This window comes from Colobus angolensis, unplaced genomic scaffold (assembly GCF_000951035.1).
Source record: "Colobus angolensis palliatus isolate OR3802 unplaced genomic scaffold, Cang.pa_1.0 Scaffold38, whole genome shotgun sequence".
NCBI lineage: Eukaryota > Metazoa > Chordata > Mammalia > Primates > Cercopithecidae > Colobus > Colobus angolensis.
The window spans coordinates 2,674,593-2,746,681 of NW_012117154.1; the positions used below are offsets into that span (position 1 = coordinate 2,674,593).

The 72,089-nt window shown below is 43.9% G+C and overlaps 1 protein-coding gene and 2 pseudogenes across 1 annotated transcript in view; 1 reads left to right on the forward strand and 2 right to left on the reverse strand.

Annotated features, from left to right (window-relative positions):
• The first annotated feature begins 17,652 nt into the window (after positions 1 to 17,652).
• Positions 17,653 to 18,135, forward strand: LOC105520359 (annotated as a pseudogene).
• A 41,576-nt stretch (positions 18,136 to 59,711) lies between these two features.
• Positions 59,712 to 60,670, reverse strand: LOC105520461 (annotated as a pseudogene).
• Positions 60,671 to 64,014: 3,344 nt separating this feature from the next.
• Positions 64,015 to 72,089, reverse strand: part of PSMG1 (proteasome (prosome, macropain) assembly chaperone 1) — a 16,748-nt gene continuing 8,673 nt past the window's right edge. Inside the window, exons 2-8 of the mRNA XM_011954036.1 lie at positions 72,071 to 72,089; positions 70,610 to 70,716; positions 69,123 to 69,274; positions 68,767 to 68,829; positions 67,292 to 67,490; positions 65,972 to 66,108; positions 64,015 to 64,217 (exon numbers count right to left, since the gene is read on the reverse strand). The exon at positions 72,071 to 72,089 is cut by the window's right edge and continues 489 nt beyond it. Coding sequence (XP_011809426.1) covers positions 64,143 to 64,217; positions 65,972 to 66,108; positions 67,292 to 67,490; positions 68,767 to 68,829; positions 69,123 to 69,274; positions 70,610 to 70,716; positions 72,071 to 72,089 — 752 coding nt within the window. The 3' untranslated portion in view covers positions 64,015 to 64,142. The remainder of the gene's footprint in view (positions 64,218 to 65,971; positions 66,109 to 67,291; positions 67,491 to 68,766; positions 68,830 to 69,122; positions 69,275 to 70,609; positions 70,717 to 72,070) is intronic.

Here is a 72,089-nt window from a genome sequence, read left to right on the forward strand (position 1 = left end):
AATCAGGTTTTTTGTTAGTTGCAGCTGAAAGCAACCCAACTCATACACTATTGTCACCTCTTTAAAATCTAGAAACTAGGGCTTAGTGAAATAGAGTGACTTGCTCAAGGTCACACAGCTAGTATGTGACAAAACTGAGCTTCCATGATAATGCCAGGAGTTCACAGTGTGCGGTCCCCATACTACCTCCCTCACAATCATTTGGGATACGTGTTCAAAAAGTAGATTAACTGATCCCATGAATACTGATCAGTCCACCTCTGGATAAGGGGCCCAGACTACAGATTCTCATGAGCTCTCCAGTGGCTGCTGTCTGTTCAAAGTTGAGAAGCTCTGGTCTAAACAGAACTCTTCAGGAGGTACTGTGTCACATGTCACATGTGTGGGGAGCTGGTGAAAATAAATCCATTTGAAGTACAAACATGTTTCAGTTGGCTACTCTCCATGCTACAGTGTGTTTGCCAGTGTTTATAAACACAGTTGAGAAAAAGTCATCAAACTTCATAGCCCATGGTCATTGACATAAACAAGGATACTCTCCACTGAGTTTTACTTTTAACTTTGCCCTTAAGATGGCAGTGATCTTAGTTGCAAGAACTAATTGCAGCTTTCGTGCTGAATTTTTTCTCATATCCCCAGAATTACAAATTCTGTGTTGGACCAGAAATCATTCATTCAGAAAATATCCTATATATTATACAGGGATATGGAAGAAAAAATGCATTGCCCAAGAAAACGTGTCTGTGGGTGCCTGGCACATGGATCATGATCAAGGAAGATGTAGATTGCAATTGTGATACACAGCCAGTGCACTATGGCAATACACAGCCAGTGCCCTATTGTAATGCACAACGAATGCATTACTGCAGTACACAACTGGTGCCGCCCCAAGGATTGACAGTGTACATTAACCTAGAGGCACAAACCATCTGTGAAATTTAAAAATAAGTAAACTATCAAATGTCTAGGAATAAATCTAATAAAAGATGTGTAAAACCTCCTAAATAAACTCATAAACATTGCTGAGAAAAATCAAAGAAGACTTAAATAGAGAGAGATGATATATACATAAAAAAAGCTGTTAAGAGAAACAAAAGGCAAGCCACAAACTGGAAGATTTTGAAATTCATATATCTAAGAAAGGACATATTCAGAAAATGTAAAGCTATCTTGCAAACAAATAAGAAAAGGATGTAAAACCCAACTGCAAAAATACGCAACATCAACAGGTAAAAGTTTCAGTTATACAAGATGAATATGTTCTGGAGACCTGCTTATACAACATAGAACCTAGAGTTAACAATACTGTATTGCACACTTTACCATATATTAAAAGGACAGACCTCGGGTTAAGTGTTAACACACACACACACACACACACACACACACACACACACACACAACACCACAAAGAGATTTCTGATATGGCTGGTACCTTGATTGTGGTGATGATACCTTGGGTACACGCATTTGTCCAAACTCATCCAAATGTACACATTATATATAATTTTTGTGTATCAATTATACATCAATAAAGCTTTTCAAAATGGGCCAAAAACAGGCCAAAAAATAAAGGTAATACATTAATACAGTCAACTGTTCTTACCACCCACATATCAGACTTTCCGGGAGGGCAGATGGGTTAGGGGAAGAAACAGTAAAGCTGATTCATTTCATCTTGGGCCTCTCTTGATTTGCTGTCCAAACAATACGTGCTGGACTTGCAAGCTGTACCAGAAAGGCTGGAAAGGGAAGGGAAAAAAAGAAACACGCTTGGACAAAACCTCAGCAGCCAAGTTGAGATTCTGAGCCATATGCATGTCTTTGTGTGGGTTGAAATCTATTTTCTCTGGGTTCGACGGATTATTATAACACCCAAAGTTTTCCAAAAAACGTCAGACAAGGTTACCACAGCAATTAAGCTGTCTGCCATCTGCAAGAGGCTTGGCTTAAGGTTTACTGAAGTTAAACATGTTTTGAAAAGAAAAAATTAAGGCTGTCGATGTTTTGCCTATCAGTCAAGCTCAGCAACATTAGGCCTTGGAGACTCTTCAGGGAGAGTGGTTCTCCCTCAAGGAATAGTTTAGCATTGGCATGCTGAAATTTCAGAACCTAAGGAACATTTCAAAAATAAATTATGCCTTGAGAAACACTGCACCTAATCTTGGAACTGGCAGAGTTAAAACTTTGCTAAGAGATTCAGCCAAGCAATTGAGATTAGCACTCTTTATCGCCTTCCCAAATGGCAAGTTATTTTAAAAATAAAATAAAAAAAAAAACAGACCTAAATGTTAACTGAATTTCACATTCTTGCTCCACAGTTTCTTTAAAGCAAATAAGTGTCTAAAATGATGAGAGTAAAACTTATGGTTTAAAATTCTGAGGAGTGTCTGCAAAGTCTTACATTTTTCTCAGCCAGATTTTCTGGCTGAACCAAAGCTTTCCTGAGAAAAGGAGGAGAAGGAGGATGGGTTCCATGTGCCTGGAAACATTATCATTCTTTCCAGTTGCCCATCTTTAGCCCAGGGTTACTTTTTATTCTTTCTTGAGAAAACAATATTCCAGGAAGCAAAAAAAAAAAAAAAAAAAAAGCACAGTTAAATTTTATCCTCTGAACAAGGGGCAAGGGAGAGTATGTCATTTTTCTCCAGGAATGACTGATAGGAGGTTTTCTCATCTTAAAGCAGTGCTGTGCTGGCAAACCAGCTCTCTGGGAGGAAAAACAAAATCCTCATTTGTAGCATTTGCCAATTTCCAAAGTATAAATATTCCCACCATGGCTAATTTGAAGTTCTCAGTCATTTAACAACCAGATCTCAAAATTTCCAAATATGCAACAATCCCTTCTCAGAAACTAGCTTCAACTTACCACTCTCTTGAAGCGAATCATCATTATTGCCCATGACACATTTTATTTATCCAATATTAAAAATAATTTTGGCTGGGCGCAGTGGCTCAAGCCTGTAATCCCAGCACTTTGGGAGGCCGAGACGGGTGGATCACGAGGTCAGGAGATCGAGACCATCCTGAGCTACACGGTGAAACCCTGTCTCTACTAAAAACATACAAAAAAACTAGCCCGGCGAGATGGCGGGCGCCTGTAGTCCCAGCTACTCGGGAGGCTGAGGCAGGAGAATGGCGTAAACCCGGGAGGCGGAGCTTGCAGTGAGCCGAGATCGCGCCACTGCACTCCAGCCTGGGCGACAGAGCTAGACTCCGTCTCCAAAAAAAAAATAATAATAATAATAATAATAATTTTACCTGGCATTGGAATGCAAGAGAAAAGACAGATGACAGAAAGGAGCTCTGCCATTCAGAATCCTACAGTTTAACAGGCAGGGAAAATACACAGCAAAGGCCTCTAAGAACACAGCTGCACATACTACATCTGCTTGGAGAATTCTCCTCTCTTCTGGGCACAACCTTTTAAGCAGCCCAGATAATGCCAGGCATTGAAATGGCACTGGGATAGTGGAGGGGCTCAGGCGTTAGTATGGACAGAGGTGATGTGGATGGACGGGAAAGCTCTCATGGATCCGGAAAAATGTCACTTGGAATAAGAGTTAGGAGTTACCTTTTCTGCTCCAAAGCTAACAACTAGGTCTAATGGATATAAGGCATAAGGAAGCTGATTTCTGCTCAACATAAGAAAAATGTTTGTGTTTTTTTTTTTGTTTTGAGACAGAGTCTCACTCTGTCGCCCAGGCTGGAGTGCAGTGGCGCCATCTCAGCTCACTGCAACCGCCGCCTCCCGGGTTCAAGTGATTCTCCTGCTTTAGCCTCCCAAGTAGCTGGAATTACAGCTGCCCACCACCATGCTCGGCTAATTTTTGTATTTTTAGTAGAGGTGGGGTTTCACCATGTTGGCCAGGCTGGTCTCGAACCCCTGACCTCAAATGATCCACCCACCTTAGCCTCCCAAAGTGCTGGGATTACAGGCGTCAGCCACCACACCCAGGCAAGAAAAAGTTTTCCAGAAAAAAAAAGTTGTGCCGTCAGAGGAGATAAGACCGTGAGAATAATAATAACCTTACAACATTTCTACCAGTTGATATTATTTCTTAGATATCCTTTTGTCCAATTCTCACAATGACCTCATGGTACAGGCACTGGTCACTCCTTTACAGTGAGGAAACTGAGGCATAGGGAAGGCAAAAAACTAGCTTCTCTGAAGTCTTCTATAGCAGCAGCAGGACTCAAACCAGGTCTCCTCATTCAGGTAGGTTTTTTTCCCTCTCTCAAAATGATCCAGAATGTGCCCTGAATTTCAGTGTGTTCCTTGAAAGAGGAACGCCTGGTTACGGAAACTGAAGTGCATTCTGCCAGTAGCACCCAGGCCAGGCACTGCACTAGGGGGCTGAACTGGACGCAGGAAACCACTCTGTGCTACTTTAGATTTCTAGATAAGGGCCCGGGGTAAATAAAAGAGTGTTCTCCTGAGAACAGTCATATTGACCTGGCTAATTTCTGAGAGGGACATTAAGAGTCGGTAAGAGACTTACATAAACCACCTTGGACGCACTATGACAGGCACAAGAAGGAACAGATGAGTCTACCAGAGATGGCTTGGGACAAGTTTATCCCACTCCTAGGAAAATGTCATGGCAAATACTCCGTATATTCAGCTACAATTCATCAAAAATGAAAGTCAGTCACAAAGTCAACACCGCTCTCAGGGGAACAATGATTTCTTCTGTAGGGGATCATTAAGGGTCACTGCAGATTCAAGAAGTTCCCAGAATAAGGCAAACATTCCTCCACCACAGACGGGGTCCATCACAGACCACTTAACCACCTGCATCCCAAGGTTTGCACTTAACCCAGGACACGGTGAGACCAGACGTTGGGCTTGGACATTGAATGCGTTCAATGACGTTGAATGCATTCTCATGAGTCACTATTGCTTCACGGATTAAACTGCCCTCTGAAAACCGTAAGACCTGAACACGAGAAGACCTTTCAGGTAGTGTTTTTTAGCTGCCAAAGGCACCCCCAGGTGGAATAACAGTGCAGATGTCAGAAGCCCCCACGAGTGAACCCTGAACCCAAGACACACCAGGCCAGCTCAGCCATGTGGTCATTTCCACAGGTCTCTCCTCCCCTCCCCACACTGCCGAGCCCCCTGTGTTTGTTGGGAGGCACAGCCCCGCTTGGGGGGTTGACATTCCAAGTCAATGAGTGCCACAGCCAAGCTTGCCGACCTCAGCGCAGCCCCCGGCCAGGGAGCTGTCATTCTAAACCCCATGCTTGGGACGGGACCTCCTGCTGGGGCCTGCCCCTGCGCTCCACCCGCAGCCTGTGAGGTAGTTTCCACCCAAGGGTTGAGTGTTCAGTGAGTGTCTGGTCCCTTCAACGATAGCAGATATGTTACCCTGCAGCTTGGGGAGCTCTGGGCCCTTCGTGAGTGGAAAATGAAACCTCGCTGTGAAGGTACTGAATGGCCTCCAAATAACACGGCAGGACCAGCCCAGAAAGCCAGAGTGTTTTCTGTGCACACATTGTGTGACCCACAGCCAGCTCCCAGGGGAAGTGAGAAACCCACATCACGCTTTGCCCAGGGAAATGTTTTCCATCTCCCTGGTTTTGGGCATCTGGAGATGATCGCCCTGGTGCCTTGCTCGCTGAGGACAGTGCAGCAGGAATGAGCCACCCACGCAGGCCACTATGCCATCAATCAATGTGTATATTATTCCTAAGTCTCCACCCCCACCGGGAGTGGTGCATTCCAGCCCCTGGGGAGGCAGCAGAGCTGTTAGAACATGGCTAGGCTTTGTGGGGAGCTGCAGCAGCTTTCCACGAGCCTTACCCCAACTCTAGACTCCAGCAGGGCTGCACTGCATGTTTCCTGAGGATGTCTCAGAACTGCTCAGGGCTTCTCCTGCAAGGAGCTTGACCCGGGCTCAAGATGCTGCCATCTCAACCCTCCGGGTCCAGGCTCAAAAGCCCAGCACTAGAGCCGACTGTGGATTTTTCATGCATAGCACAGCCTCACGAGGACCTCTGGGCCCCTCACGCACAACAGCCCACCCAGGGGCTTTCCTATCCCCAATTCTCTTGGTGGCCCATGCCAAAGACAAGGGCTGGGGATGAAGGACAGAGGCCAGGAGCGCCTCCGCACCACACATCACATTAGGCCTAATGGAATCTCCTCCTCCTTCTCCAAGTTATCTTCTCTTCCATGCAGTTTTTCTCAGTCCCCACAGACACTTGGGCCACTGCATACTTCCAGTGCAATCATGCATTTATTGCATTTGAGTTTTTTTAGTAGTTACTGGTTGCAATGGTTGATTTTACACGTCAGCTTGGCTAGGCCATGGTGACCAGTTGTTAGGTCAAACACCAGTCTAGATGTTACTATGAAGATATGTTTTAGATGGGATTAACATTTAAGTCAACAGGCTTTGAGTAAAGCAAATTACATTACCCTCCATAATGAGAGCAGGCCTCATTCAATCCATTGAAGGTCGTAAGAGAAAAGATGGAGGTCCCTGGAGGAAGACAGAATTCTGCCAGGCAATGGTCTTTAGACATCAACTCTTCCCTGGCTCTCCAGCCAATGGGCCTGCCCTGAAGAATTCAGACTTGCCAGCTCTCATAATTGCATGATCCAATTTCTTAAAAGAGAGAGAGAGAGCCGGGCGCGGTGGCTCAAGCCTGTAATCCCAGCACTTTGGGAGGCCGAGACGGGCGGATCACGAGGTCAGGAGATCGAGACCATCCTGGCTAACACGGTGAAACCCCGTCTCTACTAAAAAAAATACAAAAACACTAGCCGGGCGAGGTGGCGGGCGCCTGTAGTCCCAGCTACTCGGGAGGCTGAGGCAGGAGAATGGCGTGAACCTGGGAGGCGGAGTTTGCAGTGAGCCGAGATCCGGCCACTGCACTCCAGCCTGGGCGACAGCGGAGACTCCGTCTCAAAAAAAAAACAAAAGAGAGAGAGAGAGAAAGGAGAGAGATATCCTATCTGTTCTGTTTCTCTGGAGCACCCTAATATACTGGTAGACATATAGCCTCCCCAAATGAATTGTAAGTCATGCAGAGGCAGAAACTGAGTTTCCTCAACCTCTGTGACCCCAGAAGATAGCCAGCCACAGAATGGACCCTCAATAAATGCATGCTGAGTGGACAGCACACGGTCTAGGCTGGGAAGGGGTGAGGTGTAGGAAGCAGGGAAGTGCAGACGTGCACACCCTGAATGTGAGGGCCTCCTTGAGTTTGCAGCCTAGGTGCTGGGCCCTGCACGTGTGGTCTGCAAGGAGAAGTCATTGGTCTACATGCAGTGACCCCGTCGGCTTCTGGGACTCACACTCCGCAAGGTCAAGGGCCTGGTTGGCACCATGGAAAAATCTTGAAGCGCTCACTTGGCATGAACAAGGTCTGGGGTTTGTGAGAATCAGAACCTTCCAGAACCCTGGGCTGTGCACTGCTATGCTGAAAGGCTGGTGCTCATTTTGGACAGTGAAGCGCAGCCCTGAGCAGAAGGAGCCCTTCCGAGCATCGTGCCCAGATGGCGGCTCAGCCTTTCCCTTGTAATGCATGGCCCTGAGGAGGCGGCTGGCATCGTTCTGCCGCAGGCCTGCTCCCCCCAGCAGCCCTAAATGGGCAGACTGTGTGGGAGGAAACAGCCCCCTTGGATTACTGGGCTATAAAACTTCAAATGCATGAAGACTTTGGATGGCGATCAAAACCCCAGCGCACCCCAAGACCTCACCACGCAAAGCTCGCCCCACCAGACAGTCCCTGAAGGTCCTTGTTTCTCAATACACAGCCCCTGGCTGGGCCTCACACAGCCCAGATCCTTCCTGGAGCTTTGAACGCAGATTTTTCTTGAATCCTCAGCAGTCCCCACCCTGCTGCTATTAGGACAGAAACACGGAGTCAGGAGCAACAGATAAAAGGGCCTCCCCTGCCCTGGTCCCCGCGCTACAGTGTGGGATGCGCCAGCCTCATGGCCTGTGCTGCATGTCAAAGACAACATCCCCCTTCTCGCCCTGCCCTCCCCTCAGCACCACAAAATAAACAAGGCCCAGAAGAGGAATCCAAATGCCCTCTCGCTGTGCCACGTCCACACAGACGCTGCTGAAGGATCTAAGTACATCTCAGAACACAAGAAGCCATGAGTGAGACTCTTGCTTTGTTCAAAGAGCTGTGTGATGTCCACACAAAATGGAAAAGAAGTACAGGCCGCCAGCTCCCTGACAGGCCCCCTGCCCCACCATGGAGATAAAACAAGCAACAACAGAAGTGGCCAGACCTGCGAGCCTCCTCATCGGCCGACAAAATAGCTCTGAGGAGCCCAGGAGTGTCACTGGGTGTATTGGGCCCTTCTTGCATTGCTGTAAAGAAATACCTAAGGCTGCGTAATTTACAAAGAAAAGAGGTTTAACTGGTTCCCGGTTCTGCGGGCTGTACAAGCATGGCGCCGGGCATCTGCTCAGCTTCTGGGAGGTCTCAGGGTGCTTTTACTCAGGGCAGAAGGTGAAGCGAGAGCAGGCACGTCACACGGCCAGAACAGGAGCAAGAGAGAGAATGGAAAGGCCGTGCCACACACTTTTAAACAACCAGATCTCCCAAGCACTCACTGTCATGAGGACAGGGCCAAGGGGATGGCGCTAAACCACTCATGAGAAATCCGCCCACATGATCCAACCACCTCCCACCAGGCCCCACCTCCAGCAGTGGGGATTACAGTTCAATATGAGATTTACAGGAGATGACATCCAAACTACACTGCTGGGGGTGGTGTGCAGAGCAGGGAGGGAAGGCAGTGTGGATGCAGAGGTCCCCGCAGAGTCTCAGATGGGGTTGGGAAGGCCCGTTCTCTCCCCCAGGAGTAGCCAGGACAGACCAGGCCTGGATGGGACCTGGAAGACACCTCCTGGTTCCCATTACACTGGCACTGCTCAGTCAAAGACCACAGGCTGGGCAGGGACCTCAGGGTCCTCAGGACCCCATAAAAGAGAGGGCGGAGGAGGAGACAACCTCTGCACACACCCACAGAGGGGGCCTCGGCCAGCACCCGGGCCAGCCTCACCATGGGGAGGGGGCTTCAGTGCCAGCCAGGGTGACTCCCAGCAGCTCTGGAGCCAGGCCCTGGTGGACCCTGAGCAAAGGCTGCCCTCCCTGGCCCTACCCAGGGAAATGGGTGGAGAGTGGCTTCCCCACAGAGAGAAGTGCCGGGAACGAAAGGGGACTCGGGGAAAGGGGCTGGTGGGCCCTGTACACCCTAGAACCTGCTGTCTTCCTGAAACTCACCCGAGGGACCCCACATTAGGCCTAGTCTTTTACCCTATACCCAGGGAGACAATGCCAGCTGCATCCCTCGATCATCCCAGCAGAATCATGCTCAAGCCTGTAGGGAGGTGACCAGGAGCACAGTCCCTAGTAAGAAGAAAGAGCCACAAAATCACCTTTTACTGAGGAAACAGAACCAAGCTATGGGCAGCGAAAATCCACCATGAACACGAGCAACGGCCCCAGTGCGGTAACAGAGGACTTTGGAAACACAAAGCCAAAACGAACAGAAAAAGAAACACTTGCTGATACTAGATACGACACAGAATTGATGAAATAAACACAGGAGGGATGGGCTAAGCAGCATGACAGACCCACTGAAGAGTGCACTGGGGGGTCGGGCGTGGCGGCTCATCCCTGTAATCCCAGCACTTTGGGAGGTCGAGGAGGGAGGATCATCTGAGGTCAGGAGTTTGAGACCAGCCTGGTCAACATGGTGAAACCCCATCTCTACTAAAACTACAAAATGGGCATAGTGGTGGCGCCTATAATCCCAGCCACTCAGGAGGCTAAAGGCAGGAGACTCGCTTGAACCTGGGAGGTGGAGGTTACAGTGAGCCGAGATTGCGCCACTGCAGCCACTGTATTCCAGCCTGGGTGACAACCAAGACTCCATTTCAAAAAAAAAAAGAGTGCACTGGGGGCCCAGGGTCAGGTAGGGAGGAGAAGTGGAAAGGGCAGAACAGTCAGGTGAGGAGGAGAACAGGAGGGGCAGCAACAGCTCCCTAAAGAGAAAGAAAAGCAGGAAAGGGGCACAGGTGAGATGTCGCTCAAGAAACAATGACTGAAAGTTTCCCAAAACTAAAACAAAAAAGTCACATACTTTATAAATCCTCAGACTGACAGGATTCATGGGGAACTGAACAGGACAGGCTGAACCCACGCCAGCCAGGCAGCAGGAAGGAAGAGCAAAGAAAAACATGAGATGTGATATCTTCCAGGAGAAAAAGTCGGTGACCTGCTGGATTCGTCTCCTAGGTCTGCCAGAACAAAGTGTGGCACTACAAATGGGTGACTTAAAACAGCAGAAATGTATTCTGTCATGGTTCTGGAGGCTACGAGTCCAAAATCAAGATGCCGGCAGGGCCACCCTCCCTCGGAAAGCTCTAGGAGAGATTCCATTCTATGACCCTTGTAGCTTCTGGATTTGCCACTGTCCTCAACTTGTAGACACGACACTCCCAGTTTCTGCCTCCCTGCTCATGCAGCCTTCCCCTGAGTGTTTGTGTCTCTGTGTCTCTTCCCCTCTTCTTAGAGGGACACCAATATGTTGGATTAGGGACCCAGCCTACTCCAGTAGGACCTCATCTCTTAACTAATTACATCTGCAATTACCCTAGTTCCAAAGGCATTAGGATTTCAACATCCTTTTAGAGGACCTGGTTCAGCCTACAACACCTACGAAAGAACAAAAACAAGATTTTTATCAGGCCTTTTGATAACAACAGGATACCAGAAAACTATGGAGTCTTACCTTAAATATTTTAAAGAAAAGCATTTTAACTTAGAACAGTGCATCTAGTTAGATTATTATTTAACACAAAAAAAGTAATAGCTCCAGGCTCATATATAGATGATTTCAAAGAACTTGTTCCACAAAGCACTATTTGAGAAAATTCTTAAAGTTTCCTCTGGCAGAAGAAAAAAAAAAAAAAACGAATCCAAGAAAAAGATATAAGTAAGGATCAGTATAAAGTTAGTAAAAGTTTTGTTGTCAAAATTAGCAAGGCGTCAAAAATATGAGGTTCTCAGCGGGGCTTCAGCATGGCTGACTGGAGGCTTCTGTTACTCACCCCCCACCAACAATGAAGACCCAAAGTAGCGAGTAGATGCTCACACTTTGAACAGATCATCTAAGAGAACACTAGAATTCAACAGAGAGTGACAAGAAACACCTAAAGCCAGGAAGGAGTGAAAAGCAAGGCAGCCTGCTTGACAGGGGTCAGCTGGGATCCTGGAGAGGCTCCCAGTGTAGGGAAAGGAGGAGCGAGTGACCCCTGGAGGTCCACACTTCCACTGCAGACTCCTGCATCCTGGCCACGGGAAAGCCCTAGATACTCACAGCCCCAAAGACTTACCTAGGATGCTGCCTAGAGACCATGTGATGGCTTTGCTCCAGAGGGGAACTCATGCCAGGTCCCACCTCACCCCACCCTAGGCAGCTACAGCAGGGCATCACACAAAAACAGCCTAGCCCTCACCAGACGGCAGTGGACCCAATAGCCCCTGCATCTCCACATCCCTGGAGCCCCACTGACATCCCCTGCCCACAGATGCTACCATGACTGACAGCTGCCCCCAGGACTGAAGCGTGAGTCAGTAACAAAGACCCCACTGCCCCTTGCAATGATGCTGCCACACATTTTCATGCACCTTAAAAGCAAACTCCCCTGCCCACAGTGGTCACAGGTGCCAATGCACAAGCAAAGTGTGCACTCCTCAGCCACCTGCATACAGCTGCTGCCACTGAAAGCTACTGAGCCCTCCCCAGAAGTAGGGCTGCAGCACATCTTGGGCCTGGGGATCACCCCACCCCTGCCCACCACAACCAGCACCTGCAAGCACCACTGGGGGCCTGAGGACAGGTCCACCTAGCCTGGCTCTGCACCCTCAGTGTCCAAGCATGCCATCCAGAGGACTGAGGACTGCCTAGCCTAGTCCCCACCACGGACACCTGAGCCCTCCCTCCAGGGGCTTCAAGTTAGGCCCATCCAACCTGCCATCCCCACGCCACCTGCACATGCCACCTGCAGGCCTGGCGACTGGCCCACCTAGCATGTTGTAGCCACCACCAACACCAGCACAAACTGCTTGGGAGCCAGAGATTTGTCCTGCCACTGCTACTGCCATCACCCACATCATGCTTGTTGCCTAGGGGCCAAAGAACCTGCCCACCTGCCTGGCCCACCACTACTGGTATCTGAGTAAGCTGCCTGGAGTCCCAAAAATCAGCCCTCTTTTACCTGCTAACACTGGCGCCAGCGTACACATCCCTGAAGCTGAAGGACAGGCACACTTGGCACACTGCTGCTACCACTGGGACCTGAGGACAGGCCAATCTGGCATCTTTGCCCCCAGCGAAACTTGACCACAGTCTCCACTAATAACCACACCCTAAGCCACTGAGGAAATCAAACACCACTGACATTGTTTAAGGCCAAAGAAATTACACAGAGACTATGCTACTGTACCCACAATCAAAACGAAAGTGCCCTACCCAACACTACAGGTACATCTTCAGGAAAAAGGCCCCACCCATGAAAGCAAATTCAAGAAATTGGAAGAAGAGACTGTTACACTAGATGTGCAGATATCAATGTGAGGGAAAGAAACATGAAAAGGCAAGGAAATATAACACCACCAAAGGAACACAATAATTCTCCAGCAACAGATCCAAATCAAAAAGAACTTACAAAATCTCAGGGAAAGAAATTCAAAATAATGATATTAAAGAAGTAGAGTGAGATACAAGAGAATACAGAAAAATAGTACAAAGAAATCAGAAACAAAATTTAAGATATGCAAGAGAAATTACCAAAGAAATGAGTATCATAATAAAGGACCAAATAAAAATTCTAGTACCAAGGAATGCATTAAATAAAATATAAAATACATTTGAAAGCTTTAACAACAAACTAGATAAAGCAGAAAAAGGATGTCAGAACTTGAAGAGAGGCCTTTTGAAATAAACCAGTCAGATAAAAATAAGAAAAAAAAGAATAAAAATGAACAAAGCTAGGCCAGGAGCAGTGGCTCATGCCTGTAATCCCAGCACTTTGGGAGGCTGAGGTGGGTGGATCATGAGGTCAGGAGTTCAAGATCAGCCTGGCCAAGATGGTGAAACACTGTCTCTACTAAAAATACAAAAAAAAATTAGCCAGGCATGGTGGTGGGTGCCTGTAATCCCAGCTACTTGGGAGGCTGAGACAGAGAATTGCTTGAACCTGGGAGGTGGAGGCTGCAGTGAGCTGAGATCACGCCACTGCACTCCAGCCTGTGTGACAAAGCAAAACTCCATCTCAAAAAAAATAAAGAAAGAAAATGAACAAAGCTTATATGACATATGGGACACTATAAAGTGACAAAATATTCTAATTTTTGGTGTCCCAGAAGGTAAAGAGAAAACTAAAAGAATAGAAAACTTATTTAACAAAATAAGAGCTGAAAAACTTCCCAAGTTTAGCAAGAGATGTACACATCCAGATACAGGACTCTCAGTGACCCCCAAATAAATACAGTGCAAAAAGGTCTTCTCTATGTCACATTATGATTAAACTGTCAAAAGTCAAAGGCAAAAAGAATTCTAAAAACAAGAGGAAAGCACCTAGTCATTTATGAGGGAACCTCCATCAGACTAACAGTGGATTTCTCAGCAGAAACTTTATAGACCAGGAGAGAATGAAATAATATATTCACAGAGCTGAAAGAAAAGGAAACTGCTGACCAAGGATATGATACTATACCCAGTCAAGTTTTTCCTTATAAATGAATGAGAAATAACGCATTTCCCAGACAAGCAAAAGCTGAAGGAATTCATCACCACTAGACCATTCCTACAAGAAATGCTTAAGGCAGTCCTACATTTGGAAGCAAAAGGACAGTATCTACCATAATTAAAATACACAAAAATATAAAAACCCACTGGAAAAGCAAACATACAAATAAGGAAGAGCGAAGACTCAAATGTTACTACTACAGAAAATTACCAGACCACAATCATAAATAAGAGAGAAAGGAACAATGGATATACAAACAACCAGATATCAATTAATAAAATGACGGGAAAATGTATTAACCACTCCACTTAAAACATATAGACTGACTGAATGAATTTTTCAAATGATCCGACTATATGCTGCTTATATGAAACTCATTTCACCTCTAAAGACACATATGGACTGAAAGTAAAGGGATGAAAAAAGATACCCCACACAAACAGAAACTCAAAACCAAGCAGGATTAGTTATACTCACATCTGATAAAACAGACTTTGAGTCATAAACAGTAAAAAGAGACAAAGAAAGTCATTACACAACGATAAAGGGATCAATTCAGCAAGAAGATATAACAATTCTAAGCATATATGCATCCAACACTGGACCACCAGATATATAAGGCAAATATTACGAGATCTAAAGGGAGAGATAGACTTTAATAAAATGATAGTCAGGGAGAGGACTGAGTGGCTTAAGGTGGGTCACTGAGTTTCCCAGAGGTTCAAGCTTTTAAGTGGAGGAGCTCAGAGTCAAGCCCCTCTCCCAGCTCTGCAGGCCTCAAATACAACCACCATCCCACCAGAAACAGGACCCCTTTGGCTTTGATGTACTACTGAGTTCAAGAGGCTCCTGAGACCCCCAGACATCTCTTCAAACAACACTACATCTGAAAGTCACACATCTGCGAGGTCCTTAGGGGTATCAGTCTCATTGGAGACAGTGACAGAAGCTGGAGAAAGGCTGGGAGTGCAGCCCCCCAGCAGGAGGTCTCACTGTGGATGGGAAGAGACCTGAATCATCTTCAAACACTCTTGCGTGTCCCATTTTAAGAAAATGGAACCAACGTGTTTCCAGCAAATTGAACACACATGGACATTTCTTAATGAACTCCAGTCAGCCCATCTGTCGAAACTGAAGATGCTGGAGAAACCTATGACTCCTCTAAAGTTACAGCCAAAAAGATGTGATGCACCTCCAAGAACTGCACAAGGGATGCTGCTAGCACCTCACTTCAGTGTTGTGGTCAACAAAGGAGTGGGGTGGAGGAGGAGTTTCTCTCTTGCCCTTCCCTGCAAAGATCACTTTCCCCAGCATCGTTCCCAAAAATAGTAGCTGAACTTTTAAAACACACACACTCCAGATCTGTGCTCCTGGGAGAGCTTGTTCAACTCACATCCTGCGTGTATACGGAGCTCTAAATAGAGACTCCCCAGTCTACAAGTAAATTCCTTTTAAGGAATCCACCCAAATTTGTTAATAACCAATCATAGAATAAACACCAAAGGATCGAGAGAGAGTGTGTGTGTGTCTGAGTTTGCACGTGCGCACACACGCATATCAGTGCATCTAAGTGTGTATGGGGGTGAGGGACCTTCTCCTGCCAGAACTTCCCCCCTGCCATTTGTCCTGCCACTGCTACTGCCTACCTACTCTGTAGCGTAAGGGCCTGCAGACCAACAGGAGCCCAGGTAGCAAACGTCACTCCTGAGGGCCCAAGTAAGACTCTGTCACTCACCACATACCAAATAAAATGATATATATAATATACATATTAATCATAGTTTTAATTTTTATTTCATATGTATATATTAATTTTATATAGTGATCATAGAGAGATGATATATATATTCTGTTTCACTGTGCTTACACTATTTTCACTGCAGAAAAGGGACAAATAGAGGCTGTGGCAGGATGGGTCACTTGCTTTTTACACTGTGTAACTTTTTGTGGCTTTGAATTTTGTACTTGAAAAAATTAATTTGTGTGTATGTGTCCTGCAGGTAAACCGTTATCTTCTAAAAAATTTCTGCTTGACTTCCTAATCTCCAACAGGGACCAGAACTTTTTCAGGAGCTCACCATGCCCTCCCCTCCCCACCCATCCCCAAAACACAGGTACTCACACACATGCATGCCACACACCCACACAGCACACATATAGGCACACACATAGGCCACACACACCACACACACACCACACTGACACACACACACACACACACACACGCATTTGTCAGGAAAGAGCCTTTCACCACCCCCTGAGACCCCTCCCACACCATTTCTGAGCCCAGGTGCAGGCAGGGCTCAGCTGGCCAACCAGGCCAGCATCAAGTCACAATGAACCTGCAGCATGGATGGGAACAGCCCGAGTCTTCTAAGCCTCAGAATTCAGCGCCACCTAGAGGCTCCTCTGTTGCATGATTTCTCAATTCCGAGTGAAAAGGCAGGCCCAGCCATTGGCCTCATGAAATAGGAGGGGGTCCCATGAGCCCGTAATGTCCAAGGAAGGCAATCATATTTCTTATGAGGACTTGAGAGATTGGGGCTGCCTGACCGAGCTGCTGGCTAAGTCCCCAAGACCTGAAGTGCTCAGTATCCCTTTGCAATTTTGCTCCTCTACTCAGAGTGCAAACTGGTCAATCACTTCTGGAAACTATCTGGCCACATCTATTTAAGTTGAGCATACGCAGCCCCTCGGCACAGCAGTCCCACTCCTGATCTATACCCAACATATATGTGCACATAAAACTCCTGCCCACCCCAGCTCATTGAAATAACGCCCCTAAAAATCCCAGCCCCTCAGCTGGGCCATTCCCCCTTGCAGGGAAGGGGCTGGAGGAAGCTGAGAACCCATGTTGCTCCCAAGCCCAGTAAGCATCGCAGGTGTGGATGGCCCCCTCCATCCTGCCCTCTCTCTGTCCCCACCCTCTGAAGCAGCAGTTCTCAGCCAGGGATGATTTTGCCCCGTGGGGGACATTTGGCAATATCTGGAGACATTTTTGCTTGGCATACCTGGGGAAGGGGATGTACTGGCAGCTGGCAGGTAGAGGCCAGGGGTTCTGTGCAGCATCTTACAGTGCAAAGGGCAGCCCCAAGTTAAGGAGCATTCGCCTCCAAATGGCAATAGTGATGAAGCCAAGATATTGTGCCTTAAGATCTCAACGGTGGAACAGTGGGTGTAAATTATTACTACTTTTAAATAATTGGACATTTCAGCTAAACATTTAGAATTTAAAACTTCTATTACAGGAGAATTCTGTTCTAAGGCAGATGCATTCATCTTGTATTTTAAAAGAACAAAGCTGCCTAATGAAAATGGCAAAGAGTGAGACCATGCACTTCGTCGGCTTTAGATGCATCTTCTTCCCAGCCCAGGAAGCTGTTCCGTTCTCCAGCAAACACCACTTACTACCTAACGACTATTCCTCCAGGGACCTGTGAGAGCACTCAAATCCAAAGTTTTTATGCTGGATCACTCAAAGGGATAAAAATACATTTCTACTCAATCTTTTCTTCCCTAAAGGTAATGTCTTGTTTATCCTTCCTTGTCTCTAAATAGATAATTTAATTATTTTAACTATTACATTGATGACTAAAGGCATAGTCAAAATGAACTAGCCAGATGATCTACAATAATCAACATTAGCTGTGAAAATTGTTTATGGAACTACTCGCTACCCAGCATAGATGTATTGCACATTTCCTTCATAGCACCTAGATTCTACTAGACATCACAGACGCACAGTCCCTACAAATTAGTGATTTTATATCTATATCTATATCTATATATATATATATTTCTTTTTTTTTTTTTAGATTGTTGCCCTATTTGTTGTTTAAGAAATGCTGACCCTTTTCACAAGATGGTGCTGAAAGCGAAGAAGGAAGTTCCCAAAGCGAAGGCTTTAAAGGCCAAGAAGGCAGTTTGAAAGTTGTCCACAGCCACAAAAAAAAGAAGATCCGCACGTCCCCCACCTTCTGGTGGTCCAAGACACTGCAACTCCAGAGGCAGTGTCCTTGGAAGGGCACCCCCAGGAGAAACAAGCTTGACCACTATGCTGTCATCAAGTTTCCACTGACCATGAAGAAGATAGGAGACAACAACACACTTGTGTTCATGGTGGATGTTCAAGCCAACAACCCCCAGATCAAACAGGCTGTGAAGAAGCTCTATGACATTGATGTGATCAAGGTCAACACCCTGATAGGCTGTGAAGAAGCTCTATGACATTGACGTGATCAAGGTCAACATGCTGATTCGGGCTGATGGAGAGAAGGCGGCATATGTTCAACTGGCTCCTGATTACAATGCTTTGGGTGTTGCCAACAAAATTGGGATCATCTAAACTGAGTCCAGCTGGCTAATTCTAAGTATATGTATATCTTTTCACCATTTAAAAAAAAAAAAAAAAGAAATGCTGAAGGCTCTTTTACTGTTTTATATATTAATTCAAGTTGTTCAAATGCAATCCAACTAAATTTTTAATTTGTCTCACTGTTCTCTTAAAGAATTAAGTATTATCCTTTGGAAAACAGAGTTTGATAAAAGAAACTAAAATCCACCAACTCAAAATATCTCAGCAGAAACCAACATAAGGAATCAGTATAATCCTCATTGGTTGCCCCCAGAGTAATTTAGGGAATCAACATCAAAGTAAAAGTAATCGATAATTTGCTTTAAATTCAAAAAGATGCATACATCATAAACTAAAATTCCAAACACCATCAGAAGGTATACAATAAAAAAGGTCTCCCTGTCATCTGATTTCCCTATCTCCCTACTGTCAACAGTTTTTTTGTGTGTTCCTTCAGAAATTCTTTACACATACAACAAAAAATACATATTTTGATAAATTATAGTTGTGTTACATACACATTGTTTTGCTGGTTGCTTTTTCTTCCTTTTTTCTTACGGTAAAATGCACATAAAATAAAATGTACCCTCAACTATTTTTAAGTGTATAGTTCAGCAGTATTCAGTACATTCACATCTTTTTACAGCCATCACCATTATCCATCTCTGGAACTTTTTTCATCTTGCAAAATTGAAACTCTGTACCCATTAAACAACAACTTCCCACATATCTCTCCCTCCAGCCCCTGGCAACCATCATTCTTTTAGTCTCTATGAATTTGACTACTCTAGATACCTCATGTAAGTGGAATCATAGTGTTTGTCTTTTGGGGACTGGCTTATTTCATTCAGCCTAATGTCCTCAAGGTTCGTTCATATTGGAGCGTGTGTCAGAATGTTCCTTTTTGAGGTTGGGTAATATTCCATTGTTATATGTAGCACACTTCACTTATCCATTCATCACTGATGGACACTTGTGTTGCTTCCACCTTTTGGATGTTGTGAATAATGCTGTAAATGTGGTGTACAAATATTTCTTCAAGACCCTGCTTCCAATTCTTTTGGATCTATATCTAGAAGTGGAATTGCCTGATTATGTGGTGATTCTATGTCTGATTTTTTGAGAAACTGCCATACTGTTCTGCACAGCAGCTCCAACAAGTTACATTCCCATCAACCATGCACAAGAGTTCCAATTTTTCCACATCCTCACCAGCACCGGTTATTTTCTGTTTTTGTTATAGGAGGCATCCTAACGGGTGTGAGGTGGCATCTCATTATAGTTTTGATTTGCATTTCCTTAGTGATTAATGATGTTGAACATCTTTTCATGTGCTTACTGGCCATTTGTACATCTCCTTTAGAGAAATGTCTATTCAAGTCCTTTGTCCCTTTTTCAACTGGGTTGTCTGTCTTTTTGTTGATTTTTAGTCCTCTATATATACTGGATATTAATCCCGTCTCAGATATACGATTTGCAAATATTTTCTCATTCTATGGGTCGCCTTTCTACTCTACTGAAAGTGTCTTTTTGAAGCACAAAATTTCTCACCCTCATGGAGTCCAATTTGCCTATTTTCTTCTTTTGTTTTTCATGCCTTTTGTGCCATATCCAAGAAATCCTCACCAAATCCAATGTCATGAAGCTTTTGTCCTGTTTTCTTCTAAGACTTTTATAGTTTTAGCTTTTACACTTAGGTCTTTGATCCAATTTGAGTTAGTTTTTGTATATGGTGTTAGAAAAGGCCTAACTCCATTCTTGTGTTTGCGGAGATCCAGTTTTCCCAGCACCATTTGTTGAAAAAACATTCTTTCCCTATTGTCCTGTTGGTTTGTCCATGTGGGTGCATACAGAATTGCCTCATTCCTTTCATGGCTCAGTCATATTCCATCATATAGAGGACCATCCCTTTCCAACCTGTCCCCTGCTAAAGCCCTAAATTCCTTTCTACTGTGTTGATTTTGTACAAATGGTAGAGTATACATTTTTATTTATGTACAGATATGTGTGTGTTTACATATATACACACACACACATAAATTCTTAGCAGTAAAATTCTTGGCATAAATTATTTGCAGTAAAATCTCTGGCTAAAAAGGTAGAATCATCCAAACGACCACCAGATAATCCACTTGTGTGTTTTAAATAAAAATTAATTGTAATAAAATTTAAGCAGTCAAGAGAGACATTAAATGAAAAATGAAGACATTTTCACCTCAGCCCCAGTCATTCTACCCACTGGTTAACAATTCCTTGCAATTTCCTTCCAGAAAAAAATGGTTATGCATACACTCAGAAATAGGTACTTGTATACTTTTATTTGCATGAATAGGCAGACTATAGACATTACTATACATCCCAAATATATTCTAGTACTCTGCTTGTTTTGTATGTGTGTGTGTGTCTTCTGGAAAAGTTATACATAATTAGATTTCTACCAACAGAATTGTATATTAGAAGGAAACTTTCCTTACACCAATGTCATCATGGGGAACCATCAACATTTTAACATTGCCATTTAGATAGGTAAAAAGTATGTCTCAGAGAAAAGAGATATTACTTTTCTTAAGAATAATATGGTTTCTGTTCTAGGAGCCAGGAGGTGGGAGGAGAACAAAATGGAACAACTTTCCATCTTTTCATACTTATTTTCCTGTGAAGTATCTTTGTCTTTTGCCCAGTTTTTATTATTTTGTTGCTTTTTCTTCTTGAATTGTATGTTTTATTTCTTACGGAAATTATTAGGCTAGCTGCTATAACAAAAAAAGCCAACAAAATTCTGTGTCTTAAATTTAATAAATGTTTGTTTCTCTCACCTATGACAGTCTGAGGTGAAGGTCTCATTCTGCCACACGTGGCCACTTATACGATACACTAAAATCACATTCAGGTACTCAGGTTCCTTCCATCTTATTTTTCCACCATGACTCAAGATGTTGTTCTCTTCTGCAATGTCAACACTGGGGTACAGGCACACCTGTGTTCTAGCCATGGAGAAGAGGGAAGAACATGGGCAAGAGTCACGCCAACTCTTTCAAACCCCCGGCCCAGAAGTGACCCACATTGCTCTGTTCATATCCTATGGGTTAGAATTTGGTCATATGGCCACATCTAACTGCCAGAACAGCTGAAAGATGCAGTATAGTTGGGCTGTGTATTAACAATCTACTCTATTCTGCCTAACAATATTACCACTAATAACTTAGGGCTTCAAACTAAACATTTCTTATCTCACAGAGTCTGCGAGTCAGGAGGTTGGTTTGGCTCAGCTGGGTCCTTTGCAAGGTGGTAGTCAAGGCACTGGCTGGGCTGTAGTCTCATCTGAGGTTTGACTGCGGAAGGATACACTTTCAAGTCCAGGCAGGTTGGCAGAACTCAGTTGGACTGGAGGCTTCAATGTCTTGCCTTGTTATCCATCAGCCTTGCCCTGGTATCCTCAGCTCTTAGAAGCCCTCAGTTCCTTGCCATGTAGGGTTTCCTCAAGGCCAACGGGGAGAGAGAAAATCCAGCAAGATGGATATGACAATGCTATATATATAATTACATACACATAATCATGTCAATCCTGATACCTTTTCCATGCACTATTGATTAGAAGTCACGTGTCCTACCCATACTCAAGGGGAGGAGGCTACACAAGGGCATGAACACCAGCTACTAGGGATTGTGGGGGCCACCCAAGAGTGCTGTGTAGGCCTCCTTAGAATCCCATGACAATTAAAGAAGGAAAATAGATTTCAGTGGATATCTAGCTGTCAGCTTCCACCATAATATGTTGCAAATATTTTTCTTAGCAAAGGAAAATGCTCAGAAAAGTGCTAGGTTAAAAATTGGGTTCATACTTTAACTTGATGGTTATTTTGTGGTTGGTATTTTAAATTTGCTTATGGAATTCTTGACTTATAAAAGCTTTTAGTTTGTGTGAAGTCAAATTTATCAATATTTTCCTTTACTGCTTCTGGATTTTGTTATGATTTATGGCATTTCATGAAAGACCTCCCCTAAGATTATGTGAAATTCCATCCATGCTGGCTCCTAAAATAAGTCATATTATTATGGCCAAGCATCCCATTTTTCAGGACATTTTCTTCACTACCAGGATAATTTGTTTGTATAAACTATTTTGCTGCTGACTTGCTTGAAAGCTATTTGTTCACAGTTTTGCTCATCAGTGACTTTTTAAGGTAAAGAAGTACGATTTCAGCAAATTATTTTCACCCTTTAGTTTACAATTCTTAGTATGGCTGTAAGATAAGCAATAAAATTTCATGGAAAGCTTTTTTTATGCAAAATCAGCATCATTCATGTATAGTCAATGATACAGTTCTTTCCAGCTCTCTTCGATCTTTCTTCTACAGGGGACACATTTTTGTGGTCTCAGGTGTTTGCCCTCAGAGGTCACTCTGGTGCTGACTGTCTGTTTCCTTCCAAATAGAAAACGAAGATTGTGCCAATAGGATCCATTTACTTACAATCACCTGCCCCTCAAACAAAGGCTAAATTATTGGGAAATCCCAAAGAAATACAGAGTTTCTTCTTCTCCATCAGCAAATATTCAGTGCGCCCTCTATTCTGGGCCAAGAACTCTGTGCAAAGTGGGTAGCTGCTGGTAAAACAAACAAACAAACAAATGCCCTTTCAAAATTGCCACGAGGAAAGGCAACTCATATTTTAGTTCTACAGATTCTACATTTGTAATCATATTCCAATAGTCTTCAGATGACCAAGTAACATCAAGACCTTCCAGCGTGATCACCTAAAACCCTTGTGACTGGACTAGAGAGAAGAAAGATAGAAGGGAGGGGCCGACTCATGCATCCCTGTATCGGCCACATTTTTTGAATCTGCAATACCCAGTGTTTTGCCAGGCCCTTCATAACAGATCTCCGTAAGTATCTGTGTAGCAGGTACCAGTCTCTGTCAGTGAATGCAGGTGTGTGAGAAATTCAGCTCTGTGCATTCCTCCATAGCATGGCTTAATTTCCACCATGACCCCTCACCCCATCAATGGCAGAGGTCAAAGCTCAGTCCACTGGCCGAGCTGCAGCTGAGGTTTACAGGACTTGTCTCGTCCTTACCTTGGGGAGGGGCTGAGGTGGACCGAGGGGGTTGATATCCATGCCTGCCCCTGAGAGGGGACCTCATTGCTATCGATCCTGGCGTGGCATCCCCACTCCCCATTCAAGGCCCCCACAGGACTGAACTGTCTCTGCATGTGCTGGCAATGGGTCCCTCACATCTGCCTCCCCACCCAGTGTCTGTGCACAGCTGTTCCTTCTGACTGTCCTGAAAATGGAAAGCCTAGACCTGACCCCAGTTGATTCTCTTTCAGCTGTCCCATCTCTTCCCTGAGACAACCAAACCCTACCCCAGTGAAGCGTTAGAGGGCAAAAAGGGAAGCACCAATTGGCATTTCCAAGTAATACCCATCGCGCCTGTCCACAAGGCTGGAGGGCAACCGGAAGATTCAGACCCAAGACAGAAGTGACCATCAACCAATCACAGTACAGGAAAGGCCTTCTTAAGAAGAAAGCTGTAAATTGCTCCTTAACACTGCAGGGCGAGGTAAGCCTTGATTTAGATAAGCATGATTAAAGTAGCTTTCAGGAGACACTACAAGCTTATGACTTTAATTATAATATAGGCTCATATTAACAAAGACACATCCAAAATAATACTGATTTAAACAAGAAAACCTTTTATTTTCTCTTGCAGAGAGGCACAGGTTCAGTTTCCTTCTATCTCCTTGTCCTGCCACCTGGGCTGCAGGCCTGCAGATGGGAGGGGGAAAGGGGAAGGGGCCTGTTCCCCTGGGGGCCACAATCCAAAAGGTGTCTGAATGTTTTCCTTCCCTCCCCAGGGCCATTCCTAGCCGCAAGGGAAGATGGGAAAGGCAGCCCTTCTGTTGCCGAAAACTGCGGCTGCTGTTAACTACGGAGAAGGAACAACTAAAGATTAAAGGACAAGGAGCAATCTTTGTCACTCATACAATAAAACAGCTACTTTTTAAACAGTTTTATCCATTCTCCAATGCCCAGGTCCAATATCTCCAACACCGTTAGTTCTCTGAACTAACAGCGATTCCTTCCCTCTCCAAACTTTACCTGTGCCATTCATGCGATAATTACTCTGGCAAGGCCTATCTCCCACAGGCTGACCCCTGAATCTCCTCTACATCAGCATAACAGCGCCCACCTCCGCTAAGGGGGCTCCGCTTTCCTGACTAGCTCCTTCAGTTTCTTGCCGTGAAAATGGTCTTTGTATTGCACTTTGTGGCTGACAGACACCTTCCATTACTTCTCAGCACTGGTTCAATACACACATATTAACACACACTAGCGTGCACACACACACGTACACACTCGCAGACACTCCCACATGTACACATATACACACACCCACACACATATAGTCACACACAAACTCACTAACACAAACATGTATACATTCACTAACACATACAAACATGCACTAACATATGTACACACTAACAGACTCACGTATACATTCACATACAAACATGTACACTAACACATGTACACACTCACACGTACACATTCACACACGCACACCTAACACATGTATACACTAACACATGTACACATTCACTAACACACACGTGTACACACATGCACACTCAGTAACCCACATGCACACTAACACATTCACATACACACTAACACATGCATGCACATTCACTAACACACTCACACTGTAGCAGGACAAGCCGCAGACAAAACCCCTGAGACACCGAGTTAAGGAGGGGCTTTAGGCCGGGAGCTTCAGCAAGACTCACGTCTCCAACAACCGAGCTCCCCGAGTGAGTAATTCCCGCCCCTTTTTAGGGCTCACAACTCTAAGGGGGTCCGTGTGAGCAGGTCATGATCGTGAGAGGGTCGTGATCGATTGAGCAAGCAGGGGGTACGTGACTGGGGGCTGCATGCACTGGTAATTAGAACGGAACAGAACAGGACAGGGATTTTCACAGTGCTTTTCTATACAATGTCTGTCATCTATAGATAACAGAACCCCTTAGGTCAGGGGTCGATCTTTAACTACCAGGCCCAGGGTGCGGCGCCGGGCTGTCTGCCTGTGGATTTCATTTCTGCCTTTTAGTTTTTACTTCTTCTTTCTTTGGAGGCAGAAATTGGGCATAAAACAATATGAGGGGTAGTCTCCTCCCTTAACACACATACACACTAACACACACACACACACATACACACACACACGCGCACGCACACACACATGCACACACACACGTGCACACGCACACATACACACTCACACATACACGCGCACGCGCACATTTCTGTACTAACAGAGCCCCAGTGTGTTCCGCAGCAGCGGAGAGGCCACCGCTACGCTGCACTGTGGTGAGCCATGATTGGTCTAGACCAGGTGTGGCCATTTGTTTTCCCTTTGCTGTCCAGAGGTGGCCACATGACCCAGGTCTGGCTAGTGAGATGTAAGTGGACGTTCTCTGCCGGGGCCTTCTAGGAAACCTCTTGCTTTTGCATCAACAGGAGTCAGCCTGGGCTGGCATCACCGTTTCCCTACCTTTCCCCTTCCTCCAGCCTCAGTCTTGGAGGTCTCGGTTCCTGGAGGTGCAGCTGCCTCTGCAGCTATGAGGGGATCAGGCAACCCGAGGGAGAGCGTGGAATGGAAAGAGCAGTGGGACCAGGTCCTTGATAACCTCGTTGAGCCCCTGCAGCATCCTGGGACTGTCCACTCCAGACGTCTGGACAAATATGACTATTCAATTATTCAATGCTAGAAAAGAAAGGAGCTGTCGAGCCATGAAAAGGTGTAGAGGAACCTTAAATGCACACTGCTAAGTGAAAGAAGCCAGTCTGAAAAGGCTACACACTGTATAAGTCCAACTGTGTGACATTCAGGAAAAGGCAAAACTATGGAGACAGTGAAAAGTCAGTGGTTGTCAGGGGTGAAAGGGAGGAACAGATAAACGGGGAGCACAGAGGATTTTTAGGGCAGTGAAACTGTTTTGTATGATGCTACAAAGGTAGATCCATCTCATTACACATTTGTCCAAGCCTGCAGAACATACAGCCCCAAGAGTGAGCCCTGTGTAAACTCTGGGCTCTGGGCGATGGTGATGCGTCAATGCAGGTTCATCCGTTGTAACAAATGTACCCATGGCGGAGGCTGTGCATGTGTAGGGGCTGGGACACCTCTACCTTCCACTCCATTTTGCTGTGAACCTAAAACTTCTCTAAAAAGTAAAATCTATGAATTTAAAACATATATGCCTATATATATGACTGTTCATGTCATTTGTTTCTGCCTCTTCAGTACTTGCAACCACATGCACTTCCAACAGATACCATGTGCCTTCCTGCCACTTCTCTTCCATCCCTTTGTGAACTCACAGAACACATCCCAATTCCTTCCCAAGTTGAAAATCTGGAAAACAAACCACCTGAGTCCACGAGCACGCCACTGCCTCTGGTGCACCCACACTGCCTTCGTGGCTCTGGGACAGACTTGGGTTTGATGGACCTGCGAGTCAGCTGGCCCCAGGCTGGATGGCCCCCACTCAGGTCCTGTGTGTGCACATGAGTCCAAGAGACCCTGGGCTCAATTCTCAGCTGAAACCTGAACTCTGCAGGATGGATCAGTCATCTGCCACTGGCATCTGCCAGGCCTGGCTCACTGAGTCATAACGAGGTCAGTTACGTGACAGTCAGCCCTGGAGGGCAGGCAGAGGCTGCTCACATCCCTCTGTAGGGCCTTAGGGCTTCACGCCGGACCTGGCACCACATACGAATTCCCTTAGTGTTTCTTTTTCTTCTTCTTTTTTTTTTTTTTTTTTTAGAGAAGGGGTCTCACTGTGTTGCCCAGGCTGGTCTCAAACTCCTGACCTCAAGTGATCCACCCTCCTTGGCCTCCCAAAGTGCTGGGATTACAGGCGTGAGCCACAGCGCCCAGCCTCAAATGGTCTTTTCTTTGTGATAGCATCCGGTCTCCTAGAATCTAGCTCCCAGCTATCCACAGAAACCCTCATGGCCTCGGCTGGTAGGCTGGTAGAAGAGAGCTCACAGCAGATCAGATGGACAGCACCAGACAGAACCCTGAGGCCATCACCTCCCACACTCCTGAGTCAGCAGAGGCTGCAGATAAAACCTGCCTGGAGAGGGCTCTTAGCTCTCAGCTCTGCAGCCTGGAAGGAGACCCAGGAGGTGTGAACTGATGATTGCAGAGAAGAGAGGTGGGAGGTCAGAGAGGTGGAAGAGAGGTGGGAGGTCAGCCCCTCCAAAGCTGCCTGGCCAGAGTGCGTGGGGTCACATATGGAAACCATTTCTGGGGAGGGAGAGAGAGCGGGAATCTGGAAATGAGGCCACACCAGGGGGTCCGGCCATGAACACAAGAAGGAAAGCCTTGTTGAAGGGAGGCCCACAGCAGACACAGCTCAGTGGAAGCAGGAAAATACTCAGCATTCCAACAACCTCTAATAAGAAACCTTTAAAAAATGGAGAAATCCACGCGCTTGTGGTTTTAATAAATGCAACAACACAACAGGAGGCTGGCTCAGAGCAACATGAGGAGGATGAGGCCGGGCCAAGAACACTGAAGCCTAAATGTGGAGCACGCCAGTGTGGACACAAAAAACTGGCAGCGTGATCTGAGACCACTCAGTGGCCCCGTTAAGTGGTGACAATTTCCACCCAGAAGAAACGGGTGACAATTTGAGATCCTGATTCAATAGATTCCCCACAGATCAGTTTCTCCTCGGAGAACAGAACCTCCTGAATCTTAGGAATATTAATATCTCCAGGGCTGAATGTCCCAGCATTGCTGACAAAGAACAGCCTCTTCCAGGAAAAGGAGTAGTTTTTTATCTTTGCTAATAACCAGCCAGTCTCATAAAAACTGGGAGGGGGGAAAAAAAAAAAACCTTAAAAATATTTACTTAAAAAACAATCAACAGACACACTAAAAAGCTCATGCATACTGATTTCTTTGATACATTTTTAATTGCTTAAGGGTCTTTGTAGAAAAAGGAGCAAAGAGCATTATTTATAAATTTACATATTTAGAAGACAGCAGGTTAAAAACTCGCAACTTCACCAGCAGCAGTGAAGAACCTTTGTTGAGCAATACTGCCCCCTTGTGTTCGATCTTCACCTAATGCTTTCCTAAGTTAAGTACAGCTGCTTGATGGGACATTCTGCAGTAATAAACGACTTCTACATTTTGCAGCCCTTTCACACTTGCGTTCCTGAAGGAAACATGCATATACAATACCAACTCTAAGTAAAGGGAAATGTGACTTAAGAAAATTGGCCTCAGGCCGGGCGCGGTGGCTCAAGCCTGTAATCCCAGCACTTTGGGAGGCCGAGACGGGGGGATCACGAGGTCAGGAGATCGAGACCATCCTGGCTAACACGGTGAAACTCCGTCTCTACTAAAAATACAAAAACTAGCTGGGCGAGGTGGCGGGCGCCTGTAGTCTCAGCTACTAGGGAGGCTGAGGCAGGAGAATGGCGTAAACCCGGGAGGCGGAGCTTGCAGTGAGCTGGGATCCGGCCACTGCACTCCAGTCCGGGCAACAGAGCAAGACTCCGCCTCAAAAAAAAAAAAAAAGAAAAGAAAATTGGCCTCAACTATTCATGATGGAGTTCACAGCAGGACTTGGGAAAATGTGGGCCACCGATGTGGTGAAGAAAGCCTGACTTGCATCCCAGCTTTTTCACTGTTCCCCACGAATGAGTGAACGGCAAATGTGCAAGGGAGTTAACGTGTAAATTCCTCCCAGTCCATATAATTGACTTGCTGGATTTTTGCACAAAAGACTGCTGTTCAAAATATTTCCAGTGACGTTTTAAGACTCTCTGTAAAGAGAAGTTTGGGCCAGGTGCGGTGGCTCATGCCTGTAATCCCAGCACTCTGGGAGCCCGAGGCAGGCGGATCACAAGGTCAGGAGATCGAGACCATCCTGGCTAACACGGAGAAACCCCATCTCTCCTAAAAATACAAAAAATTAGCCGGGTGTGGTGGTGGGTGCCTGTAGTCCCAGCTACTTGGGAGGCTGAGGCAGGAGAATGGTGTGAACCCGGGAGGCGGAGCTTACAGTGAGCCAAGATCGCACCACTGCACTCCAGCTTTGGCAACAGAGTGATACTCCATCTCAAAAACAAAAAACAAAAAAAAAAAGAGAGAAGTTCACGTTGGTCATTTTTGTGCTGTTTAGGATGTGTAATCATTGGCACTGTCCCCACAGGGTGTTAATCCTGATATTCAGCAAACATTTATCCAATTCAATATGCGTTTATTTATTTTTGAGACAGATTATTTATTTTTATTTATTTTTTCACTCTGTCACCCAGGTTGGAGTGCAATGGCATGATCTCGGCTCACTGCAACCTCCGCTTCCCAGGTTCAGGCTATTCTCCTGCCTCAACCTCCCGAGTAGCTGGGATTATAGGCACCACACTCGACTAATTTTTGTGTTTTTAGTAGAGACGGGGTTTTGCCATGTTGGCCATGCTGGTCTCGAACTCCTGACCTCAAGTGATCCACCCATCTCAGCCTCTCAAAGTGCTGAGAGTTACAGGCATGAGCCACCGCACCCATCCAAGCCATACTATTTATGATCTGTGCTCTTTTCTGTATGTGGGATTTGGGGAGGGTGGGACACTCTGGACATTCCTGCCTCAAGCCACATTCTCCTCTGCAAGATGGCTAAAAGGTTTTGTGCTTTGTGAAAGAGCAGAATCTGTTTTGTACCTAAGGCCTCCAGTCTCTAAATCCTAAAATCTCTCTGCTGGGGTCCCCTGAAGTGTCTGGTGCTTACTGTTCTTCTGGCTGTGCCTAATTAAGAGGGACTAGATCCGCATGACAGGAACATATGGTAATTAAGTACCCAAATCTCAGAAAAGCACCAGAAATCAAACATGGACGATTCTAGTAACGTTAGAATTAAAATCTCTATTTATTTTTTAAGTCTTCTTAAAGAGACATACATACCATGAAAGTTCTAGCAAAGAATTTACAAACTGACTGAAATGTAGAATGACTTCACATATAATCTGCAAATCAGGCCCCTGCGTGACCTACTTCTATTCCCAATTTATGAGTAGGAAAACTGAGGTCAAAAAAAAAAAAAAAAAAACAGGATTTGAGTACTACTTGCAAGTCACTGGCATCAAAGTCTCCCATGCATACCCACGGTCGGGTGTCACCACAGCCTGCGGCCACCAGCTGCAGAACCCCATAATATTTGTGAGCCAAAATCACACAGCAGGTGACCCCAGGTAGAGGGGCACAGCCCTTCATCTAGAGGAACTGCAACACCACAGGGCTGGATGAGCTGGCTCAAGGTTTTCTACTTGAAACGCGGCTGTGTACTATTATGCTATAGGTGACTCTGTCTCTGCCTGCCTGCAGATACAGGAAAATGCGCACGCTTCACACCCAGAACCCGCAGGAAAGCAGCATGGACCCCTCAGAGCCTCCAGGTTTCCAACCAGGCAGGAGGAGACTCACACATCTCTTGGGATGGAGGGCAGGAAGGCCTAGAGAGGGATCCTCATCATCCTCGGTTTTCTGCCAGAGCCTGGGGACACAGGAAGGCAGGAAGACTCGGGACTATCTAAATCCAAGTTGACATCTTGGCTCGGTTACTCACTAGCTGGTGATGGATACATTAGTCCCCTGATCTGCGGTTTTCTCAATCACGAAAAGGAGGTAATACTTAGCTTGGAGAATTGTTATGAGTATTAAATGTATCTAAAATGCCTAGAGCTTGGCCCATAGTAGAAACTCAATTAAAGCAGAGCTTTTCCCAACTTGCTGATGACAAAGTGAGCACACAACCAACCAGTATTTCTGACAGTGAGGACATCTCTTACAGAATCTTTCCAAGCCCAGGCCACTCCCCTCTCAACCTGTTCCACACGCCTGAAGTGATTTCTGCCAGCCTTGCCTGCTGTCTGTCCCAAAACGAATAGAACTTTCTCAAATCCTGGAAATGGTCTGTATCTTCACTGTCCAATAGCCATGTGGGGCTACTAAGCACTTGTATTATTAATATGGCAAGAGCCTGGAGGAACTAACATTTTCTTTCCATGCTAAGTAATTTGAGTATAATTGCCACATATGACCAATGGCTACTGTACTGCACAGCTCAGTCTCAGAGACCACATGGTTCATTGCAAGCATCTGACTCATCCCAAGCAAGGACAGCCCAACGTTAATTAAATTAAGCAGATCAAGAGCTGCCAGATCACACGGATAGTATCCAGAATGACCTCCATACGAGATGCCAACGCCTAGCCGGGATTATGGAGTTCAGACAAATACTTGTTTTTACACTTTTATAAAGCAAACAGCCCTGATTGGACATCAACCCAAGTTACAGCTGATTTATTAGGTAATTGTGTCTAAACTATGTTTTTGTTTCTCTCTTCATTGTTCCACATGTCACATGCCCACCCCCCACACACACACACAAACACACTTCTATGAGTCGAACCCTACACGCTCAGTGCTTTGATGTTCCAGCCTCCGCCATCTGCTCTGCAGCTGGCTATCATGAGGACTGCAGCTTGGAGCTGCTGGAAAATAGAAACTGGCTCATCGATGAAGAGTTTGGGGACAGTCTGACTGCATGGCATCCTTCATCAGAGCCATGGCCTGTGTCACCTTCCTGGGCTGGCCCAGGGCAGGATCTGCTTCTTAGGGACTAGAGCAATGGCAAGATTTTACTTTCTTTAAAAACAACTGGTTACCAGCTATGAAGCAGAAGGCTCTTCTCTTTGCATTTAGCAAAGAGTCATTGATGCAGTCAGCATGCCTTGTGCACTGAGCATGTATAGGCATTGTTCCAGGCGTGGCACAGTCACTGTTCCAGGTAGTGATGCCTTGAGGACGAGTGGCACTGGGTGCCCACTTTCGTGAACCTTTGTCCTGGGGTAAGGGGCGGGACTGACAACAAACAAGCAAACAAATAATGAATTCAAGGAGGTGATTACAATGAAAGATAAAGTGGGCCAGTGTGACAGAGAATGACTGGGTCAGGTGGGAAGATCAAGGTGCTGGAAGGACTGGTGTCCTCTGAGGCTTTGGATTCCTGTCCCTGCCCAAATCTCATGTTGAATTGGAGGAGGGGCCTGGTGGGAGGTGATTGGATCATGGGGACAGATTTCCCCCTGGCTGGTCTCATAATAGTGAGTTCTCCCAATATCTGATCATTTAAAAGTGTGTGGCACCTCCCCATTCTGTCTCTCTCTCCTGCTCTGCTGTGGTAAGACGTGCTTGCTTCCCCTTCACCCTCCACCATGATTCTAAGTTTCCTGAGGCCTCCCAGTCATGCTTCCTGTACAGCCGGTGGGACTGTGAGTCAATGAAACCTCTTTTCTTCATAAATTCGCCAGTCTCAGCTAGTTCTTTACAGCAGTGTGAGAATGGACTCACACACACAAAAAAATGGTACCAGGAGAGTGGGGTACTGCTATAAAGATACCTGAAAATGTGGAAGCAACTTTGGAACTGGGTAACAGGCAGAGGTTGGAACAGTGTTGAGGGCTCAGAAGAAGGCAGAGAGATGTGGGAGAGTCTGGAACTTCCTGGAGACTTGCTGAGTGGTTTTGCCCACAATGCTGACAGTGATGTCGATACGGTTTGGCTCTGTGTCCCCACCCAAATGTCATCTCCAATTGTAGTCCCCACATGCTGAGGTAGAGGGTCCCTGTGGGAGATAACTGGATCATGGGGGCAGATTTCCCCCTTGCTGGTATGATAGTGAGTGTGTTCTCGTGAGATCTGATTATTTAAAAGTGTGTGGCACCTCCCCATTCTCTCTCTGTCCTGCTCCACCGTGGTAAGACACGCTTGCTTCCCCTTCACCTTCTGCTAGGATTGTACGTTTCCTGAGGCCTCCTAGTCATGCTTCCTGTAAAGCCTGTGGGACTGTGAGTCAATAAAACCTCTTTTCTTCATAAATTACCCAGTCTCAGCTAATTCTTTAGAGCAGTGTGAGAATGGACTCATACCTTGGCTGGCAGATGGCCACGGCCTTGCTGGTTGTTTCCATGATCATCCCTCTGTGTCTCTTCCTCTTCTTACAAGGACCCCAGTCATACTGGGTGAGGGCCTACCCCAATGCCCTCATTTGAATTTAATCACCCTTTTATAGACATATCTCCAAATATGGTTACAGTTTGAGCTACTAGGGGTCAAGACTTCAACATACGAATTTTTTGTGGAGGGCACAACTCAGCGTGTAACAGTTTTTTAGATAGTACATATTTTTAGATAGTAGGGAAGAGGAGACGATCAATTTGCTGTAGACCTAAGAATAGAAGAGGTCAGGCTGGCTTCTGATCCTAACCTCCTGGGGGTAACTTAAGAACAGATCTGTAAAAGCAGTAAGCCTTGCTTGTGGTTTGTCAGCCCAGCCCCTGAAGGCAATTTGCTTCCCCATGCCGGTGCCCAGGGACAGAGTGGTAAGTCATGCAGGAGCAACACGGTTCTTCCTCACCATCAGGGAAAACACACCAAGGACCTAAAGAAACAGGAATAGCCCTGAGCAGTGCTTCCCTTTGGTTAGATTTCTTTATAAAATGCTTGCATTTTAGTGTCCAGCACCAAAGGTTTAAGAAACGGAACTTTCAAATGCACCAGAGAAAGACCAGGAATGTGCCTATAAGACTCAGATAAGCACGTGAGATAGCACTGAGAGAGCTGTTCGTTGTGAATGCAGGATCATGAAGATGCTGAGAACCAGATGCTGTCAGCAGACACCACACACAGTGCCCAAAGGGTCTTCTCAAGCACCAAGAACAGCAGCCCAGAGGAAATGCTCTGGCGAAGATTCCCCCAATAAGGAGAAAGGAGAGAGTCAGACACACTGTTTCCATCATTTGGGGAGGAGATGTTATATTCAATTTGCTGGATGGAGAGGACAATAAGCAACCAGATAGAGCTGGGGACTCTAAAATCCTAAGTAGAGTCTAATATCTCCACTGTAGGATGTGGCGAGAAACAACAACAACAAAACTGTTTAGAAGTACCAGTGGGGTAGAAACTGTCAAGTCCATCAGCTCCACTGCCTTTGCCTCCTGGGCATAGAACAAGCCTGCATTTCCCATCCTCCTTTGCACTGGGGGAGTACGTGTCTATGTCTGGCCAATGGAATGAGGGAGGAAGTGAAGTACGGTGTCGCCCAGCTTGGGTCTTTGGCAGATTGTTTGCAAAATGGCTTCCATAATTCCTCCTCCTGTTTCCTCCCACACAGTTCCTGTTTGTTTTGGCCAATCACAGTTCCTGGTGTAACCACGTGATTTGTTTTGGCCATTTTAGAAGCAGAAATTGAAAAAAATTTCCAATTTTTTTCTTTGGGCTTGCCCTCTCCTGTGGCTGGAATTAGTCTCCTCCATGTGAACAAGTGGAGGCTGGCATTCTGGAGGAGGAAGCACAGGGAAAGAGGCCCAGCCATCCCTGCTGAAGCCCTGGAGAAGTGAGCAGATTCCTTCTAGACCAGCCAGCCTTAGCTCAGCCAGCCCAACCAGGGAAATCACCCAGGAAGTCCACAAAATTATGAGAAACATTAAGTATTTATTGTTTTAAGCCACCAAGTTGGGGTGGTTTAATGAACAGCAAAATAGCCATAAAAACCTCCTGCACAATCTTCTGCATTTGCTCCTTCCCCATCTGCAGAGAAAAAACTCTGAAGATCTGGGGGAGGGAAGAGCTAAAACATGAAAAAAGCCTAGTCCCTGAGTGACTGTGTGGAGCAGAGTGTCCCTTTTTCTCCCCCACCCCAACTCACACAGAAATATAACATGAGCAAGGAATAACTGGGATTGTGTCAAGGCCCTGAAATTTGAGGATACTTGGTTATAGCAGTCGTTCTACTTGGTTAATGTACTACCCACTTCCTAGAAACTGAAATCTGCCAATACACTTGTGGAATGGCCCATATTCCCAGACTATGGCCACTGGTAGCTAACAAAGAAGAATCCTCATCCTCAAGACTCTGACTCTGTGCAGCCTCCGTGTAACTCTCATTCACTTTTCCATACATTCATTCAATAAATACTAGTTACCAAGAAATGCCAATCACCTGGTGCCAGCAGCCAAGACAAGAGTGGTCCCTGTTCTTAAGGCACTTGTAGTCTAGTAGCGGGCTAAGAAGGGGAGGACAGTCACCAAACAAATAATCCCACTGCAGGCTCCAGGAGGAGCAGGAGGCCAAATCTATTTTGCATACAATTGCAGCTGCAGCCCTGCTCAGTGTAAGGCACAAAATAAGGGTTTAATAAGTTGTTGCTGAATTCATAAGCCCAAGTCAATATTTAATTACAAACGGCGATATGAACTGTGAAGGAAAGTTTAAGAAGCCAGGAAACACTATAAAAGGGGGATCAGAAAAGTTATCTCTGAGGAAGTAACACTTGAGAGCTGAAGGAGGGAGAAGGAAAGGAGGGCAGTAGGGAGCTAGTGAACAGTAGAGTGAGAGAAGCTTTGAGACAAGGAAAATAGCTTAGGCAAAGGCCCTGAAATGTAAAGAGCCTGCTGCTGAGTCAGAGCGACCAGACCGCATGGCCAGATCATGGTGTGTGAAAGAAGTGGGGTAAGATGGCGAAAGCGGTACATAGGATCTGTTACATAGATCCCTGTAGGCCAGGTTAGATTTATGTTTTAACAGCTTTGTTGAGGTATAGTCTACCTGCTAAAAAAGTTTACCCACTTTAAGTGTACAGTTCAAGGAGTTTTGATAACTGTATGCTGTCATGCAACCACCAACACAATCAAGTTTTAGAACGTTTGAATTACGCTCAAAGTTTCCTTCATGCTCTTTTGCATTCAGTCCAGATCCAGCCCAGGCAAACAAAGGTCTGCTCTCTGCCTCTCTAATTCAGCCTTTTCTAGAATTCAATAAAATAAATTCATACAGCATGTAGTTTTTATGCCTGGCTCTTTTACTCAGCAAAATAACTATTTAGATTCATCCATGTTGTTGTGTGTATCAGCATTTTTTCCCCTTCTATTGCTGAGTAGTATTCCATCATATGGACATGCGACATTTTGTTTGTTCATGCACCAGTTAATGGACATTTGGATTGTTTCTGCTTTTTGGAATGCTACTATATGCATTTATGTACAAGTCTTTTTATGAATATATGTTTTTATTTCTCTTGGATAGATACCTAGAAGTAGAACTGCTGGGTCATATGATAAGTTTAACTATGTAAGAAACTACAAAACTGTTTTTCTGACAATTTTGCATTCCTAGCAGCAATGTTTGAGGGTTCCAGTCATCCCAAATTCTTGTCACAACTTGATATTTTAATTCATTTTAATTGTTGCTATTCTACTAGGTCTGTAGTAGTTTCTCATTTGTCGTCGTAATTTGCATTTTCTAAAGACCAATGATGTTGAACATTTTTTTTTCATGTGTTTACTGGACATTCCCATATCTTGTTTTGTGAAGGGCCTCTTCAAATCATTTCTCCAACTCTATTGGGTTATTTTTCTTACTGAATTATAAAAAGCTTAACTTTTTATTGTTTACTTTTGAAGTCTAATGTATCTATTGTTTTCCTTTAGAATTCATGTTTTAATTATTATTGTCAGTTTTTGAAGAACCAAGCAAGGTGATTACAGTGGTTTTTTTGTTGCATTATTTTACATTATTTTTTATTTTTACTTTAGATCCAGGAGGTACATGAGCAGGTTTGTTACATAGATACATTGCATGCTGCTGAGGTTTGGTCTTCTAATGATACCAGTGCCCAAGCAGTGAACACAGTATCCAACAGGCAGTTTTTCAAAATTCCCCCCCTCCCTCCCTCTCCTCTTTTGGAATCCCCAGTGTTTATTTTTCCCATCTTTGCATCTGTGTGCACCCAATATCTGGCTCCCACTAATAAGTGAGAACACACAGTATCTGTTTGTCTGTTTTTCACATGAACTCACTTAGGATAGTGGCCTCTACTTGCATCCATGTTGCTGCAATGGACATTATTTTGTTCTTTTTTATGGCTACATGCTTTTTATATCTTATCCAAAAAAAAAAACTCATCTTATCCCCCAAATCATACATTTCATCCTATGTTTTCTTCATAAAGGTTTATGATGTATCTCTTGTGCATAATTTGTTTAGTTTATTTATTTATTTAGAGATGGAGTCTGGCTCTGTCACCCAGGCTGGAATGCAGTGGCACGATCTCAGCTCACTGCAACCTCCACCTCCAGGGTTCAAGTGATTCTCCTGCCTCAGCCCCCGAGTAGCGAGGACTACAGGTGAGCACCACCACAAAAAAATAATTTTTGTATTTTTGATTGAGAGGGGGTTTCACCATGTTGGCCAGGCTGGTTTCGAACTCCTGGCCTCAGGTGATCCACCCGCCTCGGCCTCTCAAAGTGCTGGGATTACAGGCATGAGCCACTGTGTCTGGCAATTTGTTTAGTTTCATAATCCATTTTGAATTTATTCTTGTGCATAGTGTGAGATATGGGTAAAGGCTTATTTTTGCCATGCGAATATTTTATTATTCCAGCACCATTTATTGAAAAGATTATTCTTTTTCCCGTTGAATTACCTTGGCACCTTTGTCAAAAGTCAATTGACCATATATGGATCCAGTTTTGGATGTTCTATTCTGTTCCTTTCATCTATACGTTTACCCTTATGACAATCCCATGCTTTCTTATTTACAATAGGTTTAGAGTAAACCTTAAAATCAGATAATTTAAATCCTCTGACTTTGTTTTTCTCTTTTGCAATTGTTTTGGCTATTCTTTGCTTCTCCATATAAATTTTAGAACCAACTTACAATTTCTAAAGAATTATTGCTGAGATTTGTATTGAGATTGTACTGAATCTACATACAAATTTGAAGATGACTGCCATCTTAATAATACTGAGTATTCCAATTCATAAATATGATATATCCCCCATTTTATTTAGATCTTTTAAAATTTCTTTCATCAACATGTTTTAGATTTCAGAACACAGATCTTGAACTTCTTTTTGTTAAATGTATTCCTCAATATTTTTTGTTTGAATGCTATTGCAAATAGAATTATTTTATTGTATTTTAGGAGTGTTTACTATCAATACATAGAAATACAATTAATCTGTGTATAGTGAGCTTGTATCCTATAACCTGGCTAAATTCACTCATTAGTCCTGGTAGCTGTTTGGTAGATACATTAGGAATTTCTACGTAGATAATCATGTTATCCACTAATAAGACAATTTTACTTCTTTCTTTCCAATGTGTAAGTTCTTTATTTCTCTTTCCTTATTGCACTGGCTAGGATATCTAGTACAATATTGCACAGACGTGGCAACAGTGGACATCTTTGTCTTGTTACTCATCTTAGGGGGAAAGCATTCAGCCTTTCAGCTTTAAGTTTTGTGTTAGCCATAGCTTTTTTTAGATGCTTTTTATCATCTACAAATCCTCTACTATGAGGGACTTATCTTCTATTGGTTGTTTGCTGAGGGTTTTTGTCATAAATAGACGTTGAATTTTATCAAATATATTCTCTGCCTCTATTAAGATGATTGCATGTTTTTTCTCCTTTATTTTATTAATATGGTGTATTGCATTAATTTTATTTCTGGGATATACACCACTTGGTGATTGTATATTATACTTTTTATATGTTGCTAGATTCAAGTTGCTAATATTTTGTTAAGAATTTTTTATCATATTTCTCTTAGTCTGTTTAGCTGCTATAACAAGATACCTTAGACTAGGGAATTTATAAACAACAGAAATTTATTGCTTACAGTTCTGGAGGCTGGAAAGTTCAAGACTAAGACACCAGCAGATTCAATGTGTGGAGAGGAGCCATTCCTCACAGATGGCATCTTCTATGTATTCTCATATGGCAGAAGGGCAAAAGACCCCCTCCACCCTGTTTGATAAGGACGTTAATCTCAAGACTTAGTCACCTCCCAAAGGCCCCATCTCTTCATACCAACACATTGGGGATTAGATTTCAACACAAATTTTGGAGAGACAAGAACATTCAGACTATAGCAATGTTCAAGAGGGACAATGAGTTGTAGTTTTCCTTTATTGTGATGCCTTTGTCTGACTTTGTTATCAAGATAATACTAACAAAAAATGAGCTGGGAATTTTTCCTTTCCCCTGTTTTTTGAGAGACTCTGGGTGAAATCAGTACTGGTCGTTCCTTACATGTTTGCTATGCTTGACAGGAGTCACCAATAAAGCCATCTGAACCTGAACTTTTCTTTGTGGGAAAGTTTTTAAATATGAATTCCATTTTTTTTAATGTATAGAGTTATTCATATTTCTATTTCTTCATGAATTCTTTTTTTTTTTTTTTTTTTTGGAGACAGAGTTTTGCTCTGTTGCCCAGGCTGGAGTGCAGTGGCACGATCTCGGCTCACTGCAACCTCCACTTCCCAGGTTCAAACAATTTTTTGCCTCAGCCTCCCGTGTATCCGGGATTACAGGCGCCCACCACCATGCCTGGCTAATTTTTGTATTTTTAGTAGAGACAGGATTTCACCGTGTAGGCCAGGCTGGTCTTGAACTGTTGACGTCATGATCCACCCGCCTCGGCCTCCCAAAGTGCTGGGATTACAGGTGTGAGCCACCGCGCCTGGCCACAAATTCTATTTTCTACTTGTTGTTTGCCTTGTTAGGTTTTGGACTTACTTAGGACTTTGTTATCCCTTTCTTCCTGTTTCTCCCTTTTGGAGTGGCAATGTCTGTCCTATGCCTGCCCCGCTATTGTATTTGGGAACACATAACTTGTTGAATTTCATAGGCTCACATGTGCTTCAGGATGAATCACAGTTTGAGTCTCACCCACATCTGCTTTAGAGGATATTTAGATGAGACTTTGGACTTAGGACTTCTGAATTAAGGCTGGAATTATTTAAGACTTTTGGGGTTACTGGGATGGAATGAATGCATTTTTCCTGTGAGAAAGACATGAAATTTGGGAAGCCTGGAGTTAGTATAGACCCTTTTAGGGCTCTGTCCCACAAGACTGTCCCCATTTCAGATGTCAGTCACAAGTCTGAACTGCCCAAACTTCTGACCAACCAGCTATCAGTCGGGGGTTTCCACAACACTTTCCTTGGCTTCGTCTGCTAAAACAGTTCACAAAGCTCACAAAAAGGAAACATTTGCCTATGTTTACCAGTTTATTATAAAAGGTACAAGTCAGGAACAGCCAGACGGAAGAGATGCCGAAGGCAAAGTGTGGGGGAGCAGCGCAGAGCACCCGTGCCCTCTATGGGTGCACCACCCTCCCAGCACCTCCATGTGTTCACCAACTGAGAAGCTCTCCAAATCCCATCTTTTTAGTATTTTTATAGAAGCTACATCACACAGGCATGAACAATTAACTCAATCTGCAACCTCTCTCTCCTCCCCAAAGGATGGGGATGGAAGCTAAAAGTTCAAAGCTTCTCATCGTGGCTCAGTCTTTCTGGTGACCACTCCCAGTCCTAAAGCTACCCAGGAGCCCACCAAGAGTCACCTCATTAGAACAAAAGAGGCTCCTATCACCCACGCAAATCGAAGGGACTTAGGAGCTCTGTGTCAGGAACTAGGGTCAAAGACGAAATGCTAGGACAGAAGATCCTCCTAGCACGCTTACTATTCAGGAAATCACAAAGGTTTTAGGAGGTCTGTGTCAGGAGTCCAGGGATTAAGACCAAATATATATTTCTTATTATATCCAAAATCACAGAATACCTCCGGGCAGGAAGTCCACAGATCAGCATTCTTAGCAAATGCTTTAGCAGTTTCATGAGTAAACTCTTCTCAAATTTCACCTTGTCTTTGATCATTTTCCAATGGCCTGAAATGACTGTCTTTAATCATTTTGTCCATTTTTTACTTACTTTCTGCCAAAGGAAATCCCTTGACTTTCTCATACTATCAATACCAGAAGTAGATCCCCCAGGTTTTACTCCATCTAGACCAGGAAGCCACTAAAAGGAGTCAAGCTGCAAAGTACCAGGAATCAGCTTTCTATTCCTGTACGCTCACTGTGCCTGCTGTGGGAGCATCAGTTGGTAGGAAAGAGTTCCAGTTAGGAGGCTTTAAGTGGCAGGTCCCAGGAAGCAATGAAAGAGTTATGTTGTCAAGTTACTGAAAAGTCCTGTGCAGCTTAGGCCAGATATTCATGACATTCTTCAGAACAGTAGCTCTGGGGTGCCACTGGATCTGTCTTGCCGTGCTGTCTTGGTCCTCAAGCCCTTGTGGTAGTGAGAGGTCTGTCAGTAGTTTCTAGACTCTAGAGGTTTCCTCACTTACATCCAAGGAGAGGGAACTTCTCTTTCCTCGGCCATTGAACAAAAGCCTTGGGCTTCCCTCTGGTTGGACCGATATGCTCACTCCTGAACTCATCACCATGGCCCAAGGAATTCAATGTGCAGACTGGCTTTCACTGCTCAGGATCGAGCCCACTCAAGCCCCTTAACTAGGAACATCTGAGTCCTTTTAGGAAGTGGGAGCGGCTGCATGGAGGCTAAGGAGGTGGTCTGGGAAGCCTGCTCCAGGGCACAAGAGTGGAGGAGCCCTGATCTCACTCTTCATTACTAAATGCAGCAGGCAGCTTGGGCTAACCTAACGAAATTCCAAGCACTGGGTGGCTGAAACAACAAAAAATTATTTTCTCATAATTCTGGAGGCTGGAATTCCAGGATTGAGGTGCCAACAGGGCTGGTTTATGGTGAGGCCTCTCTCATCATTGGCAGACAGCACCTTCTCCCTGTGACCTCACATAGCGTTTTCTCTGTGTGCCTGCAGAGAAAGAGCTCTGGTGTCTCTCCAACTTCTTCTAAGGATATCAGTCCTGTTGGATGAGGGTCCCACCCTTATGACCTCATGTAACCTTTGTTACCTCCTTACAGGCCTTTCCCTCCAATACAGTCACAGTGGGTGTGGTGGGGGACATAATTCAGTCCGTAACACCAGAAACGGAACAAGGTTTTGCACCACCGCCTGCCCGCCTCAGCTCTAGCCAGCAGAGCTGCAGAAAGATCAGTGATAAGACTGAACTCCAGCCCAAAGGTTCTGCACTGGTCCTGACAGGAAAGGGAAGAAGGGAGAGTCACACACCCCAGAAGTTCTATGATATATCCTACTCAGCTGAGATGGAAGACTTCGAAAAATAAATGTCTCACTGGTAATGAAAGGATTAGGATAGTGGTTGTCTGCTATGACGTAAGTGCAGTGGCAGCATCCCAAGAACTGTGCTTTTAAGCTCCAAAGCAACCAAACGCAGGGAAAAATGGTCACTGAAAATGAAAAATAAAACCATGTCTGAAAAATAACCCAGACCCGGTGCAGTGCCTTACTCCTGTAATCCCAGTACAGAGGCAGGCAGGAGGCTCACATGAGGCCAGGGTTTCCAGACCATCCTGAGTAACATAGTAAGACCCCCTCTCTACAAAAAATTTTTAAAATTAACCAGGTGTAGTCATATGTGCCTGTAGTCTCAGCTAGTTGGGAGGCTGAGGCAGGATTGCTCTAGCTCAGGAGGTCGAGGCTGCAGTGAGACATGATTGCCCCACTGCACTTCAGCTTGGGTGGCAGAGTGAGACCCTGTCTATAAAAAACAAAAAGTAAAGAATAAAGAATAACCCAATATTAAATCCACGAAAGAGGAACTTATAAATATGATTGGACTTTCCCTCCTGCAATGTGTTGACGTGTTAGCCCCAAGGACTGCTCTCCACACCACGGAAACATGGATCCTGTACAGCCCCCACCCCCTCTCTCAGCATCTTCCTCCCCATTCTCCACAAGTGCTGAATGCAGGATGTATCCTTCCCTGACTGCAGAAATCTCTCCACACCTTCGTATCCAGGCTTGCCCTGCAGTACAATGGTTCTTCCTCCTCGACACATCACCATCCTGCTGTCCACACAACTCCCAGCCTCCCAGAGGCCTCAGAGAATAGAACTGTCACCCTGAGAGATGTCCACCCAACAGGAGCCTCTGTGGCTGGAGACTTCCAAGCCAGGTAGTGTAGATTCTCACGATTCATAATTGTGACCATGTAGAAGTCACCACGAACACTGAATTAGGAAACACTGAACCTCTGCTCTACAGGGAAATATTTGCATATATTCAGTATGTACTTATCTCACATAGAGTCAAGATTAAATCCTAAGACAACTCACCCAAATAGATTCTATTTTATTTTACAAGAGGAAAAAAATGAGGTTCAGAAGAGTTAAGTGACTCAGCAGAAGCTGCTCCACTAACAGGTGCCGGAGTTAGGATTCGACCCTGTCCAACTGGCCCAGAGCTGGAGCTTCCCTCCCATCTCCCCCGACAGGCCATCTATGTATGAGGCTGAAACGACTGGGCAGAGTATGGCCTGCTTCAACCTCAGGTGGGAACATGCGTACTGGGGACCTCAGAATTTTCACTGTTCTGTGTGTGTCTACTCAAATGACCACAAATCGTCCCAAAGTATTGATTTGGAGGTTACAAATAAATTTTAGCAAATAGGCAAATTTTCAAATATGGAACGTGCAACTGTACTTTTCTGCCACCATGTCATAGCCTGGACAAAAATCAGCCTTGTCAGGATGGACAGTCTGTAAGGGTGGCTGCCCCGAGTTTGCTCATTCAAAGCTAGGACCTGGGTGTCAGACCCAGGCATCTACCAGGCTGGCTCCTCACTGCTATAGCTTGAATGTTTGTCCCCTCTAAAACCCGTGTTGAAACTTAATCCTCAGTGTAATAGTATTAGGCCTTTAAGAGGTGACTGGGTCATGAGGGCTCTGCCCTCATCAATGGATTCATCCATTTATGGATTGATGGATTTGTGGGTTATCATGGGAGTGGACAGGTGGCTGTATAAAAAGAGGAACAGACCTGAGCAAGCATTCTCAGCCCCCTTTTCATGTGATATTCTGAGCTGCCTTGGCACTCTGCAGAGTCCCCACTAGCAAGAAGGCTCTCACCAGATGCAGCCCCTCGACCTTGGACTTCCCAGCCTCCAGAACTGTAAGAAATAAATTGCTTTTATAAATTATCCAATCTCAGATATTCAGTTATAGCAACAGAAGATAAACTAAGATACTCACTGACCACAAAATACAAGGACAGAAACTGCATTCATTGTCCATCACTGCCTCCTGAGCAATTGGAAGTAAGCACATGCCAAAGAATGGACAGAGGAAAATGAAGGATCCAAATCGTTAACTCAGATCTTTAATCTTTGTTATAAAGATTAACAAAAGATTTGATGAGCATACCTGACTGCTCATTCTAAATTGAGATCCAAGGCAGACACATCTAAGAATGAAACACAGTGGGTTTCCTTTTCATAATTCATTCATCTGGAGTCTATATTAGTTCATTCTCACACTGCTATAAAGAACTACCTATGACAGGTTAATTTATGAAGAAAAGAAGTTTAATTGACTCACAGTTCCACAGGCTGTACAGGAGGCATGGCTGGGAGGCCTCAGGAAACTTACAATCGTGGCAGAAGGTGCAGGGGAAGAAAGCATGTCTTACCATGCTGGAGAAGAAAAGAGAGAGAGGGAGAAGGGGGAAGTGCTACACACTTTCAAACAACCAGATCTCACGAGAACTCACTCACTATCATGAGAACAGCAAGGGGGAAGTGCACCCCCATGATTCAGTCACCCCCCAACCAGGTCTCTCCTTCAAACCTAGGGTTTACAATTTGACATGAGATTTGCATGGGGACACAGAGCCAAACCGTATCAGAGTCTTTTCCCCCTAAGTATGTAAGTAATCCACTCTCAATACTGAAAACTTGTTTTAAAAAAAGTAACAGCGGCCGGGCACGGTGGCTCAAGCCTGTAATCCCAGCACTTTGGGAGGCCAAGACGGGCGGATCACGAGGTCAGGAGATTGAGACCATCCTGGCTAATACGGTGAAACCCCGTCTCTACTAAAAAAATACGAAAAAACTAGCCGGGCGAGGTGGCGGGCGCCTGTAATCCAAGCCACTTGGGAGGCTGAGGCAGGAGAATGGCGTGAACCCGGGAGGCGGAGCTTGCAGTGAGCTGAGATCTGGCCACTGCACTCCAGTCCGGGCGACAGAGCAAGACTCCGTCTCAAAAAAAAAAAAAAAAAAAAAAGTAACAGCAAAAAACTACCAAGGTTTTTTTAACTTCTGACTTTTTATATCTTTTGCTTCTGTTTAATGAGCTCTCTATCACCTAAAATTTAAGCAAATATTCTTTCAATGTTTTTTTGCCCACGGCATTTGCAGTGGTGACTGAGGCCTGTTTTCCTCATAAATCTCTGATCCCCATGCCTCCCTCTTGCATTCACCACCCTATGCCATGTAAACAGATGACACCCCAAAGTCTAGAGAATAGGAGTTAAACTCTGGGCATTTAAAGTCCCAATATGTGAGGTCTTGGTCTACACAGAAAGATGAGAAATACAAGATCAGTCTGAACCAGTTCTTCCTGTCCCCAGAGACAGGATTAAAGGGCATCTGGACAAAGAATAGGGAGACAAAGAGCACAGGTGCGTTGTTGGGGTCCCTGAGTGTATCCCACTTTGGAAGCCAGGACTAGGCAGAGGGTGAGATCACAGAATCCCATGATCAGAGGGCAGAGCCCAGCGAAGTGTCTGACCCCAGAATTTGCATCAGACATGCTTATAACTGAATTATACAAGAAACAGAATGGGCTCCCTGCAGTGGAAGCAGAAGTAATATCTTCCTGTGGTGCCAAGAGGCCAGGCCTGAAATGGTCCTCACTGTCCCTGGACACCTCAGCAAGCCAAGCACATCTGAATGCATCCCTCTGTGGCAGAAACAGCCCTAAGAGGTCCCTGAGGTCAGCACTTGGAGAATATGGATCAGTCACCACAGTGGCATGAACGGCCACAAGACTGTGTCCATAGATGCCAGCATGAAAGGTTGAAAACGAGCCCTCCCATTGTGGCTTCCTCAAGGCTATTGCCCTGGGTCAGTCCCTGACATGGGAACACACCCAGGGAAAGGGGCCATTTCTGAATTGGCAGAAATCTATTCCTGTCATGGTGCAACGTGGGCCCAAAAGAGAAGCTAAAATCCAGTTATAGGAAAGTAAAGCACATGTATAGGCCCTAGGGTCTGGGGGCTGAGATTTGCATCCACTACTCACATATCCAAATACATGACCTTTCTCCTTTTCAAAGATGGTGTCTTCCTTAGACACAGTGTGTTCTGACAGTTCTAATTCCTACTTGCTGATAAATTCCTGAGAATCATGAAGTGCTGGGGCTAAAATTCTGCTTCTAAACTGTGGGAATCCCCTGGGCTTGCTTTCTTTTCTCATGTTCTCCGCATGTGTCAGCGTCTTGTTTTGGGCCCCTGACTCCCAACTGCAGAGAGCCCTCACCTTTGCTTGGAGGCACATGGAAGGCAAACTCTTCCAAGGCTGGGGGTGTTTTTTGTTTTTTGTTTTTAGAGTCAGGGTCTTGCTCTGTCTCCCAGGCTGGAGTACAGTAGTGTGGTCACAGCTCACTGCTTCAAACTCCTGGGCTCAAGCCATCCTCCTGCCTCGGCCTCCTAAGTAGCTAGGACTACAGGCACACACCACTACACCCAGCTAATTTTTTTATTTTAAAAGAAAATTTTAGGTGGCTCACATCTGTAATCCCAGCACTTCGGGAGGCCAAGGTGGGTGGATCACTTGAGGTCAGGAGTTTGAGACCAGCCTAGCCAACATGGCGAAACCCCATCTCTACTAAAAATACAAAAATTTGTCCAGGCACAGTGGCTCATGCTTGTAATCCCAGCACTTTGGGAGGCCGAGGCGGGCGGATCATCTGAGGTGGGGAGTTCAAGACCAGCCTGACCAGGACGGAGAAACCCCCATCTTCTACTAAAAATACAAAATTAGCCGGGCATGGTGGTGCATACCTATAATCCCAGCTACTCAGGGAGGCTGAGGCAGGAGAATTGCTTGAACCCGGGAGGTGGAGGTTGCAGTGAGTCGAGACCGTGCCACTGCACAGCCTGTGCAACAAGAGTGAAACTTGGTCTCAAAAATAAAATACAAAAATTAGCTGGGTGTGATGGCACATGCCTTTAATCCCAGCTACTTAGGAGGCTGAGGCAGGAGAATCACTTGAACCCGGGAGGTGGAGGTTGCAGTGAGCCGAGATTACGCCACTGCACTCCAGCATGGGCGATAGAGTGAGACTCCACCTCAAAAAAAACAAAGTAAAATAAAATTCTCTATGATGGGGCTAAGAGGTGATTGGATATTTAGGAGGTACTGGCCTCTGGTGAGTTAGGCCTGCCTCACCCACCCTTACAGAATATTCTTCCAGAAGTGCTGCAGCAGAAGGACAAAAGACAGGACAGCAACTTCAAGGACTAGCAAGGTGGAAAGAAGGCTGGGGGTTTCTAGAACAGGAAAGAAGAAAGAGTATGTTGGCTGATGAAGAACAGAGTTCCATGGAGAGAAACAGAATGAAGATTCAGTCAAAAATCTGAACAGATCATGAATTAAAAAGTAGAAATGCTTTTGGGGTTATAAATAACATCTATGATTGCTGAATAAGGATTTCATATCTCAAAAGTTCAACTCTTTCTGCGAACTTGCAATAACAATTGCACATTTTAATACTTTAAAGCTCGCCATGGCTATGAGCAATCAGATGTAAATGGCTGTATTTCCTTTGCAACAAGTACACTTTGAGCTATTTTGGTATCAGTAATGTTTCATATGGGTTTCACAATGTATAGACAAAAATATATGAACAATCTCCCAGTTCCTATTAAGAGATTGAACAGATGGCCAAGTTATTAATACGTGGCTTAAACCCAGCACTCAGATGTCTGAGAACACGTGTTGGATTCCTGAGGCGTCACAGCAATGCTCAGCAGGCTGGCTGCCACATGAAGCAGGTTGCTTGTTATAAACATCAAAGCCCCACATCTAACCCAATGGAGACACCCCTGTTCAGAATACTTGCAAGGCAAGACCAACGTGTGCGAGCTCAGAGTCCAGCAGTGGCCCATGGCCCCTCACAAGGCCCTGGAGGTGCCCATGCTCCGCCTGGCCCATGGACCCCACTGCAGGCCAGCTCTGGCTCAGTCCCCAGGGCTTGAGCCTAACAGACAGGATAGGCCATGCTGTCTGCGCATTCTAGGGCCCCTGTCAGGCCCAGTGGCCCAGTTTCTCCTGAAGTTGGAGGCATTCTAGGGCCAAAGACAGAAGCCCAACCTCTTCTGGGGGGAGTCAAAAAACCAACCTGGACTGCCAAAACTGCCAGGCCTGCCTGAAGACAGGGGTTTTTCTTGGGTGCGTGGGCTGGCACAAAGTGTTTGCCATCGGGATTATCAGCCAGGCCTAGAAGGTGCAGCCATCTGGAGTCTAACCTGATGCAGCAGGTGGACACTGTGTGCCCCGGGATGGCGCCTTGGCCCTCAGCAGCCTCAGTCAAAGGAACTGACACTCCCAGAAGACAGGCTTCCAAGTACCATTTTGCTTAAGCACAGTTCTGTGGCCAGTTCTCCAACTTTCGGTGTATCTTACTCTTAGCAAAACAACTCCCAAAATCCTTAGTCTGACATGCTCTGAGCCACAGCCCAAATGACCTTGAATTTCCTTTCCAGTACAACTTGAGTGTAGAACTTAGAGCCATGCTCTATGAAGCCTCCTACCCAGTTTTGAAATTGACGCAGCAGGAGACAGGCTCTGGACAAAGACTTTTGAATTCAGACAACGGCAATGAGTATCCAGAGAGCCAGGTACGAAGTTCGCAAACTGTGATCAAAACACACCAGCAGGACTTGGAGAGATCACAACTCAACCTTGTCTAATACCAGTCTGGTTGGCCTGGTGCAAACTGGACTGGCCAATGTCTGGCCCTCTGTGCTGCACCCACCCACAGTGAGATGCAGATTTGTGATGCCGCTATCTGCTGAGGCAGGGAATCTGGTTCTTTGGGGCCATTTCCCTCCCTGCAAAGTTGCTTCCTCCAGGAGCCCTAGGGTTTCTGTTCTTTTTGGGTTATTCCAGCTGTAGGGCCCCAGAACCATGGCATTCTCTGTGCCATCAGGGCCAAGGGGGACTCCATGTGCCCACAGGTGGTCTTCTATGCCAATGTCTGCTGCCATGATTCCTAGAGGGTCCGACTGGCCTTGGGCAAAGTCAAATCAACCAGCTGGCCCTGCAAGCTTTGAACACAGAGCTGAGTCTGAATCCACTTCTTTCTTAACATCTGTAAGCCTTAGCGCCCTTGTTTGAACAACAGGCCTCATCTCTAGGCCTGTTTCAAGGATGATATCGAAGGATGGCAGAAGGCACCACCTCAATATACCACTTTGGCATAAGGAGCATTCCGACTCAAAGGAACTTAGAACAACCGCAGGTCCAAGAAGGGCACTCTGACCCCAGCCTCACCCACTTACCACTTTTTTTTTTTCCCCCTTGAGGCAGGAAATAAAACTCCCATGTGAAAGGCACCCTCCCTTTAGCGGGAGGAAAGGCTCATTCTTATCACTAGAGACGGGGAGTCAAAGATCCAGAGAATTCTGTACAAACAGACTTTGTGAAATAACTTTTATTTTCCTTCTGTTTCCCCACATATCTTAGTTACTTTTCACAACTGCCTCTTTGTTCAACCCAGTAGCTAAGCACTTGGGTTTTGCCACTTCTTTGGGTCTTCATTTTCCTATGGGGACTCTCGTGTACATGTAAAAAAATCTGTGTGCTTTCCTCGTGTTAATCCTTCTTGTGCCAATCTGATTTCAAGGCCTAGCCGGTGACCCTAAGAGGATAGCAGTAAAGTTTTGCTTCCCCTACAATATGAAATGACAAATCTAAAACTGTCTAGATACAATGTCTAGTGCACTGCAGGGAATTAAAAAGCATCAGTTTCCTTCTCTTCTGGTTAATCACAGTAGCTCCTTTTTAGGATGGTGGCATCCACAAATGGCAATGAAGATGCAGGAAGGAGAGGGAGGTTTTGCTCATATTGTTCGTCCTTTTTCCAAATAAGTAAAACTGACATTTCTGGCTTCTAAAGTTATCATTTCCTACAAGTAACTACCCTGAATTGGCTTCATTGAAAATCTTTTATGTGCACTCTCTCTCACAGATTTGTTATAATGAAACCAAAGGCAACACAAATAAATCTGCCGATAACCCTGGATTACTTTTATGGTGTTGACAGTAATCAAAATGATCGCGCGTTCATCTCCCCTCATTTCCTTTTCTAAGGTGTTAATGAGGAGTGACATCACCCTGGAATTTCACTAAAGATAAAATATAATTTACAGATTATGCTGAGACAAGGCTTCTATTTGTGGTTAATGGAGTTTATTTAAACAGCGCCAGATTGTTCTTGAGTTAAAGAGGTCACCAAATAGGGGCTGGTGATATTTTTCAAGTTCAAAATGTTTGTGGTAATTGTATATAATGTGATAGGAGTGGACCACAAATTGGATAACCAGTACTGAGGTATTCTAAAGTCAGATTATTAAATCAAGAACCTCCCAGAACAAGATGGCACGGCATGCGAATTGAGTTCCTTCTGCCCCCAAAGGCTCCCAGCCCAGTCTCATCTATCTAAGCTTTTCTTGAAGCTTGATTTATCAAGAGTTCCAATGTTGGACCTATTTCTCTACCCAAAACCCAGAATTCCAGGCAGTCATCAGCGCTCTCCTTCTCTCTCTCATCTTTCTCTACATCCTCCTTCTCTCTGACCCTCTCCCAACCCAAATTAAGACTGCAAGACTTGACCAAGTCTGATGGCTCACACCTGTAATCACACTTTGGGAGGCCAAAGTGAGAGGATCACTTGAGGCCAGTTTGAGACCAGCCTGGGCAACATAGTGAGACCCCATCAGCATGGTAGCATACCTGCAGTCCTAGCTACCCAGGAGGCTGAGGTGGGAGGATCACTGGAGTCCAAGAGTTCAAGGCTGCAGTGAGCTATGATGGTGCCATGGCACTCCAGCCTTGGCAACAGAGACTCTGTCTTTAATTAATTAATAAAATAAAAATTAAAAGACTGCAGGACTTGAACACAACTCAGTAACGAATCTCCATTGGCAAAAACAAGAGATAAACTGGAACATTCGTTTCAGCCCATTTTGCGCTTCTATAACAGAATACCTGAGATTGGGTAATTTATCACGAATGGAATTCTGCATAAATGTCCTGGCTCACAGTTCTGGAGGCTGGGAAGTCCAAGATCAAGGTGCCAGCAGGTTTGGTGTCTGGTGAGGGCTTGGCATCCACTTCCAAGGTGGTAAGGGATTAACTCTCTTCCTCACACGGCAGAAGAGCCAAGAAAGAGCAAGAGGGGGCCAAAACTGCCCTTTCATACCACCACCAATCCCACCCACGACGGGGTAACCCTTGTGGTCTAACCACCTTGTAAAGCTTCCAGCTCTTATAATCACAATGGCAATTAAGTTTCAACATGAGTTTTGGAGGGGACAGACATTCAAACCACAGTGCCATTTGTGTTCATTCTGCTTTTTACTTTTCTCCAGAAACTACTAGTCTTTAAATTAGTAATTTCCTGGCATGAATATAATTACAAATTCTTTGCATCTAAATAATTATTGATCTGTTACTCATAATTTCAATATAAAGTATGCAATATACAACTCATTTGACCAACCAGTACATGCTAAGTCCAGTGACTGAGCATCAATCCTCATTTTCCTTAGTGTATCAGTTGCACTATACCCAGGTGAGCCATCCTTCCTGCTTCAACATATTCTTCACCAGGCTTCCAGGAAACCATGCTTTCATCCTATCTCCCATGGGTTCTTCGCTATCTCCTGTCATCTCCCTGACCACGTGACACTGCAGAGTCCCAGGGTTCATCCCTTGGTCCTCCTCTCTCTGTACTCATTGCCTGGTTATCTCAATCAAGCCCACAGCACTATATGCAATCTTTTCAGACAACTCCCATTTTTAGCCGCCCCAGTTGCCTATTCAACATCAGAATGTCTGGGTTTCCGTCTACAGCATCCCCCCATCTCAGCTAAAATAACTCCACTCCAGTTGCTCAGACTACACATTTGGTAGCAACCTGGGTTCCTCCCATTCATACCTACATCTGAGCTGTTAGCAAATCCTATCGGTCAGATTAATCAGAGTGGTTAATGGAATGGTAATGGTATAGATACAAGGGGTGAATACTATCGGAATACAATTCTTCATGGGTCGCTCACATTTCTGCACTTCTTGAAAGCAGAAGTACTCTCTCTTCAAGACTGTTTGTATAGCAAACAGTCTTGGAAGATAGAGATGCTATCTCCTAGATCAAAGGGCAGATTTGCTATGTGGTAAAATAGAGAAAATGGCAGGTTTGCTTGCCCATCATAAAAGATTTGGACTCCCTAAGTTCAAGGTTCCTCAGTTGTGACACACAGCTCCCACCTGGACTCTTCTTCATCGTCCCTGTGGGGCTTAGGGGACGAAGGATGCTGACAAAAACATGAAGCATACACTTCTTGCTATCCTGTAAGAAAATGCTCTGTCTCTAACCTAGAAATGGGTGAAATCTGTCAGTCGGTTTGCAAATAGGGCAAAACCCCAGACCCTTCAGTTCTTTGACTTTTGGAGCACAAAGTGGACTATAATTAGATATAAAGAAAGCCCACAATGTTTTTAAGGGTACTGTATTTCAGACATTCTTCTTTCTATGGATAAGAAAGCTCCTCAAGTGCCAAAAAAAGGCCATTTCTTTGGAAGCAGGCACGGCATGTGATGAAAAAAAGACGTCTTAGAAAAGAGCCAAGAGCAAGACTGGAGAGCCACTGCCAGAGAACAGAAACTGGGCTTAATCAAGGAACATCTCTTGCTCCCAGAGTAGGCAGCTGGCAATATTTTCTCACTGAAATTTCAGAATTGTTATAGACCACTGACTGCTCTATGTGTTCTATTTGTTCCCTTTTCAAATGGAAGCATTTATTGCAGATGACCTGCCTCTGTCCCACCATTGTGTATTAGGTTGTAGAGGGTAGACAACTTGACTTTTTAGTTTGTAGATTTCTGTATTAAGAGAAGATGTGTGTGGGCCTAACCTAGATTACACGATCCTGGACTTCAAGTCTGGTACCATGACTGGATGAGACTTTGACTGTCCTAGAATTGCGGTGAACATATTTTGCCAGTGGTAGGGCATGAGTAAATGTGGTCAGAGGGTAGACTGTCCCTCATACCTATTCCTTTTCATGGTGCCTTCCCAAACTGCCTCTGGAGGTGGCCACACAAATGGCTTTGGCCACCGTGACCATGGGAAACTTGATGCAGAGGCTGGAAAAAGCATTTGCATGTTTCTGTCCCCTCTCTTGTTCCTCTACAATCAACACAAGAAATGTCTAGGCAGGTCTGAGCAGGCCCATGCTCACCTGCTATGGAAGAAGAATGGCACATGGAAGAGGGTCACACTATCCCAACCAAGACGATCCTAGGCCAGCCAGGCCCCAGCCACTCAACTAAGACACATGAACATAGTTGCATGAACCAAGATTAGCTGTGTATGGCCCAGACTAGCAGCAGCACCCACCCAACTTACAGACTCATGAGAAATAAATACTAGTTATCTTAAGCTTCCAAGTTTCAGTGTGAGCATTAGGTAGTAACAGTTAATGAAGAAGACAGATAATCATTTTATCTGTCTGGATACTTACACAATGATTTCTATTTATTTTGTATTGATACATAATATTTTACATATTGATGAGGTACATATGACATTTTGTTACATACATAGAATATGTAATGATCCAGTCAGCATATTTGAGGTGTGCATCACTTTGAAAATTTCTCGCTTCTGTGTGTTTGGAACAATTCAAGTCCTCTCTTCTATTTATTTTAAAACATATAATACATTGTTGTTAACTGTAGTTTTTTTTGTTGAATGACAGGACTAATACCTTTTATCTAACTGTATGTTTGTACCTGTTAAGCTCGTTCTCTTTATCCCTGCCCCCTCCTACCCACTCACTCTTCCCAACCTCTAATATGTATCATCCTATTCTATACCTGCATAAGATCAACTTCTTTAGCTCCCACACATTACCAAAAACATGTCATGTTTGTCTTTCTGTGTCTGATTTATTTCACTTATAATGATCTCCAGTTCCATCCATTTTACTGTAAATGACAGGATTTCATTCTTTTTGTGGCCAAATAGTATTTCATTGTGTATATATACAGCATTTCTTTATCCATGATGAACACTTAGGTTGATTCCATATCTTTGCTATTGTGAATGGTGCTGCAATAAACATGCAAGTGCAGTTATCCCTCTGATACACTGATTTATTCTCCTTTGGATAAATACCCAGTAGTGAGACTCTTGGATCATACAGTAGTTCTATTATGAGAAATTTTCATACTTTTCCAGTGTTTGTATTAATTTACATTCTCATCAACAATGTATAAGACTTCCCTTTCCTCCACATCCTCACCAGCATCTGCTATTTTTTGTCTTTTTAATAACAGTCATTCTAACTGGGGTGAGAGGATATCTCTTTGTGGTTTTGATTTGCATTTCCCTGATATTTAACGACGCTGAGCATTTCTTACAACCTGTTGGCCATTTGTGGGGTTTTTCTGTTTTTTATTTTTGAGAATTGTCTACTCATTTTTGGCTCACTTTTTAAAAGATTTATTTTTTTTATTGAGTTTCGTGCTTATTAGTCTCTTACCTGATGAAGAGTTTGCCAATATTTTCTCCCATTCAACACGTTGTCTCTTCATTCTGTTGACTGTTTCCCTTGCTGTGCAGAACTACTTTAGTTTAATACAGTCCCATTTGTCTATTTTTCAGCAGTCTATGCTTTTGAAGTCTTAGCCACAAAATCTCTGCCTAGACCAGTCCTAAAGTGTTTCCCCTATATTTTCTTCTAGTTTTATTGTTTCAAGTCTTATATTTAAGTCTATAATCCATTGAGTTGATTTTTGTATACAGTGAGAGAGGGGCCTTGTTTCATTCCTCTGCATATAGATATTTAATTTTCTCAGCACCATTTATTGAAGGTGTCCTTCCCTATTTTATGTTCTTGGTGCCTTTGTCAAAATTCAGTTGGCTATAAATATGTGAATTTATTTCTGGGTTCTCTATTTGGTTCCATTGGTCTATGTGTCTATTTTTATATCAATATCATGCTGTTTTGATTACCATAGCCTTGTAATATATTTTGAAATCAGGTAGTGTGATGCCTCCAGCTTTGTTCTTTTTGCTCAGGATTGCTGTGCATACTCTGGCTCTTCTTTGGTTACATACAAATTTTAGGATTTTTTATCTCTGTGAAAAATGGCATTAGTATTTTGATAGGAATTGCACTGGATCTGCATATTGTCCTGGACAACATGGTCATTTTAACAATATTAATTCTTCTTATCTATGAGTATGAGATGTCTTACCACTTGTTTGTGTCCTCTTCGATTTCTTTCATTGGTGTTTCATAATCTCCCTTCTACAGATCTTTCACCTCCTTGGTTAAATTAATTCCTAGGTATTTTTTTGTAGCTGTTGTCAATGGGATTGCCTTCTTGCTTTCTTTCTCAGCTAGTTCATTTTTGGTGCATAGAAACCCTATTTTGGGCCGGGCACGGTGGCTCAAGCCTGTAATCCCAGCACTTTGGGAGGCCGAGACGGGCGGATCACGAGGTCAGGAGATCGAGACTAACATGGTGAAACCCCGTCTCTACTAAAAAATACAAAAAACTAGCCGGGCGCGGTAGCGGGCACCTGTAGTCCCAGCTACTCGGGAAGCTGAGGCAGGAGAATGGCGCAAACCAGGGAGGCGGAGCTTGCAGTGAGCTGAGATCCGGCCACTGCACTCCTGTCTAGGGGACGGAGCAAGACTCCGCCTCAAAAAACAAAAACAAAAAAAAAAAAAACCCTATTTTGGTATGTTCATTTTGTATCCTGCAACGTTACCAAATTTGCTTATCAGCTTTAACTGTGTATTTTGTTTGTTTGTAGAGTCTTCTGGTTTCTCTAAATGTTAAAACGATGTCATCTGCAAAGGGGGACAAATTGACTTCCTCTTTTAAAAATCTGTATGCCTTTTATTCCTTTCTCTTGCCTGATCGCTCTGGCTCTACTTCCACTACTATACTGAGTAAGTGGTAAAAGTGAGCATCCTTCCTTGTCTTGCTCTAGTTCTTAGAGGAAATACTTTCAGATGTTCCCCACTCAGTATGATGTTAGCTGTGGGTTTGTCATATACTGCCTTTATTATGTTATGTTTCTTCTGTACCTAGTCTGTTGAGAGCTTTTTATCATAAAAGGACGTGGAATTTTATCAAATGCTTTTTCTGCATCTACTGAGATGATCATAAGGTTTTTGTCATTCATTCACTGTTGTGATGTATCACGTTTATTGATTTGTGTATGTTAAACCATCCTTGTGTCCTTGCTATAAATTATACCTGGTCATGGTGTATTCTCTTTTTGGCACCCTGTTGAATTGTTTGCTAGTTTTTTGTTCTTTTTGAAAATTTTTGTGTCTAGGTTCATCAGCAACACTGGCCTGTAGTTCCCTATTTTCGTGTGTCCTTGTCTAGTTTGGTGTCAGGGAAATGGTGGTCTTGTAGAATGAGTTATTTTTTCTTTGATTTTTTGCAAGAGTTTGAAGACAATTGGTATTAATTCTTATGTGGTTGGTCAAATTGGCAGTGAATTCATCCAGTCACAGGCTTTTCTTTTTTGGGAGGCTTTTCATGACTGAGTCAATCACACTGCTCATTGCTGATCTGTTCAGGTTTTCCATTTCTTCTGGAATCTTGGTAGTTGTATGTTTCCACCAATTTATTCCTTTCCTCTAGGTTTTCTGGTTTGGTAGTGTATAGCTATTTGTAACAGTCTCTAATGATCTTTTGTACTTCTGTGATATCAGTTGTAATGTCTTTTTCATTTCCCGTATTTGGGTCTTTTCTTGGTTAGTCTAGCAAGGGGTTTATCAATTTTTTCTTTTTGAGAAATCAACTTTTTGTTCCGTTGACCTTTTGTATGTTTTTAGTCTCTATTTTATTTAGATTTGCTCTGAACTTTACTATTTCTTTCCTTCTACAATTTTGGGTTTGGTTTGTTCTTTTCTAGTTCCTTGAGGTGCATGATTTAATTGCTTCTTTGAAATCTATCTACTCATTTGATGTAGCTGTTTATTGCTACAAACTCCCCCCTCCTAGGGCTCCTTTTGTTGTGTCCCATAGGTCTTGGTATGTTGTTTCTATTTTCATTTGTTTCAATAATTTAATTTCCATATTAATTTTTATCATTCAGGAGGAGCATGTTATTTAATTCCCATGTATTTGTATAGTTTCCAAAGTTCCTATTATTTCTATTTTTATTCCACTGTGGTCTGAGAAGAAACTTGATATTATTTCAATTTTTAAAAATTTGTCAAGACTTGTTTTGCGTCCTAATACATGGTCTATCCTGGAGAATGTTCCATGTGCTGATGAGAAAAACGTGTATTCAGCAGTTGTTGGGTAAAATGTTCTACAAATGTCTGTTAGATCCATTTGGTCTAAAGTCTAGTTTAAATCCAATGGGTTTTTGTTAATTTTGTCTAGATGATCTAATTCTGAGACTAAAGTGAAGTCCCCAACAATTATTGTGTTGGAGTCTACTTCTATTTTTAAATCTAGAAATATTTGCTTTATAAATCCGGGTGCTCTAGTGTTGGGTGCATACATTTAGTTGTTACTTCCTCATTAGATTGATCTCTTTACTATTATATAATAACTGTTTGTTTGCTGCTTCTGTCTGTTTTATCTAAGTATAGCCATTCCTGCTTGATTTTAGTACCAGGTTGCCAAAGTGATGCATAGAGAGTTGGTAAAGCATGATTTCTGGATGTCTGTGTGAGGGTGTTTCCAGAAGAGTTTAGCATGAGTCTGTGGAGTGGGAAGATTGTCCCTCAATGTGGGCAGGAACCAACCATCCACTGGGGGCCCAGGTAGAAAAAGATGAAGAAATAGTGAATTATCTCTCTCCTGGAGCTGGGTCACTCTTCTTCTGCCCTTGAACAGGACATCACAACTCCAGGCTCTCCAGCCTTTGGACTCCAAGACTGACCCTGGTTTCCCTCCCCAGTTTCCCCAGGCCCTCAGGCCTTTGGCTTAGGACTGAGAGTTACACCATCAGCTTCCCTGGTTCTGAGGCTTCTGGACTTGCACTGGGCCATACTACCAGCATCCCAAGGTCTCCAGCTTGCAGACAGCCTGTTGTGGGACTTTCAGCCTCCATAATCAGGTAAGCCAATTTCCCTGACATCTATATAGACAGATATACAATCATGTTTTGCTTAACATCCTGAAAAATGTGTCGCCAGATGATTCTGTCATTGTATAAACATTATAGTGTACTTACACAAATCTAGATTCTACAGCCTACTACATACCTAGTCTATAAACATGTACAGCATGTTACTGTACTGAATATTGTAGGCAACGCAACACAATGGTGAATATTTGCATATTTAAACATATCTAACATAAAAAAGATACAGTAAACATAAGGCATAAAAGACAAAAACCGGCACACCTGTATAGGACACTTACCATAAATGCAGCTTGCAGGACTAGAAGTCGCTCTGGGTGAGTCATTGAGTGAATGTGAAGGCCTAGGTCATTACTGTCCACTACTGTAGACTTTATCAATACTGTACACAGGTTACACTAAATTTATTTTTTAAAAATTTGTTCTCCAATAATAAAGTAATCTTCGCAGCCTTTTTTTGTTATTCACTGTGGCATCCAGTTTCCATTCACAAAGAAAAAGCTCCAATGCACCTTTTAATTTTTTGAAAAATTCCTATTACAGAACTAAATTGAAATGTATTAACATCCCACTCTTACATTTTCATAATAAACAGAAAAATTCATAAGCCAAAAAACAAAAACAAAAACAGGGAGGGCCAGGCACAGTGGTTCACGCCTATAATACCAGCACTTCGGAAGGCTGAGGTAGGTGGATTGCTTCAGCTCAGGAGTTTAAGACCAGCCTGGACAACATAATGAAATCCTGTCTCTCTGAAAAATTCAAAAATTAGCCGGGTGCGGTGGTATGCATCTGTGGTCCCAGCTACTTGTGGGTCTGAGGTGAGACGACTGCTTGAGCCTGAGTGGTCTAGGCTGCCGTGAGCCATGTTTGCCCCACTGTTCTCCAGTCTGGGCGACAGAGCAAGACCCTGTCTCAAAAAACAAACAAACAACAACTACAAAAACAGGGAGAAACCTGTATTGCTAAACAAAATCTCAGCATCAACACTGGAACAGAGAAAGGAATTAAAACACCTTAATTTAAAAAATGGGTGGATGACAGGCTGGCACAGTGGCTCACGCCTATAATCCCAACACTTTGGGAGGCCAAAGTGGGAGGATCATTTGAGCTCAGTTCAAGACCAGCCTGGGCAATGGAGTGAGATTCCATCTCATTTTTTAAAAAATAAAAAATAAAGGAATGGATGATAGTGTGTAAAAACCAAAAATTTACAAACTATTTAAAACCTGGCATGGTTGCCTGTTCAGAAACTATAGATTGATGGTGGGTGGTGGTGAACAGCGTTATAGTACGTGAATCTGCATTGTTCTAGCTGTTCCCCATGCCACTCATCCTAAGGAGAGCCTGACACTGATTAGCCATTGAGCCAGGCTAATGCTGGCAGCAGATCCAGTGATGGTAACCTGCCTATCAGTAGATCCTTCCACTGGGTTCACAATTTTGATCTACGCTCTAGACATCTGATAGATCTCATTGATTCTGGTGCCTTGACACCTGATTATGCAGCCAATATCATTTGGAATGGTGAGTTTATGGGAAGTGGTCTGAGCAGATGCATCCAAACCTGCACTGAATCCCAGCGTTGCCATCCACTGTGGGAAAACTAGTTTGTTGCATTGTCAACTGGTACAGCTTGATCAGCTCTAGAAGTGGTCCCTCTAGGTCACAGTTGAGGCACATGGACGAAGTGGTGTGGAGAAAGCTCACACTGTCGCTGCCTGTGCTGTACCTGTCCTGATCACCCGCAGAGATGACCGAAGAACTGGACAGCTTGGGCCAGTATGGGATGGCCATGCGCTTGGGGGAGACTCCAACATGACCACACAGACCTGTCCAACACACTCAGTGATGGACTGTGGAATGCCAGCAATAATGATGGCTCAGTCAGCAATGTTGGGGAGCATATACCCTGTCACCTGGACCTGAGCCCTGTACTCTCTCGTATTGCCCTGATCTTGCAACCACCTTTTCCAATGAGCCACACTGACTAGCAGGGATCGACAGCATCAGGGTGACCAGGGGGTCTACTGGCAGCTGTGCTATTGTTCACACAGCTACTGATATCCTCTTCCAATCTGGCTTTGAAGATGGCACTAGTGGGTCCAGCCAAGGTGATAATTCTCTCAGAACAACTCCCTTCTAAGACGCTGATACATGCGCCACTCTCCTCATACATCTTAACTGATTCTCCTTTCTTTCTGATGATACTGCCAACTTCCTTTCCATGCATAAGTAGCCAGGTGGTGAGAACGACATTTAATCCAACTTCAATCATACCAGTATCCATATAAAGCAGGGCTATGGGGAGCTGGACTTGGAGTGGTCAAGTTCTTGGCCAGTGGGGATGAAAACCAAGAACTCCAAGCAGGAGGCGACTGAGGGAAAAAGAGAGAGCAGGCAGGGGTGGGGCAGGGGTGGAACAATAGGGGTGGGCAGAAAGGCAAGGAAGAGGAGGAGAAAAGGTGATGGAGGAGGAGAAAGAAGGGAGAGACCCCAGGGCAGGTGGGAGAGGGCGCAGGCTGTAGCCGCTCCAGCTGCTGCCTCTGCTGGTGTCAACCTCAGCTTCCCATAACTTTTCTGCTTTCTAAATTTTTATTTTTTTTTAACTTTCTGACTCTTTTCTAGTAACTTAGCTTAAAACACAAATACACTGTACAGCTGTACAGAAATACTTTTCTTTATATCCTTATTGCATAAGCTTTTCTCCAATCAAAAGTTTTGTTTTTTGCTTTTTATTTTTGTTAAAAACTAAGACACAGCACACACATTAGCCTAGGCCTACACAGGGTCAGAATCATCAATATCACTGTCTTCCGCCTCCATATCTTATCCCACTGGAAGATCTTCAGGGACAATAACACACATGTAGCTGCCATCTCCTGTGATGATAATGCCTTCTTCTGGATACCTCCGGAAGGGCCTGCCTGAGCCTATTTTATAGTTCGCTTTTTGTTATCAGTAGAAGGAATACACTCTAAAATAGCAAAAAATAGGATGTACATAAACCAGTGGCATAGTCATTTATTGTAAGTATCACGTACTGTTCATAACCGTATGTGCTGGATCTTTACATAACTGGCAGCACAGTAGGCACGTTTTCACCAGCAACAGCACAAACACAAATAACACATGAGCTCTGACCTTAGGATGGCTACCACAGACTAGGCGATAGGAATTTTTCAGTTCCATTATGATCTTATGGGACCCCTGTCTACATGCAGTCCGCCACTGATACGTCCTTATGTGGTGCCTGACTGTACACACCCTACTGGTTCTCTGTGGACTGCTCTAATACACTGGACACATACTGTCTTGTCTGTGTCATCTGTTACTTCTCCATTTCTGTCCTGCATCTTAGGACACCATCTCAAGTTAGTCCTCCACATAATGGCTTTGTATTACACACTATTTTATATATATGTAATATATATACAACTTAGATCACATACTATTTGTTCTGTTATTTAATATTATATAATACTGATTTCAATTTTAAAGTTGAAGTTTTGCCTGTTAAAATCTTTTCCATGATATCTTTAAAATCTCCTTTCAGCTAGCTGCTGCTTCCCATACATCTCGTTACTTACTTTTGGAAAAAGCAGGGGTTCCTGACTTTTAAAAACAGCCGTTTCCTACAGTCATATTTTTCAACAGAATGCTCTCCTTCTGCATTTTTAATGCTGTTTCTATCCTTCGTATTGCTTGTTTTCTTCAGGCACTCTCCTTTGAATGGGAAACCTACCCAGGCCTGACGTCTGCTCAGGCTACACTGGAACTCCTGGGCTCAAACGATCCTCCTGCCCCAGCATCCCAGGTAGCTGGGACTACGGGCAAGCACCACGTACCTGGCTTGGTATCTGGCCCTAACGTGGCTCTGCTGCGATGACGGCCAACTCCTGCACCTGCTGCCTGCTTCTTATCACAAGAAGAGGTTTACTGCTGGGCAGTCTGAAGCAATTATGATTCTTTCCTTACCACAATTATAACTACAATGCCCAGAGTTATCTGCTTTCGGGGTTCTCCCAGGATTACTGCTGATGCAAAACTTGTCCCCCAACTACTTCCACTCTTAGCCATTTGACACTGCCGAGCTCCACGATTCTCAAGTTAGCAAGAGGAAATACAAGAAGGAATGAAGAATGAGAGTTCCGGCTGCCCCCAAAGCAGCTCCCCGCTCCTTTCTTACCACATCACAGTCAGTGTCTTTGAGGTGGGGCACACGAAGGTGGGTCAACATGGAAATACCACCTTACGGTTCTTCAAAAGCATTCTTATATCATTATTCTCACAATTCAGCAAAGCAGAGAATTTCCTTCATTAAGCAGATGAAAACCTGGACCCCAAGGGAAGTAGGTACCCACCAGGGAGTACTGTCACCAGTATTATCTGTAGTTCACAGCTGAGAAAGCTGTTGCTCAGGAAGCTTCAAGGCATCTGCCCAAAGTCCCCTGGCCTGTAAGGGGTGGCCTGGGATTGAACATAGTCTGCTTTTCCAAGATGACTCTTCCTTACTTACCACACTGACCCTCAGCACAAGAGGAGGATCTAGCTCCAGCTAGGACCAGATTCCAGGTCATACGATGTTACCTCACGGCTCTGCAGACACAGTTCTGAATGAATGCAAACTTTTTTTCAACAAGGGAAATGCCTAGATTTCTGCCTTCAGGATATATTCATATATACACACCATGCACAAGACTTCCAAAACTTGATTATGTTAAGGAAACCAAGTTTACTCAAGAAGGAGTCAGAACACAGTATATCCTTACCCTACTTCTAATCATTACCAAAAACAGTAAATGAACTGGAACTAGAAATTATAAATGGGTAAGTACTCCAAATCTGCAAGATGTAAATGATTCAATAACTAAAAAGGTGAAAAAGAAAGCAGAAGAGATAAGAAGCATGTAACTCCAGCATTTTAAAATTTAATTCCATGAATGCAGTCTAGTTTGTGGTCCTGTGAAGTCGTGCGGCTACTCCGGGTTCATGATTCCATTCACACTCCTAACGGTAACACGTGACTGTAAGAGAACTGCTGATACGCACAGAGCCAGCCTTGAAAGAGAGCCCTAGGAAAGTCTGGGTGAAGAGGCTATCTGTCAGATATTACTTAAAAGTGAGGAATACACATTTGTTTCATTTTTAGTAAATACATAATTTTGTTACCTTGTCATCAATTTTTATCAAGACAAAAAAACTGCAGGACTCCTAAAATATCCAGAAATTTCTACATATTAAGAATTACCAACAGGTCAGTGAATAGTTACACCTAGTTAACTACACTTTGCCACATGAATACAATTTGCTGATCTCTATAGCTTTGAAAAATTTAACTAAAGTTGAGCACAGTGGCTCACACCTGTAATCCCAGCACTTTGGGAGGCCAAGGCGGGGGAAATGCTTGAGCCCAGGAGGTCAAGGATTCAGTGAACCATGATAGCACATTGCACTTCAGCCTCGGCAACAGAACAACATCCAGCCTCAATAAATAAATAAGATAAAAATTTAACTACAGTACCTCAAAATATTCAAATACAACAATACTCCCACCTAGTGGATAAAAGGAAAATGCCTGGCTTATTTCAGTTGTGAAGAATATCATAAATAAGGAATTAAAACTGCAATTAATTTTTTACAATTTTATTCCGTTTCATCGTTCTCAAAATATATCCCCCAAAAGTAATCTACAAAAGAGTGCACGTTGCTCCCCTTAAAGGAATGGACAAGTAATATACATTACAAAACAATGTTTAAGATCATGTATAAATGTTACTCTGAATCTCATTTGTTGTCATCAATTTCTTTAGTATCTCAGTGCTTTGGGGAATATTCTGAAAGGAGAGAAAACAATGAATACAGTGAGACCCCTGGGATTCAGGCAGAGGTAACACCCCTCCCCAAAACCCGCAATCTCCACACTCGAGACAACAGCCATGGGACAGGCGCGGCCTTTACTCTCCCCTTCTCAACAAAAAGCAAGCAGGAAAGTCAGTTCAACAGGCCCTTTCCCAGCCACACTCGCCGATGATTTCCTGGCCTCCAATGCTCTCCCGGCCTCCAGAGGAAGTCCACGCTCCAATCCGCCCGACCTTCCCTGCAAGATGTCTTCCTCCCCTCTCCACCAACACCGTGCTCCTCATGGCTCTCCTCACACTTCCCCACTCTGCTCACACTGCTTCCCTCTGCACACTTCTACCCCCTAAGATTCATCCATCTTTCAAATCCAACTAAACTGCCACACAGCAAGAATTCAAAATAATTCCACCTTATTGAAAATACCACTTTTAAATGGTCAGAAACAATGAACTGACTCAGGCTGATGTATTTGGTCATTAAGAAAACAGCCCCCTGCAGAACCACCATCTTACCCTCCTGCTAATCATTATCTTCAAAGCAAAAATGAAAATGCTGAGTTAAATTTCCACTTGAAAGTATATTCATAAAAGCTGAGTTTCTTTAAGCCCCAAATGACAGATGATTTCCAAGTTTCAGAAGAAGTCCAAATGTTTACGACACACCTGTGTACTACACACAGTCCTACAGCAGTAAACAAAACGGCCCAGTCCCTGCCCATGGGAACTCATCTCTTAAGTTAAGTGAGATGAGGCAATCGGCTATTTAAACAAACAAGACAATCAGCATACACTTTGAAACAGATGCTAAAAATAAATTAACTCCATGTGTCAGAAAGATGATCCCTGATTCTAGCTAATTTGAAAGATAAGCTTGCAGTATACTAAATTACAGTTTTACAGCTGTACTCTTCAACAAATGGCTATTGACGGATTTATTCAACATGCCAGGTATGTGGTAAACTTGGAATACCAAAATTAAAAAACGTGGTCCACCATTACCACAAGGAGCTGACAATCTAGTAACAAACTAATTTATGAGACCTGGGAAATGAGCTACTTCCAACAACTTATCACAACAGCCTTAACACTAATAGCCATTCCGGAATAAAACCAGGCTGAGGGACAATGTTGTGACAACCTCTTTCCTGTAAAGAAACCGTGCTTAAACCAGAGACTGTGGACTTCCAAAAAGTCTCTTAAAAGAAAGCAATGGAATCCCTCAACTACCTGAGATTACAGGCAAACATTTTTATGTACATGTTCCAATTTTTTTTAGAAAATGAGCCCAAAGGTATAAACCAAGAGTAAGAGGTTCATCACGTAATTCTCTCATCTTCACATATCCAGTTCTCTGTAAAACTGGGTAAATATTATAATAATTTGATCTATACTATACTCAAAAATAACGTTCTCAAAAATTAAATTAAAATTTTTTTTAAAACCTTCCAAAGTAGTTCTAGAAACTTCTTGAACAGTAAAACCATCTGTCCACAAAGACATTTGGGATTTAATTGCATTGCATTAATCTGTCACACAGGAACAAAGCATTTGTCAAATTACAGACGTATACAGAAAAGATGATGACAAATTCAAACTGCCAGACTAGGAAGCTTCACTTTGAGAAGAATGGGTCTCCAAGCATTGCTTAGGTTTAAAATGACACCATACATTTATGTTACTAAGCTCATTATAACAACTCAGCTATTAATTTAAATGAGTTAAAACCTTACCTTAACCAAACTCTTCAAGCTTCTGGTAGAAAGTATAGGCTTAAAAGCTTCCACTGTAATTAGGTCTAATTTCATCACATCAGTATAACACAAGTACAGAATTGCTGGGATTTTCCATACTTGACAGTAACTCAGAACTATGAATATACAAGAAAAAAAAAAAAACACGTAAGTCTTCTATTATGTTACTTTTAAACACCTTTAAATAAAAAAGGCTGTTTTTAAAAGTAGTTATCTCAGCTGCCTCTTTCAATCAAGGTATTTACTGCAATTTTGAACCAATTATAATGTAGATTTTCTTTCAAAGTCAATTTATTTTCCTAATAATCTCTTCTTTTGCAAATATTAACTTTACATTTCCTCAAAATACAGCTAAGATGATTTTAAGTAGCTGAAAGATTAAAATTCTACTGACCATAATGAAGTATACATAACAAATAAATACAAAACGCACAAAGTAAAATATTTAGCCACTTCTCATTCTAGTAAACACTGAAAGCAAAAAAAAACCCAATCAAACCCATTTTAATACAGTTCATATAATAACAATGATGTACTACATCACCCACTGAAAAGTCAATGGTGGTCTCTTTGTCATACGATGGCAGATGTGACAGTCATGAAAAACAATTGAAGCAACTATCAAGATTGAATATTCAAAACTTCTATTTTGATAATTAAAACATACTTTATCAACTTTTCATGCACCAATAATTTATATTTAACACTGGCTTGCATTCTGAATAATCAAAGACCAAAAAGAAACACAGCACGGGCCGGGCGCGGTGGCTCAAGCCTGTAATCCCAGCACTTTGGGAGGCCGAGACGGGCGGATCACGAGGTCAGGAGATCGAGACCATCCTGGCTAACACGGTGAAACCCCATCTCTACTAAAAAAAAAATACAAAAACTAGCCGGGCGAGGTGGCGGGTGCCTGTAGTCCCAGCTACTCGGGAGGCTGAGGCAGGAGAATGGCGTAAACCCGGGAGGCCGAGCTTGCAGTGAGCTGAGATCCGGCCACTGCACTCCAGTCCGGGCGACAGAGCGAGACTCCGCCTCAAAAAAAAAAAAAAAAAAAAAACAGCACGTCTGAAGCCTAACAGTTAAGAAACCTGAGCTCCTCAAATAACTGTGTCTGGAAAATCTGAAAACTCAAACTAAATATACTGCACTTGTAACTACAGATATTGAGGACTAACAGCAATATATTGGTATCAATCATCATTAATAAACTACCTCAAAAAGACCTCTAATGGTGAAAGTAGTAAGTATCAATAAAGCAATAAGATACAATGTAAATGTTACAAATTTTAATACCACCTGCTGCAGGAAGGTCGTGTACGATATTCGGTTGTTCTAGCAACGGACAACACGCAGGGTCTTTGAAATTCTGTGTTTTCAGGGCTTTCAGGAAAGGAGAAGGAAGGCTGCCAGTGGATTCTAAGGTTTTATAATCGGTAACGTGTCGACATGTGAGGATAGTTATCTGCATGTTCTTCCTCGGACAAGAGCCAAAAACCTAACATAAAATTGATTTCAAATTTAAAAAAACACATAATTTTGTTACAGAACGGAAACATTCCTCTGGGTACTCACCTAACACCACAGACAACAGTAATATGCCTAGCAGGGGTGGGAGTGTGCCCTAGAGAAACAGAACACACCTGCGCTCTCAACCTGGGTTTGATCTTGGTTCTGCTTTCTAGGTGGGCAATTTTTTCAAAGACACTTTCCTCATTAGTGAACTAAGGTGATATAGTTTAGACGTTTGTCCCCTCCAAATCTCAAGTTAAAATGTGATTCCCAGTTTTGGAGGCAGGGCCTGGTGGGAGGTGACTGGATATGGGGGTAGATCCCTCGAGAATGGCCTAGCACCATCCTGCTGGTGATACGTGACTTCTCCCTTTTCACTCACTTCATACTAGAGCTGGTAGTTCAAAATAGGCTGGCTCCTCCTCTCTCTCATGCTCTCACTATGCGATCTGCCTGCTCCCCCTTCACCTTCCACCATGACTGGAGGCTCCTGAGGCCTCAGCTGAAGCCAAGCAGATGCCAGCACCATGCTTCCTGTACAGCCTGCAGAACTGTGAACCAGTTAAACCTCTTTTTTCATAAATTACCCAGCCTCAGGTATTCTTTATAGCAACACAAGAACAGATGAACACGTCACGCCAGCACTGCCTACTTAAGGGGCCTGTGATGTGGAGTAAATGAAGTCAGAGTGCCAGAATAGTGACTACAGGCCTGCTGTCCAAAGGAAAAAAGTCACAAGTACACACCTAACATTCATTCCCTCTCCCACCTACCACTGACACCTGAAAAATAACTCTTATGAAATTCATTTTTGGAATTACTACACTTATAGGTAAGTTTCAATCATGGTGGTTCTAACTGTCCTCTTCTATAATAGGTAGAGTCTGGATTTGATAGATTTCTAAGAACGCTTTTACCTTTTAATAAGATCTAAAGTGATGTAAACAAAGAAAGACGGGCGGGAGGAATCCAATTGTGTTTTATACTTCTGTGACCTACCGTCCTCAATGCTGAGGACCAACTGTGTTTTATACTTCCGTACCTCAGCACTGAGGATGGCAGGTCACAGAAGTATAAAACACAATCGGTTGGTCATGTTAAATAAGCAAGTTCTTTTACTCTTTATATTCCAAAAGAAATTCCCACAATATTTTAAAGAAATAAATATCTGACTGCATAAGTTTAAGTTAAAAGACACTGAACCCATAAAAAATGAAAACTCCTGTAGACCAACCATTCACAGGTTTTCATTTCTCTCCTACCTTTTCCAGCCACTGATACTGCTGATCTTCTGCAACGTAGCAACTGCACTGACAGAGGAAAACCTGAAAAGTCAAGTTCCACGTTTTTTGTCAAGTAGGCTTTATACACACCCCAAACTATCACCATATATGTAACATGTGAATGACAACACTTAGGTAATACTTATTTTCCTGGTTCCATTATTGACCTACTCTCTTTAAAATTTAAGAGTCAAACCACTATTGGTGATTAGTATCAGAAAAAGTACACACTGACAGAGCAACTGAAAGACTTGCCATACTAAAGTACACTACCAGTAAATACCATATAAGTGACACTTAAATAACTACTTTTCAAACACACAAGTCCCACCTACCGAGGGATTGGATTTGAGATGATAAAACCCACAAAAAGCCTCTGTGGAGGACAGATGTGTAGTGTCTGCTGTTCTACACCATTCATTCCAGAGTTTAGCACAACCAACTTCTTCCCAGACTCCTGAATTCATAACAAATGATGACAGAAATGCTGTAAAAAACAGTTCACGTAAGTTAGTGTTTGGCTCTGCAAGCTGTATTTCCTATTCAATAAAAAGTAAGCTCAAGTTACTGTAGAATTTGAGAGCTGTAAGAGCCAATCAAGACCATCTACCTAATACCATTACACAGAAAAAGAAACTGAGGCCCCCAAGAAGTAAAAGGCCACACCCTGATTAAGACAATCCTAGAGCTAGGGATCAAGAAGGCAGGTTTGCTGACAGACTTTCTACCACATGCTCATGGGGTAATACTGTTCCGAAAAACTTTAGGCCAGCAGAACTTTATATAAATGAGTCCATAGTTACTTGCCACTGTGTACTTACTATGTTCTACAAGCACTAGGGGTACCTTACAGAGGAAGGAATCTTAACTGGGTTTCCTGAATGTTCTCATCAGAACCTGTGAACACCCTAAAAATATTAAGGTATATGTGTGTATTTGTAGATGTATATTGTCCTAGCTGCACTCTACACTGTTTTTACCTTAATCCACCAAGAGAATTAATACATGCAAGGACCTTAGAACTTAAGTACTTAAAACATGTTGATAATTATTACTGTCTCTAGAGTTTTCACTGTGTTCTCAAAGGAGTCTATTAACTCAAAAACATTTACATAAACCCGGATACGTCAACACACTAGAAACAGCTCCTTGAGTTTTGAGTTCCTGAGGCTAAAAACATTTTCTTTAAAGCTTTTCTCTGAGTTGGGGTCTTGCTTTGTCACCCAAGCTGGAGCACGATCAGTGGGAGGATCATGGCTCACTGCAGCCTCGAAATCCTGGGCTCAAGCAATCCTCCCATTTCAGGCCCCTCAGGAGCCAGGACTACAGGCAAGTACCACCATGCCTGGCTACATTTTTTCATTTTTTTGTAGAGACAGGGTCTCGCTATGTTGCCCAGGCTGGTCTCAAATCCTGGCCTCGAGAGATCCTCCTGCCTTGGCCTCCCAAAGAGCTGGGGCTACAGATCTGAGCCACTGCACCCAGCCTAAATCTGACCTTTTCAGTTTATTAAAAAGATAATGCAGGCCAGGTGCTGTGGCTCACACCTGTAATCCCAGCTCTTTGGGAAGCTGAGAGCAGAAGGATCACTTGAGGACAGGAGTGCAAGACCAGCCTGGGCAACACAGAGAGAAACCATCTCTACCAAAAAAAGAAAAAAAAAGATGCAACATGAACAGGAGAGAGATTTTACTCAGAAATACACTCTGCTGTGGCTTTTTAAAGTACTAAACATTTTAAATCTTTTATGATGGAAGACTATAAGTAACTTTATATTTCATTCTTTCAACAAAATGACTAAGTCTTCTGCATTTTCACTTACCTACTGCATTATTTCCTATAGCAATTATAAACTTGGAGCACGGATATTTTTCTAGCAAAGAAACTTCCAAAGATGTTTTTGTTTGTCTTCGAAGGAGCCGCACCTCCCTAACACAAGAAACAAGATGAAACTAAAGCAACTTCAATACAAACAGTATCATATTATGGCAAAAGGGCACTATATGTATCACAATAAATAAAATGCACGTTAGTTTTATAAAGAATATAACTAATATCCTCAGAAAACGATGGACTCAGGCAATGATAACCGACAGATAAAACTACTGCATACGTGTTTAGGGAGAACTCTAAAATAGTGGTCAGGCTGTCCACCTGACCCAAGGATCAATCTTAGATCCCTAAAAGTGAGACAACTGGGGATAGCCTGCAACAAGAAACAGAAAGCACCACTTAGTTGAAGCATTCTTGCCGACAAAACATTGAATGTGAATCTGACCAAACCTACAAATGAACATTCATTTACAGGACATGCAGGTGAAACACACGTTAAGTGATACCACAAGGAAGCTATCAGACAAATTCAGAGTGTGGGGCACTGGACAGGTCAGCCAGTCCTGTCTCTTAAGAGGGTTAGGAGGCGGCTGCTCTAAATGAAGTGACACGTCTAAATGTAACCTGTAGACCTTGTTAGGATCCTCATTCACACAAATCACTGTAAAATATCATATTTGAAAAAACTAGGTAAACGTGAGTGAGCATGGACTATGAAATCATACTAAAAATTAGTATTAGTGTTGTTAGGGGTGATAATAGCGTATGTAAGAAAATCCCTAAAACGTTTGAGATGTATTCTGAAAAATGCAGAATTTGTGAAAGGCCATGATGACTGGAATTCGCTTAGAGTGGCGGGAGAGGAAATAAACGTGACAAAATCTTCCCGTTGAATTTACCTGGTTGTGTTAGGGGTCAGGGCTCACTTGACTATTTTCTCCCACATTTTTATGTATTTGGAAACAATTTTTTTTAAGAGTGTTCATCTGCTACTGACATTATGCTAATTGAAGTGTGGGGTGGAGGTTTAAAAAGTTTCGAGGGAATCGGTGTGTCCGCGAACAATCCATGACAAACGTGGTGGGACCCGCGGGAGCGCTGCGGCCCAACATAATGTGACAAGAAGCGGGAAGATCACGAGTCCTCAAGACACCAAGCCTCTAGGAAGCCTTTAAAGAACGGATATGAACCCAGCCCTCCCACAGCGGCTTCACCCTGGACTCCACGAAACGCCAGCGGATCCACCCGAGCACCGCACCCACCTGGGCCTGGCGCCGACGGACGCCGCGGCTTCACGGAGACCCAGGGCCCAAGCAGAGCCACGGAGCGGCGGCAACCGCGGGGGTCACTCGGAAGACCGCGGAGCCCCGGCCTTCGGTGCTGTCGCGGCTGCGAGGCCCGCGCACCTTCCAGCAGCGGAGAGCGCGCCTCCCTTATCCAGGTGCCTCACCTCTTCCGCGCCAGCTGTT